The 70,119-nt window shown below is 47.0% G+C and overlaps 3 protein-coding genes across 7 annotated transcripts; 2 read left to right on the forward strand and 1 right to left on the reverse strand.

The window, feature by feature from the left end:
• Positions 1-4,059: 4,059 nt before the first annotated feature.
• LOC126492245 (mitochondrial import receptor subunit TOM20 homolog) lies at positions 4,060-4,780 on the reverse strand. The gene has a single exon (XM_050128486.1). It carries the CDS (start codon positions 4,642-4,644, stop codon positions 4,207-4,209), a length of 438 nt encoding a protein of 145 aa, XP_049984443.1. The 5' UTR covers positions 4,645-4,780; the 3' UTR covers positions 4,060-4,206.
• A 1,531-nt stretch (positions 4,781-6,311) lies between these two features.
• Slc35f6 (solute carrier family 35 member F6) lies at positions 6,312-17,389 on the forward strand. 2 transcript variants are annotated; one of them, XM_050128551.1, is made up of 6 exons: positions 6,312-6,471; positions 13,548-13,620; positions 14,259-14,430; positions 14,613-14,825; positions 15,458-15,568; positions 16,140-17,389. In XM_050128551.1, exons 1-6 carry the CDS (start codon positions 6,395-6,397, stop codon positions 16,610-16,612), a joined length of 1,119 nt encoding a protein of 372 aa, XP_049984508.1. In that variant the 5' UTR covers positions 6,312-6,394; the 3' UTR covers positions 16,613-17,389. The 2 variants fall into 2 exon arrangements, with proteins under 2 accessions (XP_049984508.1, XP_049984509.1); XM_050128552.1 differs by having other exon boundaries at positions 6,327-6,471; positions 13,443-13,620.
• Positions 17,390-23,241: 5,852 nt separating this feature from the next.
• Cenpa (centromere protein A) lies at positions 23,242-31,239 on the forward strand. 4 transcript variants are annotated; one of them, XM_050128562.1, is made up of 6 exons: positions 23,247-23,503; positions 23,600-23,663; positions 27,517-27,623; positions 28,012-28,089; positions 28,347-28,503; positions 29,598-31,239. In XM_050128562.1, the coding sequence occupies exons 1-5, from the start codon at positions 23,405-23,407 to the stop codon at positions 28,479-28,481; spliced, it is 483 nt and encodes a 160-aa protein (XP_049984519.1). In that variant the 5' UTR covers positions 23,247-23,404; the 3' UTR covers positions 28,482-28,503; positions 29,598-31,239. The 4 variants fall into 4 exon arrangements, 3 of the variants coding, with proteins under 3 accessions (XP_049984518.1, XP_049984519.1, XP_049984517.1); XM_050128560.1 differs by having other exon boundaries at positions 23,251-23,663; positions 29,598-31,238; XR_007589554.1 differs by lacking the exon at positions 29,598-31,239 and having other exon boundaries at positions 23,242-23,663; positions 27,774-28,089; positions 28,347-28,417.
• Positions 31,240-70,119: the final 38,880 nt, after the last annotated feature.

Below are 70,119 nucleotides of genomic sequence, written 5' to 3' on the forward strand. Positions count from 1 at the left end.
ATGCTGGGCTGGTGGATGCCTCTGTAACTCAGCATTGGACGCTGGGCCTGTGGATGCCTCTATAACTCAGAATTGGATGCTGGGCCTGTGGATGTTTCTATAACTCAGCATTGGATGCTGGGCCTGTGGATGTCTCTATAACTCAGCATGGATGCTTTTTTACTTCACATGGCTACGAAAGAGGGTGGCTGTGTTCCTCGGCTTGGCCAGTTTGGGTTTCCTGGGGTATAAGTGCGTGCTACCATGAATGGATTTTTTAAATCTTATTCTTCTGCTGGGCTTCTGAACTCTAATGTATACGTATACTGACAATTGTCAGCTCTTTAGTTACTGATGCTAACGAGTGGGTGTGGCCCGTCGAGTAAGGCCTTCAGTCTTGTGAAACTCGGGTTCAGGGAAGCTTTAAAGCAGGGCCCTGAAGGAGTACAGGGTAGCTCCAGGTGGAGAAGATGTGTCACTACTAGTAGGAAAGTCACTTGGATATCCTGGAGTGGCTGGGCAGCCCTCTAAGTCACTCTAGGGAGTGACTTGCAGAGGGATTCCAGGTATCTGCCATCAGCTGGACTGGACCTTGGAGATGAAACCTGGAGTTGGTATGCCTGCCCACACTGGGCAGGGAGATGAGCTAAGGCATTAGGGCCTCAAGAGGCAAATTCCAAGCAGGCTGATATGCTTCCACATCAACTTTGCAAAACCTACATTACTTTCCTCTCTGTAAAAAAGGGAAACCATATTCACGGCTTGTATAGCAAGGAAGACTGATGTGGAGGTGAACCCAAAGCAGCCAGAGGGTTTGTAAGACCTGGACCCAGCTTCAAAGCAGCACGAAGCTTCAGGCTGAGGTTTCCAAAAAGCACTCCTCTTGCCCTACATAAACCTGATCAGTAAACCAGGAGCATTGTCAACAGATTTCTATGTTACCCTCAAAGAACCTCTAACTTCCAGTGCCAAATAAACGCTCGCCGCAGACCCTGTTTGTATTCAAAACTGACTGCCAGTCTGCTTGCGGCTTGTCTGAAAGTCTATTTTCCCGACCAATTGAATCACATTCCGGATTAGAACAGAATTATTTTATCTTAGGAAGGACAGAGAGAGATAGGTGTACAGACGGGCCAAGTCAGATTTGAATTTCAAAAACAGTTGTGTCCGTCCCCCCCCCCCCCACATCCTTGGTCATTATTTCCCCTCCTACATCCTGTTCTCTGGCTGGAATGTGATCTCCCTTTGGTCAGGCTGGGTGTTCGGCTGCCCTCTCCCTTCAGGGTGGGGGTGGTATTGAAAGGCGGCCATATGAGGTTGTGGTTGGACAGGAAAGCAAGAGACTTGAGAGAAAGAAGGCTGGGTTGTATATCTTGGGAGAGAAATTGAGGCAAGGAAACCAGGTCAGACCTGACAGGAGAGTGTGTGGCTGTCTACACCATGGGGGAGATGGGTAGGGACAGTCTACACTAGCAGAGACGTGCGGACGTCGGTTCACTAGCTCCTTTTAGCTGACTTTACAACTGGTTTCTATGGTGACCAGAGATGATTCAAAAAAAAAAAAAGTCACTGCTCCTTCCAGCTTCAGGCCCACATACGGTTATTCTCTTTCTCTTTCTTTTCTTTATTCCTCTATCGCCCCCCCCCTCTCTTTTTAGCCAGAGCTGGTCACTCATTTGGGGATAAATCACTGGATTCTAGAAGTTTGATGTTTGACTCTTTTCTTGGAGCAGAACTGAGGCCGATTCTGCTAAAATGCAGTCTTTGTTAAATTTGTTTTCAAAGGGGGAGTGACTCATTTTCTATTGCAGTCTTTGTCACTTACAGACAGGGACACACTCTGAGATATGTGTCACACGTTCTGAGATATATGTCATTAGGTGCGAAAGAGTGACCATTACAGGCTGCCGTCAAATACTAACACAGTCACAGTGTCACCAGGTAACACCATCTGGAGTTCGTCGTTGACCAAGTTATTACCCGGGACATACATACACTAAACACGGTGAATTATAACTGTTCATTCTGGGTCTGTGCTTGTGTGCGTCCACATGGAGACCGGAGGACAGCTTTGAGTATTCCTCAGGCTCTTCTTGCCTTTTCTTGTCATTTTCTCCTTTGCTTTCCTTTTTTTCTCCCTCTCTTTCTTTTGGCTGAGCCTGGCCTGGAGCTCTCTCTGCCAACCAGGTTGGCCTTGAACTCCCGGAGATCCACTGCCCCTGCCTCTATCTACTGGGATTAAAGCGTGCGTGACGATACCAAGATTCATTTTCCGCTTTACTTTTCTTCTTTCTTTTCTGGTACTAGGAACAGAACCCAGGCGACCCTGCACCCTAAGTCCAAGTCAGGAGTACAAGGTCATTGTCAGCTCTGGGGCAAATTCAAGGCCAGCCTGGGCAACGTGAGAACCTTCTTAAGGAAAAGGAGGAAGAGGAGAAAGTCATTTCCCACATCCACATTTGGTTTCTCTGCCAATAAGCTTTCTCTACCACAGAACTCGCCGTTTCCAGTGTTCAGTATTTCAGGTGAAATGAACTAGCTCAGTTGTGGGCTGCTGAGAAAACGGAGGGGTCAACCTCCGAACACAGGCCTGACGCAGACGGAACACTAGATCTCACATAGTTCCGACTGTCACTGTCACCCCCGAGCTCCTGCCACCTTGAGGAAGTTCTCACAGGGAGTATAGTCAATGCCCCTGCCTTTCCTCCGCTGCATTCTGAACCCCTTGAAGGCAGTGACCTCGTCTGACTGCTCTGGAAGCTCGTACTTGACTCTGGGCTTCACACTTGGTGGGCTCTGGTGCCTTTGCCAATAAATCCTCGTATGCATCAGACTCCAGAGACTGCTGTTTGATGAATGCTTGCAACATAATATAATAAATTAAAATTCATTTTATAATGTGGCTCTAGAGACAGAGACTGCACTGCAAGTGACATCATGTCGGGCTAGTGACACCAATGTCATTAGTAAGTTTACTTTCAGGACAGTATCCTTGGCTTGAACCTATGGGAAAATAGTCCAGAATCCCACCGACTATGACCTGTAATAATGGCCTCCCATTGGGAAGAGGCTGGCAGATGGTGTCCCTTTAGGACACAGTTGTGTCTCATTGATGTCTCCAATGTCTCAGTAAGCAGCTTTGGATAAATTATGACTTCCTTTGAAATCACACAAGACTAAAGATGCCGTGGTGGACACAAAACTCAGAAGAAGTCCCCTCTTGGATCTCTTATCCCCCCCACTTAACTAAAAAGAGCACGGTCTAGTGAAGGAAAGTTCTGGAGAATGCTCTGGAGGCCCAAGCCATGTCCTACCCTCTCTCCTGCCTCTGGGCCATCAAACCCATGCATCTTCTTGCATGAAAATGTCTGCCCCTCACTCTGGTAACCTTCCTCTATTTTGTTCAAGACCCCACTTATAAAACATTCTCCATCTGATCATACAAAAAAATTGCTACAGTCCCTTGAGGATTTTTCTGAGTCTATACTATTCATGTTCATAAGTTCAAAGAAGAGGTCAAGAGACCGTCTGTCTGTACCTCCAGAAATGGAGGGACTATGTATACCAGGTCAAAGCGGACATCAGGGTGTTTGGTTTTTCTTCACTGGGGTTTTTGTTTTTAACTTACAGTAGGACATAGGCTGCAGATTAGAGCCCAAGAAACAGGAGCTGAGAACCCACTCCCCTAAATTCTCCTCTAAGCCCCACGTGCAATACGTGCCCTCTGACATACACACAATAAATAGATGTAATGTTTATTTTTTTTTGTCTCGGTAAGATTTTAATGCTCAGTTTTCACAAACACATGTTTCTATCCAATTTTATGACTTACAGTAAAATGTACTAGTCTTTTAAAATGGGCATTATTCAACTATCCTTCTTACTCTCTTCCAATCTTTCAAAATTCATCACTGGGCGTTTTTATCTCAGTAATACTCTACTTACTGTATTTACATTTGAATTCCATGTCATAAGAATAAACGAAATCCATGATATTTTGGTTAACTCAGTGTATTTATAAAATGAAAAGTCCTATCAAAATACTTTTCACTGGAAAAAATAAATAGAACAGACAATGGATCTACTCAAAGGACACATTCACTTTCGTAGACTTCAGTGTAGGACAGTTCATGACAAGCACATTTGCCCTTATTCCCCCAGAGCCGAGCAGCTTCCAAGCTAATGGTTAAATCATTTTTAACAGATTTTATAGTGTTGATATCTGGCTCATTCCACATCATCTTCAGCCAAGCTCTGAGCACTTACAATTCTCTGACTAATGGTTGGAAGCTTGGTCAGAAGCATCTGGAACACTGGTGGTGGGAGAGTCTGCTGTAACACTTGCAGCAGCTGCTGAGGCTGCCCACACACAGCAATCGCATTTGTCAGGTGGTCTACACCGTTCTCGTAGTCACCTTGTGCTAATAACTCTTCACCAAGCTGTATCTCCTCAAGGAAGAACTTCTGAACAGCTTCAGCATCCTTTAAGTCAGGTAACTTTGAAATCCCAGCTCTCTCCTTAGCAAGCTTCTGTTTCTTTCTTCGTTCTCGCAGCCTGTTCTTGAAGTTGGGGTCGCTCCGCCTTTTGCGGTCGAAGTAGATGCAGTAGCCGATGAAGAGGGCGCCGCACACGCCCGCGGCGATGGCACTGTTGCGGCCCACCATCTTCGCTCGTCAGCTCGCTCGCTAGGCGGGGGCGCGCGCGGGCCGGGGCCGGGGCCGCCTAGGGCCGCCAGGCAGCGCTTCGCTCCGGGCGCTCGGAGCACGCCGGCCGCTCGCCGCCCCGCGTCCGGACGGAAGAGCTAGATGTAATGTTTAAAAATATTTACTATGTACACAATATTCTGTCTGTGTGCATACCTGAAGGTCAGAAGAGGGCACCAGACCCCATTACAGATGGTTGTGAGCCACCATGTGGTTGCTGGGAATTGAACTTAGGACCTTTGGAAGAGCAGGCAATGCTCGTAACCTCTGAGCTATCTCTCCAGCCCCAATAAATGTAATTAAAAAAAAATTTTGAGAAGGGAGATGGTGGCATATGCCTTTAATCCCAGCACCCAGGAGGCAGAGGCAGGTGTATCTCTGCGAGTTCGAGGCCAGCCTGGAGTACAGAGAGAGTTCCAGGACAGGGCTGGACTGTTTCACAGTGAAACCTTCTTGATAAACCAAAAAGAAAAAATTGAAAGCCAGTCATGAACTGAATCCCACCTTGGAGTGCAGAGCGAGCTAGAGACCGGTCTGGATCATGTAACAAGATTCTGTCTCAAAAACTGACTAAATGCTAGAAATCTCCTACAAACAAACCTAGGGCTGGTCTCTGTTTGGATGCCTCAGGGCAGCATTAGAGGATTCTAAAGGATAAGTGGGGAGGGTTGGTGAAAAAAGCTTTACCCAAACCATAGTATTTAGGAGCTGAAAGAGCCTGAGTCTGCCAGGCGGTGGTGGCACACGCCTTTAATCCCAGCACCTGGGAGGCAAAGGCAGGCGGATCTTTGTGAGTTCGAGACCAGCTTAGTCTACAAGAGCTAGTTCCAGGACAGGCTCCAAAGCTACAGAGAAACCCAGTCATGAAAAACCTGAGTCCATGACCCCAACACACACACAAACACACCATACCACCTCCATCACCACCTCGGCCACTCATAAGCATGACCTTAAATCCTTGGGCTTCTCTGGGTTTAAATTCCCGTGTTATTTTAATTATTTATTTACTTAGTAACTCAGGCTGGTCTCATGTATGGTGGAAGCTGGCCTTGGGCTTCATCCTGCCTTCACCTTCCAAGTGCTGGGATTGCACGTCCAGCTTGTTCTTTTTAGTTTTAGCTGTAGAACACCCTACTGGAAGCTGGAACTCGACTCTTACGCCATTTGACTGAAAGAAGTGAGCAATTCATGGGCGGGGGATCCCTAGGGACATCTCCCAGGCCTCCAGTTCTCTGGAGATCCTGGGGAAAAGAGATTCCCACGCTGTGCCTACTACCAAGCGCCAGGCTCAACCTTTCAAAACTGCTTACAAAATGCCCTAAGAAACAAAGTGGTCTAAGATCGCCTAATCATCTCTGCATGATTCCAAGCACCCATTTTCCATACCGGAAGGCCACTCAGAAGTAGCGGGCTTTGCATGAGACAAAAAGGAGAGGAGGGAAGAAAGAGAGAGAGACAGACAGACAGAGAGACAGAGAGAGGAACGTCTGGTGAGCCTGGCCTGTGACCCGCCCCCCCCCCAAAACCCTGTGCTTCTCCAGCTCGCCAGCCAGCAGATTCGCAGCAGCTCTGGGGCGGGGCTAGCGGGCACGGGGCGGGGGCCAGCAAGGTCACGTGACTCTCGGCCCGGAAGCTCTTGAGTGGAAGACACCACCTCCCGGATGACCCGGTGTGTAGCTGCTGGTTCAAGTGGTCTCCCCTGTCCACCACTATGGCCTGGACCAAGTACCAGCTGTTCCTGGCCGGGCTCATGTTGGTCACCGGCTCCATCAACACGCTTTCAGCAAAGTGAGTCTGGGTCGGGCCGGGAGGGGCCTGCTGGGCCCATAGGTACGAGGCATCCTGTGTCCTGCCCTGTCATCCTCTCGTCGGCTACTCTCCAGCCCCGCCAGCCCTCCACATTACCGAGAACTCAGTTGCGCTGGTGTGGACAAAGGGGTGAGACGCCGGGAGGATGCGGGCATCTGAAGCCCGCTTTGATTCGCGGTCACTTCCGTCTCCGAGCCTCAGTTTCCTCATCTTTGAGCCAAGGGCTGGGTCAGTTCCTCCCAGCGGCGCTCTCGGTGCCGCGGGCAGAGACTGGGGCGCCTCCCTGCAGGGGCTGGGGGGACTGCAGAGGAGAAACCAGCTCCTGCAGTATCCGAGCTGAAAGAGTGGGGAAGCCGGAGGAAAGGGACCATAGATCGTTCTTAGAGTTCTTAGGGTTAGACTACGTCTTGATGCTTAGTTGGGACTCTTATGTGGCAGAGGCTTGGAGGCAGGAAAGAGAAAGGCCAGCCCCACGTGACTTGTTCACAGCGTCAAATGCCCGGTTGGACTTCTCCCGTCCATCATCAGAAGGCACACCGACCTGTGGAATGAATGACTTGTTGAAAGTGACAGAATTGAAAAAAGAAAGCAGTAGTGTGGCCAACATGAAGAGCGGTGTGAAGCCGGGACCCCCTCTGTGGCTATGCTTGCCGGGTGTCAGTGAGGCGGGAAACACAAAGGCAGGTCCACCCAGGTCCAGAGTGAACCACAAGGCTGACCCACAGGGTCAAGGGTGTCTGTCTGGGAGAAGTGTCCTTAGCCCAACCCAGGAAGGTAGTTGGGTACTTCAGCTCTGGTGTGTGGGTTGAGGACCAGAAGAGCCCGACATGACCTCCTCTATCATGGCAGAAAGACCCTCTTCATCTGTTCGCTGTCCAAACTCCTCAGCGAATGAGCAGCACCTGCCCTTTGCCCAGTGCGCAGGTGGATGGGGCAGGCAGTGTTCCCTTCAGAGCCTCGGTTCCTACTGGGTCCCGCTAGGCAAGAGGAGTCGGTGTGGCGACTCCCAGTACAAGGTTTTTCTGACCTCCAGGGCTGTGCATTGTTTCCTGAACTTTCTCTTGGCCTCTGCGAGTCGAGGAGCTGGCTGTGAGCCTCGTGTAACCGTTTCTGATTTACTTCTGAGGTTTCTTTTGTCTCATAGACTCTGTCAAAGCTTTGAATGCTTAGGAGAGAAGTGGTCGCTTCATCTGAGGTGACTGGTAGGTACCTCTAGTGTCAGGGAGAAGGTCCCTGGCTTTGAGATGTTTCGTATCTGAGGTGGAAGCGACAGGTGTGTACACACATGCCAGTCACAGTGGGACCGCCTCCCTTCCCCCTAAAGGAGGGCACAATTTATGGAACCTAGAGCGGGCTTGCGCGTTTCTTGGGCTTATCTCTGAGTGTCTTGTGATGAGATGCTCGCCTGGGCCTAGGACAGCTTCTAATGCTCAGAGTGGCTTTTACTGCCAGGGCTGCTGCCCCCAGGGAGAAACCAAGCGGTCATTTGCTGCTTAGATAAACCAAGCTGACTCAGTCATTCCTTTAAAAAGCTCCAAACCGGTCAGGTAGGAAGCCAGGGGATCCTCAGTCCCAGGAAGCCCCACCCTTTGAGGCTTCTGAGTCAAGAAAGGCTCCCAGGTGAGAGGCTTAACCTTTGATCCTGTCCTTTGCCCTGTCTCCTTGTGTGGGGCCTCTCAGGAGCCCCCCACCCCCACCTCCACCCTCATCCCGAGATAGGACCCAGAGCTAAACTGTAAACCGTTCTGAAGCGAACAGTGTGAAGATACGCTGTGAGAAAGAAGGTGGGGGGAGCAACAAGCATGCCGCGATGTGAGCTTTGAAAATGGCGTGGTTGCCTGCGGGTTCCACTAGGAACAGCCAGCCACAATACACAGCACCCAGGCCTACCAAGTTACAGGCCAACTACCTTGGCATCCTTTGACATGGTCTCAGCGAGGGAAGTGAAAGGATTCGTCAACCCCAGATGGGAAACTGAAGCACAAAAAGATTCAGTTCCATGCAGCTTCAACTCACCTCCCAGTTGATATCTTCAATCTGAGTCCAAGTGGCCCAACTCTAGACTCATGCGCTTAGCCACCAGTCAGGCGCGAGGCTGGAGACCTCACCATTCATTTGGGAGACTAGTTGGTAATGTATTTTTATCTTTTGAAGCTGGGTCTTACTATATAGCCCTAGCTGGCCTTGAACACAGGACCCGCCTGCCTTCACCTCCCAAGTACTGGGTTTACAGACATCCACCATGACCGTGGGCATTTTGTTATTGTTAGGAACTGAAATCACCCAGTCTGACCCCTACAATTTACAAAGGAAGCCCCCAAAGAAGTTGCTTTTTGTGACTTGACTTACTGATATCAAGAATGGGTTGGCACTCAGGCCTGAGGACTTTAGTCCCACCCCCATCCGAGTCCTTGGGATTGTACTGCCCCAAAGTGGACTTTTTTCTCGTATCTCCCTACTGTGTCTAGAAGGTGTAATCCTATAAATGGCATCTCCTTCTCCCACCCCCACCCTCAGGGTACTCTCCTTATGGGACTAGATAGCAAGCCTCTACCCAGGTCAGGGAATCCTGTCAATCATCCCACTTGCTCAACTCAAGAGCCTCTGGCAGACCTGTGAGAGGAGCTCATTGCTACCTTTCCCAGAGTCCCTGGGAAGATGGGCAGCCTCAGATGAGGAAGCTCTGAGAGCATGTGCTGTCTGCTCTGCAGAGCCCACAGGTCAGCTCTGTAGGTTTTCTGCCCACTCAGTAGGTTTTAGAAGACCACAGAGCTGTCACGTGCCAATAGAGAGAAAGGCCCTAACTGCAGCCATGACTGCACCCCGCTCTGGGTGTCGGCTAAGGTCCCCTCCCTGGGAAGTGGTGCTTCTCCTTTCTGTGGCCGTTTCCTTGTGCCCCCCCCCCACACACACACACACCAGCTACTTCTATCGACCAGATCTTTGAGTCCAAGCCATTTATGTCTACCAGGTTCAGTGCCCGTGGCCAAGTACCCATTTCAGAGCCTCGTTGGCCAGATCCAGCTGGGGTTCTCCACCAGAAGAACCAAAGTCAAACAGACCCTTGCTGCTCCCTCCTAAGCGCCCAAGGCATCCCTGCCCCACACTTCTAGAGGTTGAAGAGCCCACCTCGTCAGGGAGAGCATATGAGCCTGACTGTAACTCCTGTCTCTACCTGTGGACAGGAGACCCTGCCCGGCATCACCAGGCCTTTATAAGAGAAGAAGCTCCAACCATCCCCTCAACTTTTGTCCTTGGCACCTTGCCTCTGCCCTTTGGGCTGTGAATGGCTTGGCATTGTTGCTTCTGTGTGGCTACAGGACCAGCTTGAGAGAGCCTGTCCAGAGGGTAGTGCAGTGGAAGGGAGAGAACCTGAGGTCTAGAAGCTGTGTAATGGATGAGAGGAAGCACTGGGCCTCTGTGAGCCTGAGTCTCCTCAGCTGTAAAATGGATATGATAATCTGTCCTGTTCCCCCCAAAACTGTAGGAAGGTCTCCTCACCAAGAGCAATGGGAGGGCTTGCCACCAGGCATCCTCTTATGATATAGGGCCACCTACTCATGGGGAAGCTGCGGCCCTTCTGAAGACCCCAGGATGAGACAAGCTGTCTCACTAGCTTTGACAGCCTGTGTGGTGTGGTTCAGGAGGAAACGACAGCAATTCTGCAGGAATCAGCAGTGGCCAGACATACCAGACGTTTCTCCTGGCTCTGTGTGTCACCCCTGCATGCACAACTTCCAGAATGCTGAGCTTTGAGTGTGGACAAGGAAGGCCTGCTGCCAGTGACTCACCACCCCCAGAGTTACCCACCCTGCAGCCTGCCTGCTGACACTCAGGGAACCCTGGCAGGAGCTGCCCTCCACTGGCAAAGGGTATGCCCTCCTACGGCTTCGGAATAAGGTGTCTAGAGAACACCTAGGGCTGGCCCTCCCCTCAGTAGGAACAGGCTGGAGTGAGAAGGTTGGGAGAAGTTGAGAGGATGAAGGCACAAAACTGGATGCTAGTGTTCCCAGGACCAGTTCTGGCTACCAGCCCCGTTGTACACTGAATCGTATGGCCCATCTTGGACCCAGAGTTTGTCCATCTGTCCATCTGTAAGGGGTTTTTCAGGATGGTGACCCAAATTTCTTTTACTTACACGTGTCATGGCTGTGAAACTTTGGAGACACGACCCAGGCCCTTTCTCACCTCCTCTCTCTCTGGCATCAGAGGGTATCCAGAGACTGGATGCTCTCCCAGGAACTTGTAGGCCAAAGCCCAGTGAGACCACACTGCCTCTCCCCAAGGGAAGGTGGCTCTGGCTGCATATGGAATCAGAGAGGAAAGGTACATAAAAGGCCCTGTTCTTACAGGACCTGGATTAGCTATTCCTTTTGACACTTGTCAACGTTGGACTGGGAACATCTGGAACGCATCCGACTTGTGTGACCCAAAGCCAAGCCTTCTGGGTGTTCTCTGTCTTTGATGGTAAACCGCAGCAGGCCTTGACCACAGAGATGAATGTTGTCAGCTAGAAAAGCCCGAACTCTCTGCACCCTGAGCGCATGTCGCCCTCTGAAAATGACAGTCCTTGTGAGGCTTACCCAGACTGCCCACGCAGCGTGCTCTACACAGGCCTGGCACAGGCAGTGCTCCATGAATTGCCTGTTAAGAAAACATGTTTGTGGTGATGCATGCCTTTAATCCCGGCAGAGGCAGGTGGGTCTGTGTGAGTTCAAGACCAGCCTCGTCTACATAGTGAGTTTTCAGCCAGCAAGGGCTGCATAGTGAGACCCTGGAGGAAAAAGAATGTTTGTGAGGCTGGAGAGATGTGAGTGAAGCACTGCCGGTCAACACAATGCCATCTGACGCCAGGGCTCGTAGCTGTCATCCTCAGACACTTTGCGGCTGGATTTTGGATCTTGTCTATGAAGCAAGCACGGGCCTGAGGAGACACAGTGGACTATAGCTGATACCTAGTCCTTGGGTTGGATAGGCTCTTAGACACAAAGAGATTCCATTTCTCCAGTGGGAAGCTAGCCAGCAATGCCTGTCCAGACAAACCAGGCCCTACCTTGTAGAGAAAGTCTAGACAAGTCTTAAGGAGAAAGGCTCAACTGGGCAGCCAGCCAGCTAACTCCCCAGAAGACAGACCCATACTGTGCCTGTCGCACCAGCAGGGGCTACCTCAGACCCACGGGAAGTCAATCTCATGGACACTGGGCCAGGGTCCAGAGCACCTATACACTCCCAAGCAAGAGTCTGGAAGGCTCAGTCACTCGACCGAACCGCGCCGGCTGTGCAGTGATGTGCAGGGAGCCACGGGTGGAGAGTAGGAACACCCATGCTAAACTCACAGACCAAACTCAGTGAGTGTGGGATCAGGATGGGCATTAGATGTGAAGACTCTGAGCACGAGCAGTCACGCTGGGTAATGGCCACGCTGCTGTGTCCAGACCTAGAGGGTGTTGGGTGTCAGCTGTGATCTAAAGGAACAGCAGCAGGAGTAATGACTTCTGTAACAACCACTGACCCCATCACCACCACAGAAAGCACCGGCATTGGCTGTAATTGGCTGTCATAAGCCTGATGTCACTTCCCTTCTACCTCTGAGAGGAGCCCTGACTTACTCCCTTACTGGGTCAGTGGCTTTGTGTCCTCAGTAAAGCCTAAGCCCTTCACTCAGCTTTTCCTCTCGCTCAGTTACCTCCCCTAGGCCTTCATAGAGGCTCTTTCAGCCAGAGCAAGCATGAGTTCCAAACAGGCCTGCCTGGATGAGGGGTGCAGCTGGTCTGAGACCCCCACTCAGGCCCCAGAAATGAGAGAAGCTCTGTTATGTAGTGAGGGCTTTTTAGCTTCTGAGGCGCTGAGGCTGGAACTAGCTATGTCCCGTGCCCTAGCCTGTACAGAATTCCAGACTTCTCCCCACTAGCCAGGGTCCATAGGAACACTTGCAGAAGTCAGCAGCCAGGATGGTGGAAGACTAGGAAGGACTGGGATGGTTATCCAGAAAAGAAGATTCACAAGGTCATAGTAGTTCCAGGTGGCAAAGAGATCTCCAGTTAGAAAATGGATGTCTGGAGATGTAGCAGCCCAGCAGGAAGGAGAGTCAAAAGGAGCTCTTTTGGGGTTAGGTAGCAACAATTCAGAATGATGGGTGTAGTTGCCTGGAGTATTCTGGGAAGGGTTCTGGGCTGGATGGGGACCATTTCCACCTGTGATCTCTCTCTGTGGTGGTATTCACTGGCATTCGTACTCACTGGCAGGTGCCACATGCTTTAGGTAAGCATTAAAAGGGCCTTCTGGGCTGTGAAGGATCAAGTGATCATCTCCTGGGCCTGAATGCCCCTTGAGATAAGAGGCTTGGTTGACTGGTTGGTTAGGTGGGTGGTTGGTTGGTTGGTTGGTTGGTTGGTTGGTTGGTTGGTTGGTGGCAGGCCTCTACACATAGCCCAAGCTAACTTCAAACTCACTGTATGTCTCAGGCTGGCCTTGAACTCACATCAGTTCACTTGGCTTAGCTACTTTAGTGCTATGCTTACAGATGGTGGTCCCATGTCCCGATGACCAGAGACTCTTGATACTTTTCATGTACTGATTCCTTTGATTGACTGGTAGAGATCAAAGATTTCAAAAGAAGCCAAACAAGTTGAAATAGAGTCATCAAATTTGCTGCCAGGGTTAGCTCGTGTCTATAATCTTAGCATTCAGTAACCTGGGGCAGGAGGATTTCAAATTCAAGCCTGGATTGTAGTGAGACCTTGTCTCAGGAAAAAGAAAAAAAAGTCACCTCTTTTTTTACAGTGTGTATGTTTAATACACTAAATTTCAAGCAGTGGCTTTAATTTTATTTTGAGGAGTAAACACTAATATAATATTAATATCTGATTTCTACAAGTTGCAGAAACACAAGTAATAGGATTCTATGTTTGTAAGATGATGAAATGCTGTCTTAAAACCCCTCACCATAGCAACGGGCTCCTTTGAAAAGGAGCATCAGTTGGGACTGAGTGTGAGTCCAGCCAGGTGGAGAATCCGCTGCGCCACCATTCTGACCTCCCGTCTCTCTGCTGCAGGTGGGCTGACAACTTCAAAGCTGAAGGCTGTGGAGGAAGCAAGGAGCACAGCTTCCAGCATCCCTTCCTCCAGGTACCAGCATAACCTCCTGCCCATCTCCAGGCTTCATCCAGACACCCCTGGGGCTGGTTTCTTTCCTGGTCTAGGGATGAAGCTCCCTGGTTCCCCAATAGCCATCTAGCTCTCTCCTCTCCCAGAATAGGGCCAGAGTCCAAGAGTACCCAGGAAGGGGCATAGTTCTCCGTGGGAGGTCCACATCCCATCGGGACACATGGAAAGCACTAGCTCCAGTGACAAAAGTGTTTGGTACATCTCTTTTGAGCCCGGAATGCCACCGGGGTGGGGATATGGAAGATACCCCACTTCTGTACCGAGAGTTAGAAGGCTCAGGTTTATCCCCGGTGTGTTAGCAGCTGGCTATCGGGCCTTCTGTGAGTCTTTGAACCTGTCTAGGTCTGGTTGTAAAGGCTGACCTGAAGGTTGAGTTTATACCATGCCGCACCCCATAGGGTATCCACTGAGATATTCTGGGACCCCTGTGACAGGCCTAGGGGCCTGGCTGGCTACCTATAGCTACTCTGATTTTGTCTGACATTTGGGGATTCTAGGTAAGCTCTTGCCTGAAATGTGGTTATATTAAAACTAACAGTACTGATAAGGGTGGCCCCAAAGCCCCTTCTGTACTGAGTCCTCAAGTCTTGTTCCTGCAGGCAGTGGGCATGTTCCTGGGAGAGTTTTCGTGCCTTGCTGCCTTCTACCTGCTCCAGTGCAGAGCTGCAAGACAGTCTGACTCCAGCATAGAGCCCCAGCAGTCCTTCAGTGCCCTACTTTTCCTGCCCCCAGCCCTGTGTGACATGACTGGAACCAGCCTCATGTATGTGGGTAAGTCACCTGGCCGCTAGTGAATCAGCACCCCACCCCACCCTGCCACTCCCCCGCAGTCTTCACATGTGCACATCCAAGGCTTAGTGAGCAAGCTCATCTTGTCCCTACTCCCTGAAGATACCTTGGTGGCAGCCAGCCTTTGCCGTTAACAGCCATTAATCATGTCTTTCCTTTGCTAGCCCTGAACATGACCAGTGCCTCCAGCTTCCAGATGCTGCGGGGTGCAGTGATCATCTTCACAGGCCTGTTCTCAGTGGCCTTCCTGGGCCGGAGGCTGGCCCCAAGCCAGTGGGTGGGCATCCTGGCCACCATTGCAGGACTGGTGGTGGTTGGCCTCGCTGACCTTCTGAGCAAGCATGACAGTCAACACAAGCTCAGCGAAGTCATCACAGGTGAGGCCAGCTGGGGACCTGAGGCTGCTTCCCCTGGCCCCTCCTCTCTGGAAGCCTAAAAAGTTATCCCACAGACTCATCCAGGCTCTGCCATCTGTGTGTCCTGGGGTTGGGTCATGTACGTTATGGGTACATGGTGGGTAGAGTGTGGGCGAGACCAGAAGACTGTGACCATTCCAAGGAAGAGACAGACAGGCAGCGTGACGGAGCTGTCTGCTCCTGTGGCTCATATCCACAGACAAACTGCTGGTTTGGAGAGGGACAGAAGGACCAGTTACTGAATGATGCTGGTGCGTTTGTCATCACAATACCCCAGACCCTGGCAGGATCCACTGCAGTACACTTTACAACGAACTGACCCCCTGAGCTGCTCAGTTTCACAATTAAACCTGACTTATCTTGTCTCAAGCCTGTTGCTTGTCCAATTCTCAGGCCAAGGCATGTCTCTGTGTCTCTGGGCCTCCTGGAAGCCCAGGCCTGCCTGCTGTCCTGCCCTTGGGCCAGGAAGTCAGGACCCATATTCAACCCTGAAAATTCAGAAGCTGACCTGCTGTTCTGTCCCTAGATCGTCCTGTCACCGCCCCCATCTCTAGTTCCATGGTGCCCACTTCACTGGATCCTCTTTTCCTCAGGTGACTTGTTGATCATCATGGCCCAGATCATCGTCGCCATCCAGATGGTGCTGGAGGAGAAGTTTGTCTACAAACACAACATCCACCCACTCAGGGCAGTGGGCATTGAGGGTGCGTGTGGGCACAGGCCTGGGAGCAGTAGCTGGTGGGAGGGTATGCTGGGGCAGCGTGTGTTATGACATACATGAAAATGGAGCTTGGGGCAGGGGCTAGTAACCACTTGATAGGGTGAGTCTCCATCCCCAGAGGGGCATGGGCAAGATGAGAGGAGACAGAGAAGGAAAATGAGCAAGATACACGCCCCTCTCTAGAGGCGGTGACAGCAAGGGAGGAGCCAGACAGTGCACTTGAACTTAGATGAGTTAAACTCAGGTACCTCATTTGCTGAGCAGTTCTGAGTCTCTTGAGGTAGGAAAGATGACCTTGGAGCCACAGCTTCCAACAGCAAGAGGAGGGAAGAGGATTCCTGGCAGGGCAATGACTTGAGTTGCTACTTTTGAGTTTGGAAAGCAGTGAGTTGTCAGTGTAGGTCTGACATCAAAGCAGAGGGACAGGTTCCAGGAGTGGATCACAGGAATGGAACAAACACAGTCGTTCTGAGATGAGATACTGCCTACCTGGGGGCCGCGCTAGGAAGCCCCAGGCAGCGGGGAGAATGTGAGACCCTCCCTTGCTTCCCCAGGTTTCTTTGGCTTTGTGATCCTCTCACTGCTCCTCGTGCCCATGTACTACATCCCAGCTGGCTCCTTTAGCGGAAACCCTCGCGGGATGCTGGAGGACGCGCTGGATGCCTTCTGCCAGGTGGGCCGACAGCCCCTGATTGCCCTGGCCCTGCTGGGCAACATCAGCAGCATCGCCTTCTTCAACTTCGCGGGTATCAGTGTCACCAAGGAACTGAGTGCCACCACCCGCATGGTGCTAGACAGCCTGCGCACCGTGGTCATCTGGGCCTTGAGTCTGGCACTGGGCTGGGAGGTCTTCCACCCACTGCAGATCCTTGGTTTCCTCATCCTCCTCATGGGCACTGCCCTCTACAATGGGCTGCACCATCCACTGCTAGCCTGCCTGTCCAGGAGCTGCCATCGCCCCACCCAAGAGGGTGAACAAGAGAGACTGCTGGGTGACAACCGGACTCCTATCAATGACACCAGCTGAGCCCCTGGTAGGGGTCTTTGCTGCCCCCAGGTGGCTGAGGCCATACAGACTGGTGGGCTGTGAGTGCCTTGTCCCCAAGGCCTGGCCCCACCCCTCCCTACTGACCCCTTCTGGCAGCTGCTGCCAGAGAGGATGGCAGAACACCAGGTCCTCTTTTACTTCTGAAGCCTGGAATGTTGGGACCCAGCCCCCACCAGCCTGGCTATGGCAGCCACTCTCAGCCCTCCCAGCTCTTCCTGCTGCGCTGGAGCCAAAATGTGAACTTGCATGGCAGGACTTTACAACCCTAGTATTTCCGTGTTAGACACTAACTTGTTACGGTAGGTTGCCTAGCTTATGAATCATAAGTTACAGAGGATCCAGTGAGCAGGTTCAAATCAAAGCTAAGAGATGTATTCTCCAAACTTGTAAGATACTCCTTAAGCCTGTCTGAAGACCTAGGTTCTGGCTCAGACTTGGCTGCGGACTCAGTGTGTGCACCAGGTCTGTCCACCCTGGGGCACAGGTGTACATGATGTGGCTTTCGTGCCTTATGGCCCCAGCATTCTGCGGGCCTCTGATTGTCACTAGCATTAGAAAAGAGGAGTGGTACCTCCCCTTCTCCCGTGGTGGTTTCTTTTTTCCACTTTGCAGCCCTGACTGTCCTGAAACTCATGATGTAGACCAGGCTGGCCTGGAACTCATGATATAGACCAGGCTGGCCTCAAACTCACAGAGATCCACCTGTCTCTGCTTCCTCAGTGCTGGAATTAAAGGTGTGCACCATCATGCCCAGTACCTCGCCGACATTTTGATATTCTGTTCTTCATACACCAAGGCCTCTCTGCTTGGGAAAGACTACAGGGAGATTCCGGGCAGCCTTGGGAAATCACTTCATGAACCCATTTTGTGTTGTTTGAAGCAAGGTCTGTGTAGCAGCAGCATTCAACTTCCTCTGTAGCCCCAAGCTGGCTTCAAACTCCGTCCTGCCTCAGCCTCTCACGTGCTAAAATGACAGGAATGTGCCACCTCACCCGGCAGTTTAAGGTAAGGAGACTGAAGCCCGGAGTTGTAACTTGTTCGGCAAGAGAGATCTGTCTATGGCTGTCAGCTTGGGCCAAAGACCTGGGAGAACCCTGATCTCAGCAGCCATGTGGCTCTGTGTTAGTGAGACCTAGAGCAGCTGTAACTCTCAGCAATCTGGACCCAGAGTGCCCGTTAGAATGACAGACTACCCAGAATTCTTCCCCATGGAGTAATTTGGCATTCCCAGCGTTCGGTTCAATGCTCAATCCTCACTCCCTTTCATGATATCTGCAGAGGCAGGTACAGACGAAAATCTATGGCACTCCCAGAAGGCTAAGTGATAAACGCATAGAGCCAGCATCCCAGCCAGCCAGGTTTATCTGATTTGAAACCTGTGGCCTACTACCATATGGGTCTCTGGGTCTTTGGGGTGGGTTTCTGTGGCTGGGCTAAGTGCCTAACATACTGTACCCTGCAGGTACTCCCACCCTGGATAGAAGAAAACCAGCAGGGCCAGGGCCCTGGCAGCCCTCAACCCCAGTGTTGCTCCTGGAACGGTTAAGTGGCAGTCCAGTAATAAACAAAACCCTAACACCTTTCTTAGACTGCAAAGAGAAGAGGCCTTGACGAGCAGGGTCCTCAGTTTACCGTTGATTCCCACAGATTCTCATGGTGTGTTGAGGAAGAAACTCTCCTTTCCATCGGCCCTGAGTCCCGGGGCCCCACACTTCTCTGGATTACAGTGTGTGACCAGGGAGACGTAGATGAGGATTCTGTGCCCACTTACTCAAGGTGGCAGAGACAGTGTGGAAGCTGTCTGTACAAAATCAAAACTAGCGCCCCACCCATAGCCAATTGGGGGATGTTGTTTTTGCGTTTATTTTTTAAAAAAGAAATGGAAAATTGTCAATATTGAACTTTTTTAATGAAATAGAGAAGGCGTAAGAGAGGCCCAGGAGTCGCATCTAGAATGGATACTGAGTGTCAGAAGCACAGGCATCATTTATTCCTTCCAAGGAAGACTGTAGAGCCCAAGGCCTCACAAGCCTGGTGACCTGATCAATCCCAGAACCCTCAGTGGAAGAAGCAAACTGACTCCTAAATGTTGCCCTCTGACCTCCACATGCTGTAGCACACATGCAACCACGCTCACATACATATCATACATACATAATAACAATTGTAAAAATCCTGAAAGACACTAATGCCCAGCATGGAAAGGACTTCCCTGAGGGCACAGTCTGTTACAGACAATGCCAAACGCCCTGGTTCGTTGCCCATCCCATTCTACTACAGATGGACAGACCAGAGTTGGTAGCCAGAATCTCACCTTCCATGGGCTGCCCCACTTGTGCTAAGCGGGCATGAGCTGCCATGCCCACTTGCTGACATCCTCTCAAAACCCATCAGCAGGAGACTTGAGTCTTAGAAAATTGGGTTGCCCTTGAACACTTTTGGGGGGGGGATAGTGAGACAAGGTTTCTCTGTGTAGCCCTGGGTGTCCTGGAGCTCACTCTTTAGACCAGGCTGGCCTCGAACTCAATCCACCTGCCTCTGTCTCCTGAGTGCTGGGATTAAAGGCGTGCACCACCACTGCCGGCTTGAACACTGAACACTTTTTTAGGCCTGGGGAACCTGAGTTCTGGAGCAGTGCTGCTGTGGCTCTCCTGATCTTAGAAAGTGGAGACCCGGGTCTGGCAGCAGTGGCCTCACAGGCCATACTTCCCTTCTGAAATCCTGTCTTAATTCAGGAGTGAGAGTGAAGACAGCACTGGGCTCCGTTCTGCACTGCTGCTGTTTATGATTTACATAATGCCATAACTAGGTTATTTGCCACAAGATAAAACCGATCACCCAGAAGTCAGGACACATGACCTTTTGTCATTTGATGTGCCCCTTGCTCCCACAGGTGCACCCATCTGAAGGGCTTGAGAAAGGCTGCCACAAGTCTGGGGAAGCTCATGAGGTTGGTCTGCCTCTTGGACATCCAAGGAGTTAAGAGTTCATTTACAGCTTCAGGTTCATCAGGACGCTCCACCACTGCTCCTCTACATAAGCACCGCAAGGAGCTGCAGCCTAGGCTACCTGCCTCCTCAGGGCTTTCCTCTCGGTGCTGCCAAACCATTTCTACGGTGCTCCCCCAGGATCCAAAGCAAATGTCCCCTTCAGCCCGTAGCAAAGAGGGAGGTGTATAGCGGTCAGGTTTAAAGTGGTTTTCCTCCAGAAGTGACGGAGGAGGAAGCAGTGGCTGTCCGTGATGGAAAGGACTGAAGACCAGAGCACAGCATGCCTCCATACCCTGCTGCAGGAGGTAGAGGGGCACGGCTGTCCCAAGGGTAACTCCCACTTTGGGATCATTTGAGCCACATGGGCAGAATCAACTCTAGTGACCCTCATCTACTTCTTAAATGCATGTGAATGTGTGTGCGTGTTTAAGTGCATGTGTAGAAGCAGGTGTGTGTCCACGTGTGTGCATATGCATGTAGAAGCCACAAGACAACTTCAAGGAAACACTGTTCTCAGCTTATTATACCTGCAGTGCTAGAACAGGGTACATGGGATCCATGACCAAAACAGAAAGCCATAGCCCTAAACAGAAAGGAGGAAGTCCAGCTTCCTAGTCAGTTCGTTCTCCCCATGGTGAGACAAGGGTCCCTACCTGTGCTGCGCAAGATGGAAACTATCGTTTACAGCAGGCAAGTGAATCTCCAAAGTCACGAAGCTAGCGAACAGGAAACTAGGAAATCCAAGCTTATATAAAAAGCTTATATAAAGCCCATACTCAAGCAATGCCCTTAAGCTGACTACAGTCAAGGTAGGGACTGTGTATTCTGATCATGAAAGTGGCCCAGAAGTTTTGTGTGTGTGTGTGTTGGAAATTGAACACAGGGCTTCATGCTTGCTAGGCAAGCTCTCTACCAGTGATCTATAGCCCCAGTCCTATTTTTACTTTTGATTTTGAGTCTTCCTCAGTTGTCCAGACTGGCTTTGGGCCCTGTAGCCCAGGCAGTCCTTGAACTGAAGTCTTCCTCGGCCTCTCAAGTAGATGGGCTGATGGGTCATAACCACCATGCCTATTACAATTGATATTTTTCAAGCCAGACCTCCTGGAGTCGGTGTGGTGACGCCTCAGTCACATAGCTCAGTCACATAGCCTATCACTGCTGTCACCCTCCCCCCTCACTCCCTTATAGCTTCTCACTGCACTGTGAAAGCCAGAGTGTGTCTTTTCCAGTTAGCATGAGCAACGTGGTTGTTCCCAGCTCCCAGGTCACCACAGTGATGCGAAAACAGCAAAGCACATTACAGGCCACAATCCCTGGGCCTGAATGGTCTTCTTGTCTCGGACTCTAGAGCAGCCTGGGACTTCAGATGTGTGAATTGCACCTGGTTCTCTCTTCAGTAAAAAGAAAGTAAAACCACCACAAGAAGCAGTGTGTGGTGACAGAAGGTGGACGCCATCGCTGGGTGTGGGGTTCAAATCCTGACTCAGCGGCTTGTTCCTATGTGATGTCAGCTTCGGCTGAAGGCATCTGTCTTAGAGCTGTCACAACCAACTAATGTCTCCCCCTTTCTCTCACCTACGCTGAACTCCCCATTAGTTCGGAGGGCTCCTATGAGCTATAATTTACTCCTCCTTGTACCATTCAATTCATCTAGAGCTCAGAGATGGCGAGTGTTCACCTTGACATCTTCAGCCCACTTGGTTTCCATTTAGCTTATTTAACAACAACAACAACAAATCAATAGTTCAATTGGTTCAAAAACCAAAATATGTAAAAAATGTGTCTATTAATAAACACCCCCCTTCTACCCATAACTACTGCTTCAGTAGTAGTCAGTTTCATCAGGTTCTTACGAAAACGAGATCCTGTCTTCCATCTAACTTTCTACTTCCAGTTTAATAGAGTGTCTAAAAGCAGAGCTCGTAAGTGGAGATTTCCTCTGTCTAATTAGCAGTTGATCTGGATTTCTTCCATCCATGCTGAGACCTGGATAACTGGGGACGGGGGAGTATCCTTCTGTCATTTGACTATACCTTAAAGGACTTAGCAAGACCTCCCCCCCTATAGTAAATATAACTTTTTTTGAGAGACAGGGTTTCTCTGTAGCTTTGGAGCCTGTCCTGGCACTCGCTCTGTCGATCAGAGCTGGCTTTGAACTCACTGAGATCCACCTGCCTCTGCCTCCCAAGTGCTGGAATTAAAGGTGTGCACCACCACTGCCTGGCTGTGGCAAATATAAAATTTTGATGACCTTAAGAACATCCATGGTACATACACAACCACAGCCACCATCAGTCGCTAGAACTGTTTTCACTTCCCAGTTGGAAACTCTGCCCTGACTAAACAGTAACTCCCTGGGAGTTGCCTCGGTCCAGACTCCACCTCCGAGAAAGCCCACCAAAGGACGACCCCTCCCCCGAGATGCTCGAGACCACTCCCACAGGTTATTTTACACCAGAGAACATACACGTGGCTTTCCCGTCTTCCTCCCCTCACCCCCTCTCTGAGGAGCTGGAAGGCCATCCCTTAAACCTGGGCTTTCTCTAATTTGGTTTGATTTGGTCTGATTTGGATTATTGCGTCTGCGGAGACAGGGTGCAGAAACTTTTCAGTGGGTAGCATACTGGGATTGAAGACAGAACCTTGTGTGTGAGGTGAGTGCTTTACCGTTGAGTTATGTCATGATTGGTTTGTTTGTTTGTTTGTTTTAGACTAGCCTCCAACCCACTAGGCTAGGCTGCTCCTGAACTGTAGCAAACCTCATCCCTCTACCTCCCAAGTGCTAGGATTAAATCCACACAGGAAGTCAGGGCACCTACGGCCCAATCATCTCCCAAAGTCCCCACCCCTAAACACTGCTGCACGCAGGACCAAGCTTTTGTAGGACGTTTCAGATTCGAACCGTGACACATTTCCATAGCAGCTGCACCATTTTCCACCACCCACCCCAACGTTGCAGAAGGCTTCTGTGAAATCACTGCTTATATAAGGATTTTCTTGATTAGAGTACACGTTCATGGTAGACCATTTAGAAGCCTCAAAAAAGCAAAATGACGAAATTGAAATTCTCTTTATTCTAATTACGGAGACATGACCCGAATTCATGTCACTCCGAGGAGAAAGGAAAAAGCCAGTTTTTCTCGGACAATATCGTCATGGTGTTCGATAGCACGATCCAAGAAGAGTGCTAGCGCCTGCCCTGCTTGGACCTTGTCCTCACATCCCATCATCCTGGCTGTCCCCACAAACCTAGAAATGTTCCGAGGCTGGTTGATCTCATATTGTAAGGCCACGGGAGCTGTATGGAGTTGTCACATTCTTGGGTGATCTGTTTCCCCATCTTCAAAGGCACACCAACGTGGATGTGAACGCGTAAAACGTTTGAGGGAATGAATTCTACAAATTCACCACCCACAACAGAACTGAGATATCCTTTTGCCCAGAGGGCACCAGAGCCAAAGAGCAACAAGCGAAGAGAGAAAGCCCCGCCTTCCTTCGCTTTTCCAGGTTCCCATTGGCTGACTCTGCGGCCAGCCCTTCATTATCACTGGTCCTTCCGGCTGTCGCTCCACGGTGGCGTTCCAGAGTCAGCCACTGAGAGTCACGGAGTTGGTATTTTAAAATGCGATGGGCGGAGCGGGTGAATTTTGAACTGATGGCGGCGGAGTTCAGTTGTCGGTGATGCGCACGGTGCACGGTCGTCTCGCTCTTTCGTCCGGCTTCGGCAGCAGGACTCGGAAGGCTTAGCGGAGGCGGCGGAGCTTGGACCCTCCTGCCAGCCATGGACCCACGTCGTAAGGCGAAGGTCCCGAGGAGACGGCCCCCCAGCCCGGTGCCCGGACCCTCGCGGCCAGACCCGAGCCCGCGCCGCCCGTCGAGAACCCCGACGAGACGGCCCTCCAGCCCGAGCCCGCGCCGCCCGTCGAGAACCCCGACGAGACGGCCCTCCAGCCCGAGCCCGCGCCGCCCGTCGAGGACCCCGACGAGACGGCCCTCCAGCCCGGTCCCCGGACCCTCGCGATCGAGCAGCATCCGTCAAGGTAAGCGTGTCTGCCTGAACCTCCGAGACCGGTCCCGTGCTCGCCCTGCGGAAGCTACGGACCGGCGCTGCCTCTGGTTACCGCTTGTCGCTAACCACGTTAACTAGTTTGCTTCTTGGCGGTTTTCCAGTCAATGAGAACAGCTAGGCGCAGACAGGACAGGTAGCTTGAGCAAAGACACTGCTCATTCTGACGGACACGGATCTCTGTGGGGTTTTTTAAAGTATTTATTTTAATTTTTATGTATGTGTGTATGTGTCTGAGTATGTGCTCCATGTATGAGGGTGCTGGCGACAGCCAGAAGAAGACTCGGAATCCCCGAAATCACAGGCAGCTATGAGTTACCCTGTAAGGGTGCTGGGAACATCGGATCCTCTGGAACAGGAGTTACAGACAGTTGTGAACTGTCATGTGGGTGCTAGAAATTGAACCAGTGATCTTACCGGCTGAGCCATTTCTCCAGCCCCTCTATCTCTACTCTTAACCCATTCCAGTTCTTGTCTTACATGGCAACTGGAATGTTATTTTTCCTTTGTTTGTTTGGTTTTTCGAGACAGGGTTTCTCTGTAGCTTTGAAGCCTGTCCTGGAACTCCTGGAACTCGCTCTGTAGGCCAGGCCTCGGAACTCACAGAGATCCACCTGTCTCTGCCTCCCTAGTGCTGGGATTAAAGGTATGCACCACCACCGCCTGGTTGGAATGTTATTTTTCAAATAAAAAAAAAAAGCAGTTTGGCAAAGAAGGGGCTGAAGAGATGGTTCAGAGGTTAAGAGCACTGGCTGATATTCCAGAGAACTTCAGCAAAGCTCCCAGAACCCACATAGTGGCTCACAACCATCTTTAACTCCATTTCCAGGGTATCCCATGCCTTCTGGTGTCTGCAGGCCCTGCACACACAGACATACGTGTTGGCAAAGACCCATATACGTAGAATAAAATTTTTGGTGTGGCATTGCCTTCCATGTACTAAACCCTGAGGTTTAGCCCTGTCTCTGCCGCCCTGGTGTTGGAATTGGACCTATGGGCCTGGCTAGAAGGACTAACCCCTGCTCGAAATTCTTCTTTGGCTCGTGGAACCCCGTCTTCAGTGCTTTTGGTTCCCGCACTTTTCCATTGCGCCTCTGACCAGTTCCTTTTATAACCAGTTGTACTTGCATCATGAATCTTACAGCTCTCTTACTCCTCTTGACTGTCTCAAAATCTTTCTTTTTTGAGAGAGAATAAGGTCTTACTATGTAGCCCTTGCTGTGGTCTGTTATTGTTAGCTTCAGCTGTCAGCATGACATAAACCTGTCACCCAGGAAGAGGGGACTTCTTTCTATCAGACTGGCCTATGGCCACGTCTGTGAAGCATGTTCTTAATTGGTGTGGGAGAACCCAGTCCACTGTGGGTGGTGCCGCCCACCCCTGGGCAATGAGCTTGGGCTAGGAAAGCAGGTCAGTATGTAGCGCTTCTCCATGGTTCCTGCCTCCAGATTCCTGCCTGGAATCCTGCCCTGGCCTCTCTGGAGGATGGACATGTGAGCCAAGTAACCCCTCCCTCCCCACGATGTTGGTTGTGGTGTTTATCACAGCAACACAAACCAGAGCAGAACAGGATCTTCTCTCTTTGTCTTCATGATCCTAACCTCACCCACAGTTAAGTCTCCTCTGCCTGTCACCTAGCAACAGGCCATTTGCTTGTCTCCCTTCCTTCCATGGTCCTTGCAGTGTTCTCACTGCTTGGGATAGTATTCTTTATTGGCTGGACCTTAAATAACTGTTTCTTTGAAGCTAATTTTATCCTTAAATGCTGTCCTTTTCAGTGTTTCTATTTTGCAGTACCAGGATAGAACCAGAGGCTTTGTATGTGCAAGGTGGGTGCTCTGAGCTGCACCTCCAGCCAGTACCTGTCTGTGTGTGTGTGTGTGTGTGTGTGTGTGTGTGTGTGTGCTTTGTCTTGTTAATTGTCTTAGCCAAGCTGTTCAACTAATCAGGCTTATTCATTTTTATCAGTCATTGTTTATAATTATTGAGCAGGTATACTATTTACTTATTTAATTTCTCATTTTCACTAATTATATTTAATTTGTCTTGTTTATCTTAATAGCTAACACTTCAGTTGAATTTAACTCAGTTATCTATTTTTTCAAGATTTATTTTTATTTTGGGGGCCTAGAGAGAAGGCTAAGCAGTTGAGAGCACTGACTCTTCCAGGGTTTGATTCCCGATGCGTACGTAGCGGCTAACAATCACCTGTAACACAGAGCAGGGGATCTGACTCCTGACGTCTGCAGGCACCAGGCATGTACATGAGACACAGACATGTACACAGGCAAAACACCCACCAAGATTTTTGTGGTTTTTATTTGTTTTAATTAGAATTTTATAACTGAAGAAACACCATGACCACAGCAACTCATATACAGGGAAACATTTCACTGGGGCTGACTTACAGTTCAGAGATAGTCTGTCGTCATCTGGGTGGGGAGCATCAGGCAGCCGTGCTGCTGGAGAAGGTGCTGAGAGTTCTACATCTGGATCCAAAGGCAGCAGGAAATGACCGTGACACACGTGCACCTCCTAGTAGGGCCACTCCCTATATGCCTGTGGGGGGCATTTTTATTCAACCACAACATTGTGTGTGTTTGTGTTTACCTCCACAGAGGTCAGATGCAGGTGCCAGGGCATTGGATTCACTGGAATTGGAGTTAGATGGTTGTGAGCCACCATATGGGTACTGGGCACCAAACCTAGGTCCTCTGCAAGAACAACAAATACTCTCAGCCAATGAGCCATGTCTCCAACCCCACTTTTTAGTTCTAATTTTGTGTATGCACCTTAGTACAGGTGCCCAAGGACACCAGTCATTAGTTCCCCTAGACCTAAAGTTGTAGGCAGTGTGAGCCACGTGACCTGACATGAGCGCTAGGAACCAAACTTGGTTCTTCTATAAGAATGGTACACACTCTGGACCTTAACTCATCTGGTGGTCTTGTTTTCTACTAGATATATTTCATTTGCTTCTGGCGCTGTTTTTAGGGTATCTTTCAGGTTTTTAAAAAGTAGATGTTTATAGTAACCATTTTAAATAATATCAGTTAAGTTTCTTCTCCGGCATTAGAATTTAGAGGTATGGTCTTTCTTTGTCTGTCGCGAGGGATCGAACCCATGGCTTCGTGCATGCTAATCAAGGGGTCGAACCCATGGCTTCGTGCATGCTAATCAAGGGGTCGAACCCATGACTTCGTGCATGCTAATCAAGCACGCTACTACAGAGCTGCATCTCTAGAACAGATTTTTTTTGTGCATGTGTTTTTATTTTCTAGTGAGAATTCGAATTTTTACCAAAGGCTGTGACTTCACAGCCCACATTCCCAGCACTAGCCCTGAATTATGCCACTTCCAAAGTTCCAACACAACCTCTAATGAGCACTGGCCAACTATCACTACTTCCCTGGGCTCCAGAGTAATCAAGACAAGGGATTCATATTAGGTAGTATCTAATTCCTTCCAGCTGTTAAAAAAGGAAGAAAAATGCCTAAAAATTGAAATAATGAACTTTTCAGTCTAGGTGGGAATGGGAAAGATAGATGCGTGGAGTACTGCAGGGCCCGGCAGGAAGGAGCTGTTGGGAAGTGACTGGGGTTTCAGAGGGCTTCACGGGAGTTAATACCCAACCCAAAGGCTCAGACCGCGCTTGCCTAACAAGCCTGTCTTAAGCACCTGTCTGCCGTCGTTGCTGACTCCAACAGCTGGGAGTGAATTCCCTGCTCTGGGGTAGAGGCCTGTGGAAACATCTGTGGTCTCAGCTGCACTGCAATGGACCAGTTATTTCCGCTGTGCCTTCCTTACGACCTACCTCTTCTGCTCAGGCGCTTCCAGTCTACGCCGCAGGCGGAAATTTCTGTGGCTGAAGGAAATGCAGAAACTGCAGAAGAGCACAGACCTCCTGCTGAGGAGACAGCCTTTCGGCAGAGTCGTGAGTTCTGGGGACCTTCACTCTGCTCTGGGCCACCTCTCCTTTGAGTCTCTTGGGTTTGTGGCTGAAGGTCACCTCTAACCTTTGGGACGCCGCACATCCTCTGTATTTCTGAGGCTGTTTTCTCCTCATCCCCTCTGTCTGTGGTAGAGCCCTCTCCTCCAGTTTCCCTCCCTGCCCTGGAGATTGCCCTTTCTCCTCTCCACCCATAAACTCTGCCAGTTAAAGCTCTCAGAAGTCGGCACCTACTCTGAGCCAGGCCCTAAGATCAAGGGCAGCAGGTGATGGAGGAAATGAGGATGCGGAGAGATACTTGGAGAAAGACCCTCCACTCTTTGAACACTCACTCACTCTGCTCTCTGCTCACCCCCACCCCACCCCTCCATAGGTTAGAGAAATCTGTCAGAAATTCACTCGCGGTGTGGACTTCTATTGGCAGGCCCACGCCTTGTTGGCCCTTCAAGAGGTAAGGAGTAGGGATAGGTGAAGGCTGAGAGGGGAAGAGTATCCCAGAATGCCAAAGGACTGCATCTGAGGTACCCCCAGACTGTTCCTGACCTCCCGAAAAGAACAGCCAACATGTAATACGGGATGGTGTGGAGGGGATGTGATGGACGGCCACGGGGTTCGCCCCGCTCTTTACTTCAGTCCTTTGAATCGGGGTGTCTCCAAGAGAAAACAGTCCGGGCCCTACATCCATGGTGGTCTTCTCTTTGTGCCCAGGCAGCAGAAGCGTTTCTGGTTCACCTCTTCGAGGACGCCTATCTCCTCACCTTACACGCTCGCAGAGTCACCCTCTTCCCCAAGGACATACAGCTGGCCAGGAGGATCCGAGGCATCGAGGGAGGGCTCGGCTGAGCCGGCAGTGTGCTGTGTGTCTGTAAGTCTTTCCTGCTCAGACAGTGCTACTTGTTGCCTGGTGTGGAGACTGAAGGAGAGTGTCGTCCTTCCTGAGGCTCTTGCCGTCTTACCTGTTTGTTCCCTATACAGGTCTGGCCTTGCCCAGCTGCTTGGGGTGCATGTGTTATGGTTCATGTCTTTTTGTACAATGTTAAAATAAAAGCTGAGTGTAGTGGTTCATGCGTGTAGCCCCAGCACTTGGGAAGCCAAAGCAGGAGGATGAGCCTCTCAGGTGCCAGGCAGGATGCCAGCCAGCACTGCATAGTGAGAGCCTTCTTCACAAAGAAGGGAAGATGGGAGCTCTGCTCCATATATCTGGCAGTACATCTTCCCGTTTACACAGAATAGATTCCCTCATTTTTTTGTTTTTAATTTTTGTCTTTTTTTTGAGACAATGTCTCACTAGGTACGCCAGGCTGACCTCAAACGCAGATCCCCTTGCCTCTGCTCCACCCCCCCTTCAGATTCCTTAATTGAAATTACCTGGTGTGAGTGAGAACTAAGCATATAACAAAGAAGAGTTTATTAGAGACACGTGAACAGGCCTGGGGACGTCGGTGTGCAGAAAGAGCTTGAAGATGGCGTGGCCAGCTCTTAAGGGCTGCCTAATGCAGGGGGTTGACGTAGCTATGTTGTACACAGATGACGGAGCTCACACGTGGCGCCCAGGGCTTAGGTAGCTGCATCATACGTAGGTGATACAACCATGCTGCACGCAGGCCATGCAGGGCCTTTTAAGGTCTCCGGGGTGGCTAAGTATTTTGCCTGAGCGCTTGTTCACACATGAGTAGCCCTGGAACCCGAAAGTGCCCGCCACTGCTGTGTGGCTAGAATCATAACACTAATTTTAAAGGAAATTTTTCTTTTAAAAATTCCCTGTTAACCAGGCATGATGGTACACGCCTTTAATCCTGCACTCAGAAGGCAGAGGCAGGCGGGCAGATCTCTGAATCTGAGGCTGGCCTGATCTACAAAAATGAGTTACAGGACAGCCAGGACTGTTACACAGAGAAACTTTGTCTCGGGGTGGGGGCAGGGGGAGCCCTGTTAATAAATGTGATTCCTAAATTTCAGAGTCAACACCTGGGACCATCTGGAGCCACAGCTAGACCAGTGATGTCTGAGGAGCTGCCTGGACCCGGCGGGGGTTGAACAGCATGCACACGTTGCCCTTTAAACTTTCTAAGTAGAAGACCGTGTGGCGTTTCTCTGTGACAGAGACAAAAGGCCATCTGCACACGTCCATGGACATGAATGTTTGCAAACCAAAGGTCAGCTTTGGCGTGTGAACTGCTCGACCGTTTGACTGTTGAAGGGTTTCGGACACATGAGATCTGCCGTGTTAGGAGGGGATATTGTTATTTTAATCTTTCTGTGCTGTGTGCATCTTTTACCATTTGTGTATTTGTGCTTTTGCTTAAACTATAAGGGAGAAAAATCTGGGCACAAGGCTTGAATCTGTTGTATGGAAAACCCTGGCAGTCCCGCCATAGAAATGTCTGCCTTCCAGATTGATTTCACCAATAGTGCCTGTCAGCAAACATGCAGCTTTTCAAAACTTAATTAGAATTGAATACAAATCTCCTCTGCCTTCCCTTTAATGCTAGGGCTTGAATCCAGCGTTTTGCACATGCTAAGCTTGGACTGTACTGTTGAGCTATAGCCGCAGCCTGAAGTGTACAGTCTTTCTGTTTCCTACAGAGTCCCTCATAGAACTGGACATTTTAGTCCTAGCTGTAAATCATATAAAATGTGTCATATCACTTTGGGGTTTTAAAATGCGTTTTTGGTATTTTTACAGGTATTTCTTTTTAGCTTATTTGGGGGAGAAATAACAAAAAAAATTTCTTAATTAAAAAAATTAAAATGAAGCTACTGCTATAGGTGTTATAAGCTCTTTTAGTAAATATTAAGCTCATTTTTACACCATTTGAAACAGCCACAATGTAAACAAGATGTGAGTGGCGGAGCTTTGCTGCTGATGAGACAGACACACACAGGATTTAGATTTAGTAATCTAAGAGGTTTCCTATTGAGGACCTGCCTTGACAAAATTACTTCTACCAGGGTAAGAGCATAGGAATTGAAGAAATATAAGTAAAGAATATGAAGATGCATAAAAATAATAAGACAGAAAACACAGAAAGTATTGGGAGGGCATTCCACTGATCGAAATCCTAAAATTCACCCATGTTTATTTTTCCACAGCTTTTATACCCAACATAAAGGGGGGAGGGTAACATGATAAAAAGGATAACTCACAGTCAATGGCTGTATCACTCTGAGACATCAAATCTTTAGCCTTCTGTTGTCTAAGTGATGGAGGTGCCCTCCCTAGGTGACCTCATAGTTACAGAAGAAGGAGCAAAAGTACATTTGCATATCCTGACCACCTGTCAGGAGGGCACCAGAATTACTAGACGAGCTCTCCTGAGTTAGGACAAGCAACTAAGCTTGTCCATCTCCAAACTCTCTGACCTTCAGACAAGGTGGAAATGGACCCGCAGTCCCAGGAAAATGGGACCTGCTGCCCTTGGACTTGGACAAGAGCGAGCACTAAACAGTCTGTGCTGTTGATGAGGACTCGGCAGCTGACTGACCTCGAAGTTCGAGGTTTTGCCATTTAATAAACTTTACCCTTTGTAAACATCTGCCATTTGATCAGATATATGCAGCCATGCAAATAAAGCTTATTGGTGGGAGTTTGAGTTTTCAAGTTCCAGACGGGATGAGTGTTCTCAGCAGTGCGGTGTTTATGAGAGTATGCGTTTTACATCCTGGGAACAAGGTGAGCTCTTTAGCAAGCGAGCCATCCCTGGGGAGTGGGGCATGGGGGTGGGGCACGGGGGTAGCAGTAGGCCTTGAGGGCTATAGTCTGGCTTTGCCATCATGGGTTTCTCTAGTCCCTCTGCCTTCCCCTACCATGATGAATGTTATCCCATGAATCAAAAGCCAAAATAAGCCTTCCTCCCTGTTTGACTGGAAGAGAGACCCCAGCCATCTGACACCCCTATATCCAAGGAATCTGGGATGATTGGAAGCGTCACCCCAGCCCCTGGCATTCATCCTTAGGGTGCCAATGGAGCTGAAAGCGCCATCTCAAGCCCCCTGGCCGGAATTGCCTTAGTCCAGACTCCACCTCCTGAAGAGCCTACCAAGTGCTAACTCCTCCCCAGGAAGGGTCAGGACCACAGGCTCTTTAGGCTGCTGCCCAGAAAAGGAGCACCTGGTCTTTGGGTTTTGCGTGGTCCACCCCCCACCTCTCGCTATGCTCCCAGCCAACTGGGAGCACTGCATTTATTAAACGTGGGCAATTTTTATTCGGCCTAATCTGGTCTGATTGGAATTATTTGCATTGGCGTAGAGGCTCGTTTTAAGATTATTCCTAACACTGCCTTAACATGCTTCTGTCGGGTGTGGTCACAGTCAGACTGGCTAATAGAATCCCACTCCTCATACCTTAGCTTGTTTGATGGAGACAGGCTCCTGCTGTGTGAATTTACCACCACCACCACCACCCCTTCCCCCCTCCCCCCCCCCATCTGATCTTTGCCTTTCCCGACCAGGCGAGTTCATCATTCTTCCCTAACCTTTCCATTGACTTTATTTCTGCTTTCAAGTTTTTAATATCAAAGGTCTTTTAAATATTTATTTCTTTATTTATTGTTCCTCTTTTTTTCCCTTGATTTTATTGAGGTCTATTTTTTCCCAGTGCCCTCCTTTCCTCTCCCCTCCTCTCCTACCCTCTCCCATGGTCCCCATGCTCCCAATTTACTTAGGAGATCTTGTCTTTTTCTACTTCTCATGTACATTAGATCCATGTATGTCTTAGGGTCCTTTTTGTTGTCTGGGTTCTCTGGGATTATGAATTGTAGGCTGGTTTTTCTTTGCTTTATGTCTAAAAGCCACTTATGTGTGAGTACATATATTTGTCTTTCTGGGTCTGGGTTACCTCACTCAATATGTTTTCTAGATCCATCCATTTGTTCACAAATTTCAAGCTGTCGTTATTTTTTTCTGCTGTGTAGTACTCCATTGTGTAAATGTACCACGTTTTCCTTATCCATTCTTTGGTCGAGGGGCATTTAGGTTGTTTCCAGGTTCTGGCTATGACAAATAATGCTGCTATGAACATAGTTGAGCACATGTTCTTGTGGTACGATTGAGCATCCTTTGGGTAATACCCAAAAGTGGTATTGCTGGGTCTTGAGGTAGGTTATTTCTGAGAAATCGCCATACTGATATCCAAAGGGGCTGTACCAGTTTACACTCCCACCAGCGTTGCAGGAGTGTTCCCTTTATCCCACATCCTCTCCAGTATAAGTTGTATCAGTGTTTTTGATCTTGGCCAATCTTACAGGTGTAAAATGGAATCTCAGAGTTGTTTTGATTTGCATTTCTCTGATGGCTAAGGTTGTTGAGCATTTCCTTAAGTGTCCTTCAGCCAATTTAGATTCCTCTGCTGAGAGTTCTCTATACTCCATATTTTTTATTGGATTATTTGATCTTTTGATGACCAATTGCATGAGTTCTTTGTATACTTTGGAATCAGCCTCTGTCTGATGCGGGATTGCTGAAGATCTTTTCCCATTCTGTGGGTTGCCATTCTGTCTTGTTAACCATGTCCTTTGCTTTAAAGAAGCTTTTCAGTTTCAGGAGGTCCCATTTGTTAATTGTTTCTCTTGGTGTCTGTGCCACTGGGGCTATATTTAGGAAGTGGTCTCCTGTGCCAATGCGTTCAAGTGTACTTCTCACTTTATCTTCTATGAAGTTCAGTGTGGCTGGCTTTATGTTGAGGTCTTTGATCCATGTGGACTTGAGTTTTGTGCATGATGATAGATATGGATCTATTTTCATTCTTCTACATGTTGATATCCAGTTATACAGCATCATTTGTTGAATATGCCTTCTTTTCTCCATTTTATATTTTTTGCTTCTTTGTCAAAAATCAGGTGTTTGCAGGTGTGTGAATTGATATCTGGGTCTTTGATTTGGTTCCGTTTGTCCTCCTGTCTGTTCTTATGCCAATACCAGGCTGTTTTCAGTACTGTAGCTCTGTAGTAGAGTTTGAAGTCAGGGACTGTGATGCCTCCAGAAGTTCTTTTATTGTACAGGATTGTTTTGGCTATCCTGGTTTTTTGCTTTTCCATATGAAGTTGAGTACCATTCTTTCAAGGTCTGTGAAGTATTTTGCTGGGATTTTGATGGGCATTGCATTGAATCTGTAGATTGCTTTTGTTAAGGTTGCCATTTTTACTATGTTAATTCTACCTAACCAAGAGCATGGGAGATCTTTCCATTTTCTGGTGTCTTCTTCAATTTCTTTCTTCAAAGATTTAAAAGTTCTTGTCATAGAGGTCTTCCACTTATTTGGTTAGAGTTACTCTGAGATATGTTATTTGTAGCTATTGTGAAGGGTGATATTACTCTGATTTCTTTCTCAGTCCATTTATCATCTGTGTAAAGGAGGGCTACTGATTTTTTTTGAGTGAATCTTGTATCCTGCTACATTACTGAAAGTGTTTATAAGCTGTAGAAGTTCATTGATAGAATTTTGAGGGCCACTTACGTAAACTGTCATATCATCAGCAAACACTGAGAGTTTGACTTTTCCAATTTGTATCCCCTTGATCTCCCCCCCCCCCTTTTTTTTGTCTTATTGCTCTAGCTAGAACCTCAAGAACTATATTGAATAGATATGGAGAGAGTGGACAGCCTTGTCTTGTTCCTGATTTCAGTGGGATCGCTTTGAGTTTCTTTCTATTTAGTTTGATGTTGGCTGTTGGCTTGCTGTTTATTGCCTTTATTGTGCTTAGGTATGTTCCTTGTATCCTTGATTTCTCCAAGACCTTTATCATGAAGGGGTGCTGGATTTTGTCAAAAGCTTTTTCAGCATCTAATGAAATGATCATGTTTTTTGTTTGTTTGTTTGTTTCCAGTTTGTTTATATAGTGGATTACATTAACAGATTTTTGTAATGTTAAACCATCCCTGCATCTCTGGGTTGAAGCTGACTTGACCATGGTGGATGATTTTTCTGATGTATTTTTGGACTCGGTTTGCCAATATTTTACTGAGTATTTTTGCATCAATGTTCACGAGTGAGATTGTCAGTAATTCTCTTTCTTAGTAATGTCTTTTATTGTTTGAGTATCAGGGTAATTGTAACCTCATAAAAAGAGTTTGGCAATATTTCTTCTGTTTCTATTGTGTGGAAGAATTTGAGGAACAATTATATTCATTCTTCTTTGAAAAATCTTGTAGAATTCTGAACTGAAACCATTTAGCCCTGGGCTTTTTTTAGTTGGGAGATTTTTGATGACTGTTTCTATTTCTTTAGCAGTTATAAGGTCTATTTAATTTGCTTATTTGGTCTTGATTTTATTTTGGTAAGTGATATTTATCCAGAAAATTGTCCATTTCTTTTAAGTTTTCCAATTTTGTATAGTACAGTTTTAAAATATGACCTAATGATTCTCTGGATTTCCTCTGTATCTGTTGTTATATCCCCCTTTTCATTTCTGATTTTGTTAATTTGGATATTCTCTCTCTGCCTTTTGGTTAGTTTGGATAAAGGTTTGTCTATTTTGTTGATTTTCTCGAAGAACCAACCCTTTTTCTCATTGTCTTGTTTTATTTGTTTCTATTTGTTGATTTTAGCTCTCAATTTGATTGTTTCTTGCTGTCTAGTCCTCCTTGGTGAGTTTGCTTCTTTTTGTTCTTGAGTTAACTCACTAGTGTGGGATTTTTCCAGCTTATTTATGTAGGCATTTAGTGCTATGAATTTTCCTCTTAACACTACTATTATTGTGTCCCATAAATTTGAGTATGTTGTATGGTCATTTTCATTGAATTTTAGGAAGTCTTTGATTTCTTCCTTTATTTCTTTATTCACCCAGTGATGATTCAAGTGAGTGTTGTTTAATTTCCATGTGTTTGTGGGCTTTTTAAAATTAGTGTTGCTGTTGAATTCTAATTTTAAGCCATGGTTATCCGATAAGATACATGGGATTATTCCAATTCTTTTGTATCTCTGGAGGTTTGCTTTGTTACCTAGTGCATAGTCAATTTTTGAGACAGTTCCATGAGGTGCTGAGAAGGTATATTCTTTTTTTTTTTTTTTTTTTTTTTTTTTTTTTTTTTTTTTTTTTTTTTTTTTTTTTTTTTTTTTTTTTTTTGGTTTTTTGAGACAAGGTTTCTCTGTAGCTTTGGTGCCTGTCCTGGAACTAGCTCTTGTAGATCAGGCTGGCCTCGAACTCCCAGAGATCCGCATGCCTCTGCCTCCCGAGTGCTGGGATTAAAGGAGTGCGCCACCACCACCCAGCTGAGAAGGTATATTCTTTTCTGTTTGGATGGAATGTTCTATAGATGTCTGTATCTATAGATATGTTCTATAGATATGAATCCATTTGATTCACAACATCTGTTATTTCCCTTATTTCTCTGTTAAGTTTCTGTCTGACAGACCTGTCCAGTGGTGAGAGTGGGGTGTTGAATTCTCCCACTATTAGTGTGTGTGGTTTGATGTGTGATTTAAGCTTTAGAAGTGTTTCTTTTACTTATGATGGTGCTCTTGTATTTGAGGCATAGATGTTCAGTATTAAGATTTCCTCTTGATGGATTTTTCCTGTAATGAATATGAAATAACCTTCTACATTTCTTTTGACTAATTTTAGTTTGAAGTCTATTTATGATGGTGGAGAGATCGGACGCTTAAAAGAAATCCCACAGTAGCTCAGAACTTAGAGATAGATAGTTATTTAGGGGGAAAACTTATAAATCAGAATTCTCTGCTTGAACGGTGGATGGAGATGGGATCCAAACAATCCGAATGAGCAAACAGGAACCAAGGGGGAGGAGAGAAGGGCTGGACACACTTCAGCATCCGGGTAAATAGTATATGAGGCCACGCCCCAGTAGACAGGTAATAAACCTTCCTGCAGCATATTTTGTTAACTGTTAGGATTACTACACCAGCTTGTTTCTTAGGTCCATTTGATTGGAAAATTTTTTCCCAACCCTTTACTCTGAGGTGATGTCTGTCTTTGAGGTTGAGGTGTATTTCTTGTGTACAGCAAAAGAACGGATTCTGTTTCCATATCCAATCTGTTCACCTGTGTCTTTTTATAGGTGAGTTGAGTCCATTTATATTAAGGGATATTAATGAACAGTGATTTCTAGTTCCTGTTATTTTAGTTTTCATTGTTGGTGATGTTATTGTGTGTATTTTTACCTTCTTTGAGATTTGCTGCTGTGAGATCATCTATTGTCTGCGTTTTTGTAGATGTAGCTAAGTTCTTTGGGTTGGGGTTTCCAGTGTAGGGCTGGATTTGTGGCTAAGTTATTGGTTAAATCTGGTTCTGTCATGAAATATCTTGTTTTGTCCAACTATGGTGATTGAAAGTTTTGCTGGGTATAGTAATCTGGGTTGGCATCTGTGGCCTCTTAATGTCTGCATAACAATTCACCAGGATCTTCTGGCTTTCATTGTTTCCATTCAGAAGTCAGGTGTAATTCTGATAGGTCTGCTTTTACATGTTACTTGGTCTTTTTCCTTTGTCGTTCTTAATATTCTTTCTTTATTATGTATGTTTAGTATTTTGATTATTATGTGGTAAGGGGACGTTTTTATTTATTAATTTATTAATCATTTATTTGGTGTTCTGGAAGCTTCTTGTATCTGCATATGCATATATTTCTTTAGGTTGGGACAGTTTTCTTCTATGTTTTTTGTTGAATATATTTTCTGTGTTTTTGAGTTGGACTTCTCCTTCGTCTATCCCTATTATTCTTAGGTTTGACCTTTTCATGGTGTCCCATATTTCCTGGATATTTTAGGTTAAGCTTTTGTTAGATTTAATGTTTTCTTTGACTGATGAGTTTATTTCCTCTATTGAATCTTCAGCGATTGAGATACTCTCTTCTATCTCTTATATTCTGCTGTTCATGCTTGCATTTGTGGTTCCTGATCTTTTTCTCATGATTTCTGTTTCTATAATTCCTTTGGCTTGTGTTTTCTTTATTGTCTCTATTTCAGCTTTCAGGTATTGAATCATTTCTTTCATCTGTTTGATTGCTTTTTCTTGGTTTCCTTTAAGGGATTTGTTGATTTCCAATTTTTATCTGTCTTTTCCTCCATTTCTTTGAGGGAACTTTGCATTTTCTCTTTAAGGACCTCAAACATTCTCCTAAAGTTATATAAAATGCCAGTCAGCATTCATTGACTCAGTAAGACAGCCACTATAGTTATTTAAATCAAAGGTATTGATGGAGGCAAATAATAACATCAGGAAGGCAGAAGGCGACAAAGGGAAGGTCAGGAAGCTGCTGGTGTCCCAAGCCCACCCTCACTGTGGCCACGTAGGACTCGTGGCCCCCACTACCTTCGCACCGACCTGTGTGCTGCTCCTGAGCCACCGCCTCACACTGAGCACCACACGTGGCAGTGACTGCCAAGAGCCCCGTTAAAATTGGGAAGGAAGATGTCTACTTGTTCCTCCTCCCTCCCAGGCCCCACTGGCATCTCCCATTGGCAGAACCTAACCAGAAGCAGCCACAAGGGAGTCTGGGAATGTACCTGACCAGATTCTAGTCTCTTTTATTAGAACTTCAAAGAGTAAGAACGAGGACTAAAGCCAATGTCTTTTTAAGTTCATCATAATTTTCTGTTACTGGTTTTGTTTTGCTGTGTAGTAATTGTTTGTTCTAAAGTACTTTCCTTGTTGTTCTAGTCTCTCTAAGGGTCTCCTTTAGTAACTAGCAATATTTGCTTGAGGCTGGAGACAAAAGCTAACTGAGAGTTCTGAGCATGTATGTGGCTGGGAATAGCTGTTGGTGAATATTTTAGAGACGTCCTCTCAGAATAAATACCTTTTCTGAGGAGAGCTAAGGCCTAGGCGGTGCCGAGCAGAGAACTGATACCCTTATTCATTATCTATGCACAAACCTTCAGCACGTCCCCACTTTTAGTCTCCTTGCATCCAGGGGCCCTTTACCAAATTGACTCAATACTAAGGAACCCTGGGGAGAGGCAGCTAAGTGAGGAACGCAGGGAAACTTGCAGAGCGTTGTTTGCCAGTTGCCTTGCAGCCAGCCCTGCCCAGCTCTCATTTCTGCAGTTGCGGAAGGATTTGATGCCCTGAGTTTGGGGCTGCTGAAGGCTGCTGAGTGGATGTGCTGGCTCAGGGTTGCCCTGCCCTCGGTCTTAGGAGCTGCAGAAATCAGTGTCTGCTTGTCCATCTGAGCTTCCGCTTTTGAAAGTGTTGCTGCTTTTGCCTCCATGTGATGATTCTCTTAACTCTGCAAGAATCGTGTTTTGGCGATTTTCTTTCTTTCTTCCTTCCTTCCTTCCTTCCTTCCTTCCTTCCTTTCCTCCTCCTCCTTCTCCTCCTCCTCTTCTTCTTCTTCTTCTTTTGGTTTTTCAAGACAGAGTTTCTCTGTAGTTTTGGAGCCTGCCCTAGAACTAGCACTTATAGATTAGGTTGGCCTTGAACTCACAGAGATCTGCCTATCTCTGCCTTCCAAGTGCTGGAATTAAAGGCATGCACCACCACCACCCGGCTGCAATTTTCTTTCTTGACATGATAAAGCTGACTCCACAGCTTTCTGGGATCTGTTTGCGCTGTTGAGATGTCACTCCAACCATTACTCTTTGAAGCTAATACTATTTCCTTGATTTATCTTTTCTTCAAAGATTTTTCCTTGTTCTGCAGTGTCATGATGTTGTGTCTAGATGCAGGCTTCGTTTTCTTAGTTTGCTTAGGCTTCTTGAATATGGACTGATGTCTTTTCATCAGTTCTCACCCATTATCTCTTCAGATACTGCCTCTCCCCAGTCTCTCTCTCACAAATCCCCAGTTACCTGCCTTTCCCCCCCCCCCCGACCCCCACGTCCTCTGCCAAGGCTTTCGGATTACTTCTTCTGCCCTACTTCCTAGTTCATTAAGGTTTTTTTCTTCAGCTGTTCCTAATCTACCTTTATACTTTCCCATTTTCTTTTTGTTCTGTTTGTTCTATTTTGAGACAGGGTCTCGCTATATAGCCCTGGCTGTCCTGGAACTCACAGAGATCTTCCTGTCTCTGCCCCCCATGTGGGGATTACAGGTGTGCACCAACAGTTCTGTCCTTTGTCCCTTTTCTTAATTTTAATTATTGTTTTGTTTTAGTTTATTAGTTCTATAATTATTATTTTGTTCTTTTGTTGTTGTTACTGTTTTGCTTTGTTTTTGAGACAGGGTCTCACATAGCCCAGGCTGGACTCAAGCCTGCTGTGTGGCCAATTGTACCTTGAACTCATTCTCCTGCCTCTGTTTCCCAGAGCTGGGATTGTAGGTGTGCACCGCCGTGCCTGACATCACCATGTTCAACTTCCTTTTAATTTTTTTATGTTACTTTTAAAGATTCTTGTTCTCTGCTTAAAAACCCCTTTCTCTCCTTTCATGTGAGCATAGTGGCTTCCAGCCGTGTCCAATGGTTCTGATGTTTTGCCTCCCTATGGATCTGTTTCTGTATATGGTTTGGGTTGGTTCTCATGCGTCTCCAGTGCCTGTCACTTATAAATGAGGAAAGAATATGAGGTCTCAGATGCCACCTTCTAGAGAGAGTCCTTTCTCTCCCACCAGCCACCTTGAGGCACTGAAAATCCAGAGCACCTCAGTGGCTTTCACCCACTCACCTCACAAGAGCAGCCAGCTTTTCCCAGGTGTCCTGTGCCAGCCTCCACCGCCCTGCTGAATTTATTTGAATGGCATTGTTTCCCAGAATTGAAAAATTCCAACAAAATGTGTGTGGGGGGAGGGTGGGGGTGGACTTTGATAGAGTAGGTGTGTGCACGTGGCCCTGGAAGCTAGAGGTTGATGCCAAGTGTCCTTCCTCGATTGCTACCCACCTTTGGTGCACGTAAGTACGTGCATGCATGTGTGTGTGCAGACGTGCACACACAAAAGCCAAAGGAGAATGCCAGGTCTCCTCATCTATCATGCTCCACCTTATTCCCTTGAGACAGGACCTCTTACTGAAACTGGAGCTGGCGGCCCCTCAGCCCTAGCAAGGCTGTAAGACGGCAAACCCCAGCAATCCTCCTGTCTCTAGCCTCCCCTGCCATAGCCCCAGAGCTGCAGGTGCACAAGACTCAAGACTATGCCCAGCTTTTCACTTGAGCGTCAGGGGCCTGAACTCGGGTCCTCACGTTGGCACAGCAGGCACTTTAACAGTTGAGCGCTCTCCCCAGCCCCTCATTATTTTAATCGAAATATTTGCATGCCTTTGAAAAAAACACAAGTCACAATTTCATGCCTCTGAAACACCATTATAATAGTATTCAGACTGAGAATCAGACACTTCCAGCTCCCCCAGAAGCCTGCTCTGGGCCCCACTCCAGAAGATGCTTGCTTTGCCAGGGGTAGTAGTCCTGACTCACAAATCGACGCAGGCTGCTGTTAGAAGAGATGGGAGAGGATGGATTCTGAGTCTCCTGCATCTGTGAGAACTGTATTTTTCACAGGCAGCTGTGTTAATTCTCATGACTGTGTAGACAACCCTCCACATGGGTTCTGCTTCCTTGGTTTCAAACAATCTCGCGAAAGAAGATTTGGGGAGGACTGGCATCTGTGCTGAACACACACAGATTCTTTTTCTTGTGACTTATTCTCCCAAACAAGCCCCAATGGCCTTTTACGTTGTATTGTGCGTTAGAGTGGCATCCAGATGAGGTTGTGTATGGAAGGTGTATGTGGGTTACTTGCAAATATTCTGGTTTAAACAAACAAACAAAAAATAGTTCTTTCACATGTAGATCAGGCTAGCCTCCTGCCTCAGCTTCCCAAGCAGGCATTCACCAGCACAACAAGCCAAACTACTATGCCATTTTATATAAGGAACTTGTGCATCCATCCACATGAGATGTTGAAACCAATTCCCTGTAGGCACTAAGAAACAAATACAAAATATTCCGTTGCATAGATATACCCAAAATGGTATTGGACGCTTGGGTAGATTCATGTTTAAAGCTGTTAGAAACATTGGACATTCATTATGCTTAAAAATTTATGAGGTGAAATTATTTGTAAATGTTTTATAAATATTGTAAAGAAACCAATTTCAATATTCAGAAATATATTTTGAATTTCCACATAATTCTATGAATACATATTTCATACTTTTTTCAGAGATGAGCCATGGCTAAAATTAGACCTTCAGGTCCACCATCCGTGAACAGTTCTGGAATTAGTTGTCTCCGACCTCATATTCTAGATAAATATTGCATTTTTTGGGTGGGGCTTTTTTCGTTTTGTTTGTTTTGTTATTGTTTTTTGAGACAGGGTCTCACTGTCTGTCCTGGAGCTCACTATGTAGACCAGGCTGACCTCAAACTTACAGAGCTCCATCTGCCTCTACCTCCCAAGTGCTGGAATTAAAGGCTTGCACCACTATGCCCAACTTAAACATTGCAGTTCTTTTATACAGACTTTTTAAATGTTTAGTGCACATATGCATTCATTTGTGGAATATCTGCCTCAGCTCTCCATCCCAGAGGACATTCCAGGAATCTGCTTGGGTGAGAGTAGCAATGTCTTTCCAGCGAAAGAGAGAGGGTCTTTCCAGCGAATGCCCTTTAGTCCGTCACGCAAACTCACGATGGCAGACCCTACATCATTTGCAGGAGACAGATCTGCAGCCCAGTGGCCTGGGGCACGGGAAAGCTGCCGCACTTTAAAGAGCAGCAGAGTGTTTCTCTCCCCTCCCCCACCCATACTGGGCCAATATTTCTGTCTCACTTGATGCCCAAGGGAAGAAGTTGACTCCTAATTGCTTTAGGATCGATTTAAGTTATTTCTGTAACTGTTGTTATTGCAGACCTTTAAATCCATGTCCCTGAGATCTGATTCATGACATGATCTTGACTACCCTGGCGTCTACCAGCATCCCTCCTGACTCCAGTCTACTTGGCTTAACTCACCCCATCCAGTGGGCTCCCAGACACCCTGTTCCCAAGTACCTATCTTCCCAGCCCTGGCCAGCACCTTTCAAACACCGTTGACCTTCAGCTCCTTAAAAATTGATCGCGTTTTCCAAAGCAAACAATCATTCCCATTTGTCCCCGTGTACCTCGGACTCCGTGGCTGGGCTTAGCTCTGAGCGTCTGCGGCTCTGGGCTTTTGCGTGGGCTGTGAGAACAGAGCTTCAGGTGTGCACAGCTGTGGGATTATCCAGGGCAGAGGTCCTGGGAGGCAAGATCGTTTCCTGGGGAAGAAAAGCCAGAGGGTACCCAAGTCTCCACCTTTGGGTGGCGTGAGAGGCAGAGAGGCTCCGAGTGGTGAAAGGACAGGCCGAGGCACTTTCTGGGGTAACACTAAATCAAGACACTGTGTCTCGAGGTGTTTTTTTGCTGTGAGCAAGTCCTTTGAGGCGGCACCTCCGCTGTCTTTGTTCCCTATACCTTACATTTAGCCCAGATCCATCACAGACTTTCAGGGTCCAAAGGTATCTTTGAAGTCATTTAACCCAACCCTGTAGCAAATGTAAATGTCTTCTGTTAACCTAAGCTCTGTTCCCATGCCTTAATGTTGGGAGACTCAGTATTTGCCCCTGGGATCAAGTTTTTAGAAAGCTGTCTAGACATTTAGTATGTATAATGTAAATGCCCTAAGCTCATTAACCAGACACGCTGAGATCCCAGAGAACTATTAAATTTCTCCCTTTAACTAAAGAGAGAAAACATGTCCTAAATTGTTTATCACAGCTAAGATTAAGGGGTGGTTGACTTACCACTATTTCACTATTTTCTTATATCGGTTTTTCAAGACAGGGTTTCTGGGTAGCTTTGGAGTCTGTCTTGGAACTAGCTCTTGTAGACCAGGCTGGCCTTGAACTCACAGAGATCCTCCCTCTGCCTCTTGCATGCTGGGATTAAAGGCGTGTGCCACCACCGCCTGGTCACTATTCTTTTTAAAGTAGGTTGTGAGCTGCGGATGTAGCTCAGTTGTTAGAGTCCTTGCCTGGTGTGCACAAGTTCAACCCCAGCACCACACAAAGCAGGTTGGTGACACACATCTACGGTCACAGAGCTCAAAAGTGAAGACAGGAGGGTCAAGGTCATCCTAGGCTAAGAAATGAGCCTGGGGCCAGCCTGGAACACCTGAGATCTTTATCTAGAAAGAATCCAGGCTGAACAGACGCCTCAGGTCTTAAGAGCACTGGCTGCTCTTGTAGAGGACCCAGGTCAGTTACCAGCACCCAAATGGCAGCTCACAGCTACTAACTCCAGTTTCAAAAGATCTGGTTCCTCTTCTGGCCTCTGCAGGCACCAAGCACACAGGAGGTGCACAGATGTACATTCTATTCAGGCAAAACATCCATGCACATAAAACAAAGCAAATAAAACTTTTAAAACACTGTAGGTTTCATAGGGAAAATGTATTGACAGGAATATGTCAAAGTCTGGTCCCTAAGTTTATGAGAGATGATTTGGAGAATGGTAATCTATGTACAAAAGCTCTATAAGCCCAGGAGAGATGTATGTAGTGGTATATTGTTTGTGTTTTAATAAATAAAGCTTGCCTGAAGGTCAGAGGGCAAAGCAGACACACTAGTCAGCCACACAGGCCAAGGAGTGGTGGCGCACACCTTTAATCGCAGGATTTGGGAGACAGGACTGAGGCAGACGGATTTCTGTGAGTTCAAGGGCTCCCTGGACTACACAAGACTGAATCTGTCTAAAAGAGAAACAGAGCTCACACAAAGGTGATCCCAGTACTTGGGGTCCTACACCCTTTAATCCCAGCACTAGGGAGGTGGAGACAGGAGTGATATGGCTGGGTGGAGAGAGGAATATAAAGGGGAAGAGACAGGAACTCGGTGGAGTTCTGAGGACTCATGGAGTCAGGATCTTTCCCTTTCAGTCTGAAGATTTGGTAGAGGTAAAAGGTCTCTCTAGTAGTTGGCTGCTTCGCTTTCTGATCTTCAGGTTGAACCCCAATATCTGTCCCTGGGTTTTTATTATTCATGCTATAGATGTGTATGGCTTAACTGGAAATAAGGGAAGATGGATTTCCATTTTAAAAGACATGGGCAGTTGATGGAAACTATTCAAATATTGTGGTAATTCATGATTCCTTGTTACATGCTATTTGGGAAAGAAACCTGGAGATTTTACCCAACTCTGGGTGGGATGGGGAGATGTTCTCTCTGGTGAAGGCTCTGGGTCATTAATGGCCTGTGCTTTTCTCTCTCTTTTTTTCCTTCATTTTTTTCCCAGGTATGTGTGTATGTATGTTTTCATGTACCGCCATCAGACGCCATGTACCCTGGATCAGGGCAGGCTGGCATGGGCTGGAAGTCAGGGCAGATGAGACGCTTCAAAGCATGTCCTCCCTGGAGCAGGATGGAATGCAGCAGTCCCCAGGGGAGGCTGTGACCGTGGCAACACCTCCATTGCCTGTGTGTCATGGATAAAGAGGTAGGGAACTAGGCCAGAGGCAAAAACGTTAGGTAGGACATGGGACCCCCAGAGAACTTCTCTCATTTCTTCAATCCTTGGGCATGTGTGTACTTTCTTGCTTGCTGAGTATGCTTTACTTAATATTCTCATGGAAGAACCTACAAATACGACGGCATATATGCAAGTCATCAAAATGTAAGTGAAACGTTAGTATGAAACGAGGAGAAAGAAAGCATGAGCACGTCTTTTGTTTTCTTTTGAGAATGGGGTAGCCTCGAAGTCACTACGAAGCTGATGCTGATTTTGAATTGATGTAGCTGGTGCTGATTTTGAATAATATAGCTGGTGCTGATTTTGAATTGATGTAGCTGAGGCTGATTTTGAATTGAACCTCCCAAGTGCTGAAATTACAAGTGTGTACCTCTGTGCTTTTTATAAACATTACAGAGCAAGGCAAGCAGCGGGGGCTTTCCATGATATGTTTCTCTTTCTACAAGTTACATAGACATGCCATAGTGATTCAGAGCTGAGAAACTCAGCTCCAGGAATCCTGTGATAACCACCCCTGCGCTGCCTTCCAGGAGACTGGTAGGTTTTGTTTCCATGGCAATGAGGTCAGCCAGGGGAAGCAGCGGAAAATGCCAGGAGACATCAGAGAACCACCTGGGTCAAAGTCCTTAGCAAAGCCACAGTGATATAACTGGAGACCCCATTTCTTCCCCTTTCCTGGAGGTCCTCACAGGAACTGTCCCATGTCTGGGGCTCTCTGTACCTTAAGAAAGGTACCAGACATCACTGGGAAATTAAGCACCTTGGTTCTAATTCTGACAATATTGTTGCTATGCCTATTTGGTGTCTTCATTTCCAGAGTTAAATCCAAATGCAGGGACTTCCCAGGTGACATTGTTGTCCCTGGAGACCGGAGCTCTTGGGTGACATGAGTCTCCATCATGAAGGCGTCCATAGGCTATAATCTGTACCTGTCTGTGATCGACCAGGAATAAATTGATGGCTTTTTCTTAAATTCAGAATTTAGCTTGCAGGCCAGTCTCTTACTTTGCCTCAGCTTGGTCCTTGAGGTCATTTCCAGGTCTTTGAATCCTGCCGCCTTCCAGAACCACCGGGCAAGCCTGCAAGACACAAACACAGGGCTCTCTCTCCCAGCAATGCCCGGGCTACCCTCCACAGACACAAAACACAGGGCTCTCTCCCCAGCAATACCCGGTGCCACTGAGGTGCCTCCAGTACACCAGCTACCCTCTGCTGAGCTCTTTGGCAGCTTCAGTCAAGTACAGGAATTCAGGGACGAGAACCACTTCAGAGGAACAAGGCTGAGGTGGAGGATGTCTGTGATGCTCATAGGCGGTGGGTGGGTTCCTCTTCCTGAAGCTGGCTCAGCTCCACAGCCTACGAAGGAGACCTGCCTGCAAGGGGCTGTGGCTTGCCTTCTTTTCTTGTTGCTGTGATAAAACACCTTAACCAAAGCAATGAAGAGAGGAAGGGGCTATTTTAGTTCATAGGCCAAGTCTGTCAAGGCAGCAAGGCCTTGAAGCAGCTGGCCACATCTTATCCACAGTCAGAAAGACAGCACTGACTGCTCATTGCTCAGTTCCCTTTCTTCACGTCTACAGTCCAAGACCCCAGCTAGGGAAGGGTGCCACCCTTAGTGGGCGGGTCTTCAGGTCTCAATGCAGTCAAGATAGTCCCCTACAGACATTCTCAGAGGCCCATCTAAAGTCTATCATTTTTTATAATTTATTTTTATGTTTTTTTGTGCATTGGTGTTTTGCCTGCGTGTGTATCTGTGTGAGGGTGAAGGATCACCTGGAACTGGAGTGACAGACAGTCTACTAGGTGGGTGACGGGAATTGAACCTAGGTCCTCTGGAAGAGCAGCCAGTGCTTTTAACCATTGAGTCTCCAGCTCCTCGAGGTGACATTTAACACTAATCACGACAGGCTGTACAAATCTTGGCTTCTTTGACAGGCTGCTGCCTTGGGAATCCCCCAAGACTAGGAAATATAGCAAATCTCCTGCATCCCACGAGATTGCCTCAGTGAGTACTGCAAACTGAAAACTAAAGCAGGTTACCTTCGGGAGCTCAGGTTCTTATCCCTGAAGACAAACAAACCGCAGGTGTTACATTCCCTACCTTGTAACAGTGTCCTGGAGGAAAATCGACCAGGAGGAGCCAAATCACTCATGGTTTGCTGGGTGGGTGGGGCAGCGCCTGGGAATAAAAACATGAATTCTGAGCCTTCAACCAGCAGAGGGCGCCATACACTTCGGGATGTGGTACGCCTGGCTGAGGACCAAAGTAACAGCAGCTGGCAAACAGGATGTGCCTGCGGCTTCACAGGACAGATCCAGTTGTCCAGATATAGAATACTAACCCCGAGAAGCCTTCACTACAGTTCATTTTAAAGTCCTAAATGAAGCCAGTCACGGTTGTGTGGCATGTGCCATTCTTCTTAGAAGAGCTTAGCAACCACACCCTAGATTCTAAATTTAGTAGACGTAAGATTTTAGAATTATAATACATGGACCTTTGATCTATCTGCACAGACCTTTACTAAGAACGAAGACATCTCCAAAGAAAGGGAAAGTCTGTTAGCTACAGTTGGCTAGAACCCAGGCTCCTGCAACAGAGTCTCTGCACGCATGCTTGTCTCCCAGTTCCTAGTCCAGAACTCTTAGAACAAACACTGAATGAACAAATGAGCAGACGGACGGACGGATGGATGGACGGATGGGTGGATGGATGGACGGACAGATGGACGGACGGATGGATGGACGGATGGGTGGATGGATGGACGGACAGATGGACGGATGGATGGATGGACGGACTGACGGATGGCTTGTGGCAGGAATGTATGTTATCCTCTGCATTAGAGTTTGAGTTTCATCCGTCTGTTGTTTTAGAGATCTATTAGTCCCAGGGGTCTGATTCATGCAGGTTCATTTCACAGTCAAAATATCTAGAACCCAAACCAAGGGGATTAGCAATAAGAATTGATACCAAAAATACTTAAAATACTTAATGCGTTTCCTTCCTTCCTTCCTTCCTTCCTTCCTTCCTTCCTTCCTTCCTTCCTTCCTTCCTTCGGTGTGTGTGTGTGTGTGTGTGTGTGTGTGTGTGTGTGCATGTTCAGGTATGCTTGCCTCTGTGGGCCAGTGGAATCCTGTGGCTGGCACTGAGATACCTTTCTCTATTGATCCCCACCTGATTTTTACTCCTAGCAGCCAAATTGCTTATTTAGTTGGGGACAGGGTCTTCCATGGGATCTGGAGCTCTCCACTTCTGTTACACTGCTGGTCAGTGAGCTCAGCCCTGCCTGTCTCTGACCCCTTGCTGGGGTTATAAATGTACCACCGTGCCTGGCTTTTAAATGGGAGCTGGAGATCAGCTCTTACCCCGAGGTCCTCATGCTTTTGTGGTAAGCATTATATGGACTGAGCTGGTTCCTCAGTTCAACAGCATTTCATTTCTTGCTTCCCTGGTTAAGTATCAAGCCAATCGATACTGATGTGAGTCAGGTGTGTGTGTGTGGTGGTCTTTCTCCCAACCCTCTGTCTCTGCTTCTCTCTTTACACTGCTGCTCTGACCCCAGGATGTAGATGTCATTAGCATAGTGAAGGGGAAGGCAAAGTATTTGACCCTGAAAAATCAAAACTTAAGGGAAAAAGGTGTAGTCTCTCCAATAGGGTTTGTGTCAGCTGGAGATCAAATGGTCTCTCACTGACCAATACAGCAGTGAGCCACGGGGAAGAAATGACAGCGAAGACGTGGCTGCCTGCATGCAGAAGACCGTTGGTGACCAAAGATGTGCCGTGTGACCAATGTGGCTAGACGGATTGGGAGCTGTCACAGAGGATGGCATTAGAGATGGGTGTGGACTTATCACAGCGAGGCGTTGCAGGAGAAACTGCAGCTGTTGAGGAGACGGCACTGGGAGGCGAGGACAGTATAGAACTCAAGACTGCTCAGCACTCCGTGGAGAGGAAGAGGAGAGAAGCTGTAGGCGTGGATGGATCTGAAGGCTGCATGGTGGAGACAGATGAGGGTACCCTAGACACGAGGAAACGGTAAAAGTGTGGAAAGCCAAAATTAATGCTGGGGGCAAAGGGCAATTTTGCACACTAGAACTCATGCCTACGTGGCACGGCCATGGTTGTTTGGCTATAATGAGCAACAGCAACCTTTAACAGCTAGCTGAGTAGATACTTAGCCTCAGTCAAGGAAGATAGTGACTATTGAAAATGACCATCATAAAATACAACATCCCTTCATGATAAAGGTTTTGGAGAGAGCAGGGATACAAGGAACATACCTAAACACAATAAAGGCAATATACAGCAAGCCAACAGCCAACAAACTCCCAGCGATTCCACTGAAATCAGAAACAAGACAAGATTGTCCACTCTCTCCATATCTATTTAATATAGTTCTTGAGGTCCTAGCTAGAGCAATAAGACACCAAAAGGAGATCAATGGGATACAAATTGTAAAAGAAGAAGTCAAACTCTCACTATTTGCTGATGATATGATAGTTTATATAAGTGACCTCAAAGATTCTACCAAGGAATTTCTACAACTCATAAACACTTTCAGTAATATAGCAGGATACAAGATTAACTAAAAAAATCCGTAGCCCTCCTTTACACAGATGATAAATGGGCTGAGAAAGAAATCAGAGAAACATTACCCTTCACAATAGCCACAAATAGCATAAAATATCTCAGAATAACTCTAACCAAACCAGAATTTTTAATCTTTGAAGAAAGAAATTGAAGAAGATGCCAGAAAGTGGAAAGATTTACCATGCTCTTGGGTAGGTAGAATTAACATAGTAAAAATGGCAACCTTAACAAAAGCAATCTACAGATTCAATGCAAATCAATCAATCAAAAATGCCCATCAAAATCCCAGAAAAATTCTTCACAGACCTCAAAAGAACGGTAACCAATTTTATATGGAAAAGCAAAAAACCCAGGATAGCCAAAACAATCCTGTACAATATAAAGAACTTCTGGAGGCATCACAGTCCCTGACTTCAAACTCTACTACAGAGCTACACAGTACTGAAAACAGCCTGGTATTGGCATAAGAACAGACAGGAGGACAAACGGAACCAAATCAAAGACCCAGATACCAATCCACACACCTAAAAACACCTGATTTTTTTTTTTACAAAGAAGCAAAAAATATGATATGGAAAAAAGAAAACATATTCAGCAAATGGTGCTGGCATAACTGAATATCAACATTTAGAAGATTGAAAATAGATCCATATCTATCACCATGCATAAAACTCAAGTCCACATGGATCAAAGACCTCAACATAAAGCCAGCCACACTAAACCTTACAGAAGAGAAAGTGGGAAGTACACTTGAACAGATTGGCACAGGAGACCACTTCCTAAATATAACCCCAATAGCACAGACACTGAGAGGATCAATTAATAAATGGGACCTCCTGAAACTGAAAAGCTTCTTTAAAGCAAAGGACATGGTTAACAAGACAGAATGGCAACCTACAGAATGGGAAAAGATCTTCACCAACCCCACATCAGACAGCTGATTCCAAAGTATACAAAGAACTCATGCAATTTGTCATCAAAAGAACAAATAATCCAATAAAAAATGAAGTACAGAGAACTCTCAACAGAGGAATCTAAAATGGCTGAAAGACACTTAAGGAAATGCTCAATATCCTTAGCCATCAGAGAAATGCAAATCAAAACAACTCTGAGATTCCATCTTACACCTATAATAATGGCCAAGACCAAAAAAAAACAAGACAACTTATGCTGGAGAGGTTGTGGGGTAAAGAGAATACTCCTGCATTGCTTTTGGGAATACAAGCTGATTCAGTGCCTTTGGATATCAGTGTGGCGATATAACCTTCCTCAAGACTCAGCAATACTACTTTGGGTATATATCCAAAGGATGTTCAACCATGCTACAAGGACATGTGCTCAACTATGTTCATAGCAGCATTGTTTATCATAGTCAGAAACTGGAAACAACCTAAATGCCCCTCGACCAAAGAATGAATAAAAAAATGTGGTACATTTACACAATGGAGTGCTACACAACAGGAAAAAATAATGACATCAAATGTATGGAACTAGAAAACATGGAGTGAGGTAACCCAGACCCAGAAAGACAATTATCACATGTACTCACTCATAAGTGGTTTTTAAACATAAAGCAAAGAAAACCAGCCTACAAATCACAATCCCAAAGAACCTAGACAACAATGAGGACACAAAGAGAGACTTACATAGATCTAATCTACATGGGGAGTAGAAAAAGACAAGATCTCCTAAGTAACTTGGGAGCATGGGGACCATGGGAGAGAGTAAAGGGGAAAGGAGCAGAGAAAAATGTAGACCTCAATAAAATCAATTAAAAAAGAAATAAAAATAACAAAACTGCAAAAAAAAAAAAAAAAGAAAGAAAGAAAATGACCATCATGTCCCATCACTGCCTGGGTATTTCATGCTAAAAGGAAACGGCATGAGGAATGACAAAGAAAATCGCTGAGAGTTTTGGGAGACAGAGAACGTGGTATCTGTACGTATGTTCTACTTTCATTTTACTTTGGATAAGCTATTATTCCAGCGATAGTCTACATAAGGCATCACACAATGTAAAACAAAGGTACAGAAATTACTAATATTAATATTATTTTAGACAGTCTCACTCTAACCCTAGATGACCTGGAACTCTCAGTATGCCCCTCAAGCTCACAGACATCTGCCTCGCCCTCTAGAGTGCTGGGATTAAATGCCACCACACCCCTTGTGTTTCTGCTTCTTAAAGAATTAACCCATCGATGTGACCATTGACCTTAATCACCAATATGTAAAATTTCTCTGCTAAAGAGAGTCCATGTTTATGAGTTAGTAAATATAAAAATAAGTCATGGATTACAGAGAGCCACACACGGAGGATCCCAGATCACAGCAAGGAAGGAAGACTTGCTACTGAGCATTGTTCCTCATTGCAAGGAATATCAGCAGAGAAAGCAGACCTACACAGAGGGTGGGGGAAGGAGGGAGAGAAGAGGGAGGAAGGCGGGCAGGGCTCATTCTCTGCTTTATTGGATCACACGCAGCTACATCAGAGAATTGGTAACAGGGCTCTGTTTTGATGACATCCTGGTGCCTATTAGCAACTGTACCATGGAAATGACAGGAAGGAACAGGGAGCAGCCAACGCCAGACTGGATACAGATTCTACCACAAAGTGCAAGAGCCATTGCAGACAGAGTTTTAAAGCATTAAAATCTGCTCCCTTCGAGCATTTTCATGGATTCGGAGACTCTTAGTGTGGGGGCCAGCAAGATGGCTTCGATGGTAAAGGCGCTTGAGTTGCAAGCTTATCGACCTGAATTTGTCCCCAGAACCCACACAAAGGTGGAGGAGACACTGACTCCATAAAATCATCTTCTGGTCTCAACACGCACGGCTGTGACACATACGCCTACCCCCTCGACACTCTACACAATAATAATAAATAAACCTTAAAATGTAAATAAATAAGTACCCCAGCTTGGGAAAACTCTCAGTGTCCTCTGGTCTAGACACATACTCGTGCCTGAGCCTCCTCTCCTGTAGCTTGTCTTGCCTCTGCTTGGATCCTCTACCGACTGGGAGCTGTCTCATTACCTCCCAAAGTATTCTGTTCATCAACTGTTTCCCACTCTCTCCATTGAGAGTACAAAACAGACCACACACCTCTCTGGCATGACAGGCATCCCTGTACCAACCAAGAGAACCCCATGAGACCTTCAGTATCATGCTGTTCAAAGTGGCAGGAAAGAGAAGGCACCAGGCCTGGATGAAGTCCCTCCCGCCCTTAGTTACGGTTACCATTGCTATGATGAAACATCATGACCAAAAGTAAATTGGGAAGGAAAGGGTTTATTTGGTTTATGCTTTTATCACGTCTATAGCCCATCCCTGAAGGAAGCCAGGACAGGAACTCAAACAGGGCAGAAACCTGGAGGCAGGAGCTGATGCAGAGATGGGAGACCATGGAAGTGTGCTGCTTACTGGCTTGCTCTCTTAGGCTTGCTTAGCCCGCTTTCTTATAGAATACAGTACCCACTTGCCTATGGGTGGCCTTACCTGCAATGGGCTGGGCCTTCCCTCAACACTCACTAAGGAAATGCCTTACAGGCTTGCCTACAGCTTGATGTTATTAGGGCATTTTCTCAATTAGCCTCCCATCTCTTCAGTGACTCTAGCTTGTGTCAAGTTGACATAAAACTAGCCAGTGCACTCCCTCAGACCTCTGTCATGGAGCCCCCTGCAATCAAGTATTCTTAATCACTCTTGTGGTTCTTAAGGATTTGGGGATCAGCGCTCAACCCCTGACCTCTGTGAGGACAATAAGGGCCAAAGCTCTTGTGGGTGCCAGAGGTAAGTACTAGAAGTCATGGAAGATGCTGGGGGACCTTTCCTGTGCCTGTCCTCTGACACAGAGGCCTGTGTTCAGTTGGAACACCCCCTGCCATGCTTTATCCAGAAAGCCCCATTCCTCTCTCCAAACCCTGCCCTCTCTTTGCTGGAAAATCTCCAACAAAGAAAAGGCACCAAAAAAAAAACCCAGTTCCATATTCTTGGTGGCTGCGGCAGCTCCTCCCCTGAAGTTGCCTGTAGCCCATGACCCCGCCCCAAATTGTCAGCTTTTAAGCATAGGGCACAAACCCAGTTTGTAGGGGACACATCATCATCCCTTGCTTACATAAGCTCCCTACTTTAGTCTGGGAGGAGGTGTGACTTCTCCTGCCTGGATCTCTGGAGCTGAAGAACTCACCCAGGAGTTGCTTTGCTCAAATAAACCTGTTCCTTTACTTTTTCAGTTTGGCTTGATCTGGCTTACTGCATCAGCAGGGAAACCTATTATCACATTACAGAAAGCCCATTAGACGGGATTGGGGTACCTCTAAAATATCCTCTTCGCCATTGTCGTGGACCCATGGTTAAAAATCCATGATGTTGAAAGCCTAATCCCCAGTTCCTTCAGAATGCATCTGTACTTAGGCATAGAATCTTTAAATCAGTTGAGGTATAGTGAGGTCATTAGCGTGGTTCCCAACCCAATGGGATTGATGTCATTATAATGAGAGGATTAATTGATGCATATTATTAATTGATTTATAATTAATTTGTAAATGCATGTAATATTTTATTATGAGATTTTTCATACATGTATATAAAGTAATTTGATTATATTTGCCCTATGACCTATTCTTGTCCCCTACTCTGCTCTTCTCAATTAGTCCCCTGGAACGTCTTTTTTTTTTTTTTTTTTTTTTTTTGGTTTTTTGAGACAGGGTTTCTCTATAGCTTCGGAGCCTATACAGACTTGTCCTGGAACTAGCTCTAGTAGACCAGGCTGCCTTGAACTCACAGATATCCACCTGCCTCTGCCTCCTCAGTGCTGGGATTAAAGGCATGCACCAACACCACCCGGCTGTCTTTTATAATACATATATACTTGCCTAAAAGAAAATGTGCAATATTTGTATTTCTGAGTCTGGCTTCTTTTGTTGGACGTGATAATCTTCAATTCTATTTATCTTCCTGGAAATTGCATCATTTTATTTTCCTCTATGATTGAATAAAAACCTTTTGTATACTACAACATTGTCCATGTCCATTCATCTGCTGGCGGACTGACAGGTGGATTTGAGAAGGTGGCCATGTGAACAGTGCAGCAGTAAACACAATGTGCCAGTGTCTCTGCGGTGTGCTGACTCCGGGTCCTTTCCAGTATACGCTAGGAGCTCTACAGTTGGACCATATGGCAGTTCTATTTTTAGTGTAGTTTTTGGGAGGACCCTCCATTTCCATAGTGACTGCATTAATTTCCATTTCCACTAAGAATATGAGAATTCCTCTTCATCAGCCCCTGCTTCCTCTCTAGCACGTCTGTGTCTGTCTGTGTGTATGTATGGATGTGTATGTATGGATGTGTATGTGTCTTTGTGTGTGTTCATGTCTCTTTGTGTCTCTGTCATGTCTCTGTCTATTCATGTGAGTGAAAGACTGTCTGTCTGTCTATTCATGGAGTGTGTGACTGTCTATTCGTGGGGGTGTGTGACTGTCTATTCATGGGTGTGTGTGACTGTCTGTCTATTCATGGGTGTGTGTGACTGTCTGTCTATTCATAGGGTGTGTGATTGTCTGTCTGTTTATCCATGGGGTGTGTGACTGTCTGTCTGTCTGTGTGTTTCCTTCCATTCTGACTTGAGACAAAGGCTCCTTACAGTCTTGCTTAGGATTTCCCTGATGGCCATGGCTGTAACGTGTTTTCAAGGAGAGAGCCCAGACTCTCCCAGGTAGAGGGGTGTCTTGTTGGAATCTGAGAGAAAGGGTTCTGTGGCCGACAAGGGAATGTAGAGCCTGTGGTGAGCAGGAGGTCTGGAATGCCCTGCTCCACCCGCCCTCCAAGGTGTTAAAAGTAATACAGTGTGAGAAGAGAGACAGGAGAAGGCTGGGGAGGAAATCAGAGCACGGTGTGAACGTGTCACCTGGAAACTAATTTTTCTACTTTAATTTTTTTTTAATTCTAATCTAAAAATTCAAAGAAAGAAACCACATCAGGGCATGGGTGATGGAAGAAAATAAACCCCATTAGGCCGTCATGCTGGCAGCGAATATTAATAAGAACCACGAGAAGGTCTAGAGACAGAGCACATTAGCTCAGGAACTTCTGTGTCTCCAGAACTTTCATGTGTGGAACGGACACTTAAAAAAAAAATCCCACACTAGCTCAGAATTGAGAAATAGATGGTTATTTATTTAGGGGTAAAATCACAAATCAGAATTCTCTCCTTGAACGGAGAATAGAGATCGAATCCAGCAATCCGAAAGAGCAGCAGGGGAAAAAGAAGAAAGGGCGGATGCAGGCTCTGCATCAGCATATATGGTTTAAGAGGCCACGCCCCAGTAGGCGGGTAACCACAAGCTGTAAGATTTCCTACCGCATCCATATGAGCTGATATTCCTTTCTTCCTGGTGACAATGGTGTCAAGAGCCACACTTTCCCCAGGAAATAATGAAGCATTTCAGTGAAAGGATGGAGACCTGACTTTGACCCTGTAGCTCCATTACCTAGTCCAGGGTGTCCCTTTCCTTAATGATGACACACCCTCCCCCTAGACCTGTGTTTTTGTAGGGATGAGAAAGTGCCCAGTGAGCTGAGTGGATGGTATCTGCTTCCATCGTCACTGACGGAGTGGATGGTGCCCACTTCCATAGTTACTGCTCTGTGGTACTAGAATTCTCAGAGGTTGAGTTAGTTAGTTACCTTAGGCTAATTCAAGTAGATCCAAGATGCAGTGATAATTACCAGGGTACGGCTAGTGAGATGGCTGTGCAGGTAAAAGTGCTTGCCACTAAGTCTGAGAACCCGAGTTCAATCCTCAGCTTGCACATGGTGAGATGGAAGATCTAGATTCCTACGAGTCACCCCCTGACTTCCACACATTGTAGTGCATACACCCCTTACACACACACACACACACACACACAAATAAATTAAATAAATAAATGCATGTCATAAATAATAATTACAATAGGAGGGAACATCCTGGGATAGAGCAGGTAGCATGGTGATATAAACAGGGTTTCTGCTTCAAGTCACCATCATAGGGACCCTGATTCAGGGTCACAGATGAGGGAGAAGCATGGGACAATAAGGAGGCCAGGCTCAGGGCCAGCAGCTCGGGGGTTTTGAGCAATCCCAAAAGGTTGTCATGAGCTATTGAACAGGATTTGCCACCCTTGACGGCAAAGCAGGGAGACTAACGTGCTGTGACATTTTGAATTTGCTTGGTACCTTCCTGCCAAACAGATCAAAGCACCTCAAAATAAATTTTTTCCTAAACTTCTGAGAATTAGGCACTGAGGAAAATTCCATTTCGTCTATTCCCTATCTTCGAGATCAGAATAATCACCAACATGTGACCATTCTCTCTGGTTTCCAGAAAGGTTTTCACACATGTCCTCGGTGACATCCTGGGGAACTGTGTGGGGAAGACCGGCCCCAATTTCCAGAAGGGTAAAGCAGAGACCTCACGGGCCTGTTCCAGAGAAGCCATCATCCACCCTTCCCCTGCCTTTACCTTTGCCCTTCATGCTTTTACTCCCAGCTACTCCCTACTCTAAGTGAAAATAAGCCCCCACACGCTGCAAGCACTGTCCCTACCCTGCGACACCAGCTTCCTGGCAAATCTCTCACTTGGGACACCAGGCATTCCCCCAATTTTCTTCTTGTCCTTACACACCTCACCCCTGTCTTCTCCTTAGCTTTTCGTTGCTTTCCTGGAGAAATATAGAGAAATGTCTGTTCATCCCAGATAGAGAGGGCAGTGGTAGACCAAAGAAAGAATTCCTTCCAAATCAAGCCGGATTCTAGAGTTACAGGAGGAACCTGGGCAGCCACACCATTGCCAGGCCGATTGCCCCCCTTTTATATTGTGGCTATTGGACTCTCAGGAACGGAGTCAACTTGAGCATCCTTGCAGGCTCTCCGCATGGAAATCCAAATAGCCCTGGTCTCTTAGACGTCTCCTTCAGGGTCATCACACAATTCAAGATGGTGGTGGTCACGTCCAACCTGGAGAAAACAGCTATGCCCTGCAAGTGGCCTCAGCAGATGGACCTCAAAAGCACCCTCAGCTCCTCCAAGATTTGGATTTCAAATGCTGAGTTTCATCATCTCACAGTCCCATGGGCTGCTCAACTTTTTGGGGCCTTTTGACAAAGTGTTTCTAAACCATGACTCGCTGCCTTCTCCTCAGGCCAGTCTTCTTCCCGAGGCTTCCCCAGGAAGTTTCTTCCTTGCCTTCCACCAAAAATTCTGGAATCCCCAGCTGCTCTGGGCTCTTCTGCAGACCAGTGCTCACATACGAGGAGGTCACAGAAGCCTAATTCTTCCTTGATCTCCAGGCCATCACTCTTCCCTTCTCATTCCACAGGGCTCAGCTACTCTCTGCTTGGAGGCCCCAACTCTGAGTCTCCAGCATTTTTCACATGCTGGTGGCATTGATCCCTCTTAAGGAGGAACAAAGGACCCAAGGGACTACGGGTTAGGCAGATTCCCTAACAGACAGACAAAGAGAAAACAGCCACAGACAGATAATTGATGGCGAGTTTCTAGCTTTTACTCCTTCCCTATCTGAGGGAGGCTCGGGTGTGTGGGAGGCTTCTTCTTCTACCAACAGTGCTTCTTTCTGGCTAATCTATCCAGGATAGCCAAACAAGGTCAGGGTCAAATCTGGATGCATCTTCCCCCAAGATGTAGGTTTATCACCTGCCATTTCCTTGTCTAAACCAATAGTTCTCAATCTTTGTAATGCAATGACCCGTTAATGCAATTGCTCATGTTGTAGTGACCCCCAATCATAAAATTATTATTTTTTTTTTTTTTGGTTTTTCGAGACAGGGTTTCTCTGTGGCTTTGGTGCCTGTCCTGGAACTAGCTCTTATAGACCAGGCTGGCCTTGAACTCCCAGAGATCCGCCTGCCTCTGCCTCCCGAGTGCTGGGATTAAAGGCGTGCGCCACCACCGCCCGGCTACAAAATTATTTTTGTTGTAATTTCATAACTATAATTTTGCTGCTATTATGAATTGTAATGTAAATATCTGTGGTCTTGGGTAACTAACCAAGAGGTCATGACTCCTAGGTTGCAAACCACTGGTATAAACCAACCAACCCTAAATTAGAGGGATAGGATTCATTCTCAGTCATCAAAGACCCATAAATCTCCTAGTCCTCCAGGAGAGATGGGACCTTGGCTCTGTAGAGCGGCCTTTCTGTGTGCCTTGGTGTGTCTGTATGCCACCCTTTTTTTTTTTAATTTATTTTATTTTTTATGTGCATCGGTGTGAGGAGGTCAAATTCCCTGGAACTGGATTTGCAGACAGCTGTGAGCTGCCATGGGGGGCGGGGCTGGGAATTGAACCTGGGTCCTCTGAAAGAACAACCAGTGCTCTTAACCACTGAGCCGTCTCTCCCGCCCCCAGCTTCTCCACCTTTAGTAACTTTTTCCACTTGTTCTTTCCATCTGCTGCGTCTGAGACTTTCCCTGCTGCCCGAAGCGCTGAGATTTCTCCTGCCCTTTGATTCCTTAAATAACAGCAGAAGCGAACCTGATCCAGTTCCCTAGATACTAACAGGCCCACTTCTCAAACTGGCCTCCTAACACAAGCCCATCTTTCCAACCTGAATACCACAGTTAGCTGCGTCCCACCAAAGTCCCCTACACGCATTATCACAAGAAAAGCCACCTTCCCTGGGTAGGCTTCCCTCTCCCCTGCTGAGCTTCGTGACACTGGTGACCTCCTTCTCTGTGACTGGCCAAGACTCTAGCCAGCCAGTCTCAGCAGGGAGAGCCGAACGTCACTGCTGAACTTTAACATTGACAAAACACCTAGCAAAGTACTGGCATCAAATGGTGGCCGTATTTATAACAGAGGCCAAGATATACACAATCCCACCTACACTGACCCATGCACGAGTTCCTCAGCCTTGGGCATCTCTCTGTAGCAGGGAAGGCAGAGATGCTCCACTCAGGGATCACCTGCAAGGGAAGAGCCTGAGACACAATGGCAGGCGAACAGGAGGTGAGGAACGCGGTTAAAAACTAAGTCCATCCCAGGCACTGCAGCAAATAAACAAAGCCTTTGTCTTAGGAGCAAAGAAGGGGCTGGGGCAGGCTGGGAGGTTGTCCCTCTACACATGAACCCATGAAGGCCCTCCTTGGGCTGGGCAGTGTTCCACTGGAGTGCTGTTTAGGGGCTTGACTGAGTCAGCTTTTTTCCCTGCTGCCTTCCAATTCTGAGCTCAGCTAGAAGCCTGTCCTCCTGCTTCCCACACCCAGCGTGGCTTCCCAGGCTCTCACTGGAGATCTCTTACAGAGAACTGAGCTTCATGAGGCTGTAGACTCACACGACTAAGCCAGGCTTTTTTACTGGGTGTTGGAGATCCAAGCCCAGGTCCCAGGCTTGCACAGCACATTCTTGACTGAGCGAACCGCCTCCCAAGTCCCAGAACTCTATCTTTATTCCAGGTGCTATCCAATTGGAGCAAGAGTAGCGGTAGCAGCTTCATTGCAGGGAGTTGTGGTTCTCTGGGGGTGGAGGTGCCTCTGCTCTAAGTTGGCGGATTCTATCAGGAAAGTCTGTTGTACTCACTACAAGCAGGGGAGGGGCAAGGGCAGGTCACGGGGTCCTCTCTGGTACCCACAAGAGCAGCTCATCCCTGCCACACCTGAAAACTTTCTCATGTCCAAGCATGAAGACTTGCTCACATCTGTGATCCTTCAAACCCACTGACCATGCCCCAGTTCCTTCCTTCCAGAGGGCTGGGCTTCAGAACCCCAACAGCAAGGATCGCCTTCTTTCTCTCTCTGCTCCTGGCAAGTGTCTGCCTTCTTTCCCAAGGAAATATTCATACAGCATCTTTCTCAGGCACAGCTGTCCATGATTAAAGCAAATAAGAACCACTGCTTAATTTTACCCTTCATTATGGCCGTTTATGTTCTGGAACAAACCAACACTTGATGTGTGCCATCCAAAGTCCTTAAAGCAGTCCTCCAGACCCTCTCGGGGGTGGGGTGTCATGAGGTCAAAACTATTTTCATAATCATAATAAAACATTGATTCTTCCCTCTTACTTTCTCTTGAGCACTGAATGCGACTCTAAGACGCGTGAGGAATGGGATTGCCTGCCAAAGCAGACATGCGAATCCAGCAATCTTCTATTCAGCTACCCATGAGGAAGATTTGGAAGCACGAAATGATGCCGCTTCTTATTCTTGTAGAAAACATAGTATTTTTCACAAAATAAATTAGTAGACAGTGACTTCATTATTTCCAACACAGAAATTCTTTTTTAATCTGAATTCATTTTCTGTGTGTTGATTATTAGTAACTGTAGCCCAGCTGGGCATAAGCTCTTTGGTACCCTCAATAATTTTTACTGTATGCAGAGGGTCCTAAGACCAGAATGCCTGAGAAGAACTCACTCTCTCTTTTTAAATACACACAGTCTTTTCGTCTCTAGAAAGTTCTCACATATCAGTGATAGCTGACAGACAAAGTAATTTCTATTTCACAAAGAAAACTGATGGCTGAAAAACTAAGGCGTGTTTGTCACATATGTATTTCGGAAGAACACGTATAACACAGCTTTGTATGTCTGAACAACCCTCTTATGCCTTCTGAAAGTGACAGGAACACACATCTTCAGCCAAGAATCCCAGCACTCCTAAGACTGGAGCAGGAGGACCAGAAGTTCTCAGTCATCCTTGGCCACAGAGCAAGTTCTAGAGCAGCCTGGGCTCCGGTGAGACCTTGCCACAAACTACAGACTGACAGAGAGAGAAAGAGAGAGAGAGAGAGAGAGAGAGAGAGAGAGAGAGAGAGAGAGAGAGACCCCCTTGACTGCTGCTTTCTTCCTTGCTGTGACAGAACACCTGAGGGAAGCGACTACAGGAAGGGTTTATCTGGCAATGGTCTGAGGGGTTACGTCCTGCTCTGATGGGGAAGCAGCGGTAACAGGACATTGCTGGGTGTCATTGTGCCCGCCATCAGGAAACAGAGAGAAGGGAGCCCTGGTGCTCCTCTAGATTCCCCTTTTCCCTTTTAGATGGCACCACCCAGACTGAGGGTGAGTCTTTTCCAAGTTAAATTTCTTTTTTTCCTTTTTTTTTCCAAGACAGGGTTTCTCTGTGTAGCTTTGAAGCTGGTCCCAGAACTCACTCTGTAGACCAGGCTGGCCTTGAACTCACAGAGATCGCCTGCCTCTGCCTCCCTAGTGCTGGGATTAAAGGTGTGCACTACCGCCACCCAGCTCCCAAATTAAATTTCTCTGGGAACTCCCTCACAGACATAGCCATAGGTGTGTCTCCCAGGTGACTCCAAATCCAGGTGACCATGTAGACTTGTCATCTTGCATACCTCAAAGCCAGAGCTTCTGTATAACATATGAAACATAAACCCCTATATAACACGTAAAAAGTGAACACAATATCCAACTGTAAAATTATCTCAATAATTTATGTCATTTGGTATTAAGTAATCCATGGCTATTAACTAACTCTTAGATTTTTGCTGAAGGTTTTAAACTACCCAAATATCATGGTAAAAAATATTCAAGATAGCATCTACCGAATTCAATTGCTGTTGGTATAAGAGCTTATAGATATTGACACATAGACTCATAGACACATATGGTACTTGGAACAGCTTTTGTGGCCAACCAAGAGTATGTGTAGGGGCTGACATGTATCTCAGCTATAGAACACTCACATCGAATGCTCCAGTGTCCGGTACTACCTTATTGATTGGTTGTTCAGTTGGTTGGTTTGTTGATTGGTTGAATGTGAGACAGGAGTTCAAGCTCAGGACCTTGTACATACTGGGTAGGCGCTCTACCACTGTGCTCTACCCCAGCCCAATGCATTAGTCTCTGGATTCTATCCCTAGAATCAACACCCCCCAAAAGTTTGTCCTTAACAATGAGTCAACACAAAATCTCCCAGTTCTGAGGTCAGGGCCATGTTTCTCTTCCCAGTTGTCTCAATTGATTTGTACCCCAAATAGCCACATAAACAAAAAGGAATTCTGTCACCTTTTGGCAGTAGAAAGCAATTTTTATCCTCCATCTTTGGGGATTCTCAAATGCTCAAGCTGTACAAAATGTACATTTGCAGTCATTACCACCACCAGGGGAGTAACATTGGTGGGGTGGGCATGAGCAGCAAACGAAAAGACAAAACCTGTAAAGAGGCTGATGAAGGAGTGTTACGGTCTGAACCAGGCATGTTCCCACAGGCTCATATGTTTGAGCACTTGGTAGCCACCTGGTAACTCTGTCTGATGGGGTTCTGAAACCTAGCTGGGAGATGTCTGTAGGTTGCTGGGGGCCAGGCATCTGGGGATTATACCTACCTCTGATCCTAGTCTAAAGTCTCCTACTTCCTGGTCTACCAAGATGTGAAATGCTGTTGCCTCGTGGTCCCACCACTAAGGAGAGAGTCATCCCGGCCACCCTACCTTCCTCACCATGATGGTTGTGCCCTAAACCCACCAATCCCAGTAAATCCCCCCTAGGCTGCTTCTTACCAGGCATTTATTTGGTCAGAGCAATGAGAAAAGTAACTGAATATAGAGATCACTCCGATGGCCGATGAGAGACAGGCTGCCCTTCAGCTGTGAGTTGCCTGTGAGCTCCTCCGGCAACAGTCACCTGGTCCTGCCAGGTGACTTCACTGGTCATTGGGGCAAGAGCCCCCCAAGCCATTAAAGGACAATGGTTAAAATACACTTTTCAAATGTATTTGAAATGTATTTCAAAATCGTGACTCCTGATTGGTTTATACTATAACAAGAGTACATACCAAAGGCTTAATTAACCTATGGATTGAGGCGGGAACCCATAACCACAAATCAGGTTAGAGAGAAATCCAAAAGACAGAAAACTGAAAATCCTGAAGAGGATTTGCTAGCAGAGACAAGACAGGCTTCTTCCATGGGAATCGAAGTCAATTTCTTGTTTTCCAGGAAAACCTCATTTGCCGTCCTATAGACAGGCTTCCCATAAGTGGGTTTCCTCGATGGCTGAGCTGCAAAGTCTCCAAAGACAAAGACCAGTACAGGCTCCTAAGAAGTGAAGGACCTAGGAAGGGTCTTCTAGACCCTGAGGGCTGTGCTTCTAAAACTCAAGAAACACCAATTAATTTTAAGAGCATAGTGTATTGAGCCCAGTCACTCCGACAGGAATCTCTAATGATGTACTGTATATCAGGGCGCACTGTAGAGCTGTCTGTGTAATTCAGTATGTATCAGACTCGCTGTATTTCAAATGGCGGTTGAGGTTAGCAGCCCAATGACAAGTACCACAAGACAATGTCCCCTCCCAACAAAAGGATACCCGGTCATCATTTTACATATTTAAAAGTCATTCAGATTATTTTTTTCTGAAAAAAAAAAAGAGTTAAAACAGAAAGGTTTTTTTTTTTTTTGAGGCTAAACAAGTGTCATTTAAAATACAATCTCATTTTTAATGAAAAAGAAATTACGCTAAGATTGTAGAGAAACAACTTAGGCAAGGCAGCTCATGTCTTGTAATTTCTGTCCTGGGAAAGTGAACACAGAGAATCATGGGTTCAAACTCAGCCCTTCTAGGTGTTTGAGGTCTGGCTGAGCTACCTGCGACCCTGTCTATAAAAAACAAAAGCGCCTGAGCAGAGATGTGAAGCCCAAGTCTTTGCTGTGATTCTCCCTGAAGAGGGGAACTATAGGTGTGGATTTTTTCTTCTTTTTTTAAAACTTATCCTCTATAATTTTCCCACAGCAAATAAACCTGCTTCTACAATAAAAAGAAATCAATAAAACGCAATTTTGAAAAGACCACATTTTAAAGCTGCCAAACTGGGGTTTATTTACCTTGAACAAATTTTAATGCAATATCAGGCCACATGCTCCCAGGCCAGTTATGTTTCTGGAACCTTCTTTGGGTTTTTATTTTTTGTTTTTTGGGTTGTTTGCTTTTTGTTCTTTTTGAGACAGGTTTTCTCTGTGTAACAGTCCTGGCTATCCTGGAACTCGCTTTGTAGACCAGGCTGGCCTTGATCTCACAGAGATCTACCTGCTTCTGCCTCCCCAGTGTTGAGAATAAAGGCATACACCACCACTGCCTGGCTGGGGGTTATTCTTAGACCCAGGATCATATAAGAAAAAAGGCTCTTTATGTTGAATGTTGAAATGTGGGTCATAGCATGAAAATGGGACATCCTCAGGAAGACCTATAGCAACATGGATAAAAGTTGCATGTCTTCCTACTTCCTGCCTTTGACTTCACATAGGTCAAGTAGCCTTTGAAGGCCAATGTCCCATTCTTGGTCACCATCCCCCATGGGTAGGCCATTCTGGTCTGGAGTCTGACCTCTAACCTCACCTGAACCTCTTTAAGTGTTAAACATCCACTCTGGGATTTATTTTATCCCCCAGTGTCCTGTTCTGTGAAACAAGAGGAAAGAGGACACACCCTTGGTCCCCAGTAGAATCCTAGACCCACGGCAATTCTTTTCTCACTTAGAATCGGTCCTTAAGACAGAGATCATGGTTACTGTGCCCTTTAGCACTCTGAGCACATCCCAAACTACCATGAATACTGGGAGTTGGACCTGATGGGCCACACGTAGAATCCCAACACTCGGGGCTGGGGTAGGAGGACTGCGAATTCAAGACCAGTCTGGGCTACATAGTGAGGTCATGTCTCAAAACAAACTGCTTAGTGCTTGTGTTGGTCCTCACCTCTCTCACACTAGCCAGCTGGAGGGATATTTCTCCCACCATGGCAAAAGCAGCTCTTTTCCGGCCTTGCGTCCTCATGAGAGTGCCTTCATTGCTGAAGCAAAATGCCTGACACACAATGGAAGGAAGGGGGGGGGATTACTTAAGACAATACAGGTTGTCACGAGGGAAGCAGCTCTGGCTGCAGTCCATGCTGCATCCACACTTAGTCCACACTGCATCCACACTTCGTTCACACTGCATCCACACTTCGTCCACACTGCGACCACACTTCGTCCACACTGCATCCACACTTCGTCCACACTGCATCCACACTTCGTCCACACTGCATCCACACTTTGTCCACACTGCATCCATACTTCATCCACACTGCATTCACACTTTATCCACAGTGCATCCATGCTTCGTCCCACAGTCAGGAAAGAGAGAAACACCCTGCAAACCTCCTCCCTTTTCCCGCCCACGAATGACACCTCCCATATTCAAGACAGGTCTCCACCCCTGAGTTAAACTTTTCAGAAACACTCTAGATGTGTTTCCAACAAGAGTCTGAACACATCCAAACTGACAGTGGATATTAACCAGAACATTCAACCAATCAAGTAGTAAAAGATTCTTTACTGCATTTTTAAAAAATAAAATTTTATAAACTAATCAGGAGCAGAGCTGGGTTTCCAATGACCTCAGCTCCCCAAGGGGCTAACGAGGCAGTGTGCTGTAGGGTGGGACAGGTGCAGGACAAATAGATGACCACAGCACTTTCTCATAAGCTCCCCGGTCTCTGAGGTGGCCCTAAGAGTTGCTTTCTTACCCTCATTATTATTCTTGCTTAGTACACAAATGAATTTTGTTGAGGGAGAAAAAGAGCAGAAAACAAAGCTTCATTATCCGTGTCTGTATAATGTTGGCATTGTGAGACTCAGTGATTTCTAGGTTCCTTCTGACTTGAAGAATCTGTGTGAATGGAAGAAAAGCAAGTTTCAAGTTGTGGATCTCAAATAAGGGGCCAGAACTGCTGGATGATCCTGCGGTTCATCCAGGGTGCGGGCTGCGAGCATTCTGATTGGAAAAGAGGATGAACTTTTCTTTCGAATTTGAATTAAAAATAAATACAATAACTACAATCACACCACAGGCTAGAAGGAATGGCCTTTACTTTCCAGAGTGCTCTCAGCATTCAGATGGGGATGACACACTAGAACTAACTTTGATGTTTTCATCTACACACCCACCTCCAGCCCCTCCAGGGTCCTCTCTCCTGTGTCGCCTGTGTCAAGCTGGATGGGTCTTATTTCCCACTGCCCCTGTTTATATGGATTTGATTGTCTGTTTGCCGTGTGGCGACTGAATTCAGGACCTCACAAGCTCAGCCTTGACTCTTCCCATCTCACCCCTGCCCCATCTCTCCCCTGCCCCATCTCTACAGATCTTTAGATCTTCACACTTCCTGTCTTCTTTCTCCCTCTCTCAAAATTCATTTCTCTGTTTTCTTGTCCCTGTTTTGGCTCCTGCTCTGTGACAATGACCTAGATACAGAGGTTTGACGCTCAGCTCACAGTTATTTTAATGGCTAAATAGAGTTCAAAGTGTTCTCCACATAGGTTTGGTTTGTTGCTGAGAAATGTGACGGAATAGGAGGTGAAAAGAGTGGGCTGATGAATAACCTTTTCCAGGGCATGGAGACAGGCTCTTTCTGTGTAGTCTTGGCTGTCCGGAGTTCACTATGAACCAGGCTGGCCTCAAATCCACAGAGGTCCACCTTCCTCTGCCTCCCGAGTGCTGGGATTAAAGGTGTGCACCACCATGCCTGGCTTAGGTGAAGAAGCATCTTAACACAGCTCCTCGCTCTTCTGGAGAAACCCCTTTCCCAGAAGGAACCAGAGGAGAAGCCGTTCAAAAGGGAGGGGCTAGTGGAACATCAGCGAGCCATCCTGGGATCATTTACTACTTACTGGGGAGTGGAGCCTCCTGGAGTGGGAGGAAGAGCTAGCAGCAGCAGCACAGGTTGACTTTCCTCCAAGCAGATGTCCTTTGGAATTCTTCTTCTGCTCCTCAGAACAGCGTGACTTTCAGGATATCTCCGGTTGAACCGGTAAGAAATGAGTCCCGTTACCTCGCTGGGTGGAGCTGTAAGGATGGGATGATGTGTTGTGGACCATCTAACTGACCCTGCTTGCAGCCAGAGTTTAAGTAGTTCCTCCTCCTTTCATGACAGTCCCAACGTGTTCCTTGTTCTCATTTGTTGTCAGGTTATTTAAATCCTAGTGCATGTGGACTTGTAACACCTAGGAGCCTTGGGGTTTGAGGGCTCTGGCCCCAATCTTTGCCTATTCCCTTCTCTTCCCACTACCTCCATTCACGGATGGTCTTGAGTCTGAAGCTTTGGGAGGGTCCTCAGCTGTCTCCCCCATCCACAAGCTTACCCTCTTTCATCCTTGACTCTCAGATCCCTGCTCAGAACCACCCATCACGTCAACAGCCACCGGAAACACGGCTCCTCCATTCCATGGTGATGGGTCTGGAACCCGTTTCTCCCTTGTCTTTAGTAAGTCACACCAAAGTAACCTCGGTGGCTATTATTGTGGAAGTGTATGTTTTTATATCGCTCACACTGTTCTACAACTTTGAATAGATAATAGTTCCACGTGTGAGTGTGTGCTATGTATGCTATGCCCTTTACACAAATTCCCTCCTGAAATGCATGATGACCCTGGGAGGCACACGAAGAAGCTAAGGCTCAGGATGGGCTTCTTTGCCAATGTCAAATATCCATAATGTGATGGGAACAAGGATCCACATCCAGAGATAGATGACGCTATGCTCAAATTAAATAAAGAGAATAAACTAAACAAAATAGCTAAAAGCCAAGTACTGAGGATACCTGAAATCTCAGGTTTGGGTGAGATTTTTGTCAGCGTTGTAGGCCAGTTAACTAGCCTTCAGAAATAGGCAGCCTGAGAAAGCAAGCACTCAAGTACCAGCCCAACTAAATGCTGCAGAAAACGCTTGCTGCCACTAGGGGACTCCCTTCACCTTAGGCAAAAGGGGATCAGAAGCTCTTCCTGCTATGAGCTAACAGGGTGATTAACTACATCTTCCAGAAGTGCGAGACATTTTGCAAAAATTTCCCTGGGCAACTGGGGAGACCATAGGCAGGGCCCCAATGGAGCAATTTTCACAGACCCATCCCAGACTTTCTAGGGTTAGAAGTATTTTGAGGACGGCCCTAAACTTGACTGGAGGTTCAACAGAACACAGGACCGAGAGAAGACAGAAAAAAACATTTTTCCTTTCAGAATTGGAAACCAAAGGGAGCAACCCAGCAGCCCCCTAGATCAGCGATTCTCAACCTGGGGGTCAAACGAAGAGCATTGGAAAACACAGATGTTTACATAATGATTCATAACAGTAGCAAAATTACTATTATGAAGTAGCAATGGAATCATTTCATGGTTGAGGGGGGGCACCACAACATGAGGAACTGTATTAAAGAATTGCAGCATTAGGAAGGTTAAAAATCATTGCCCTGCATGCAAGTTGTGTGACCCTAAATTTATCCAGAATGGATTGCCCAGTGGGACCCCACACTTAGGAGGACTGGGGTTTCACAAGCTGATGTACATTTTGTTAAAATTCAGTGGATCCCGCTCCCTCCAACCGAAATGATAAAGTACAGTTTCCTCTGAAAATATCCCTGTTTTGAAAAACACCTCAGGAAGGCAGCCGGATTCACACCCACACCACCACCCGCGGAACTAAGGGAAGCCCTGGAAGGAAGCCTCTTCTTCAACAGCAGTTGGAGATCCCCAGGAATCCGGGGTAGGGGTGAGGGGCAGGATTGATGTTGTATTCCAACACGGTTTCGCAACAGCTTTGGGGTGACATCAAATGAAAAGAGGCAAATTGTAAAGCCATATTTAATCTGTCACCCCAACTACAGACTAACGCGGAGCTCAGGGAAAGGCTTGGGCGTCAGATTAGTTAAGGGAGAGGGGTTCCTCCGGGCTCCTTTTACAGAATTGGTTTTTGTTCAATCAAGTGTGCACAAAGGTGAAACTGGGCTGGGGAAGGTGGTAAACATCTGTAATCCCAGCACTCGGGAGGCGGAGGCAGGAGGATCACTACAAGTTCTAGGCTAGCGGGGGCTGCAAAACAAGACCCTTAAAACAACAGTCAGGAAATAAAACAAGAATCGGTGACGCTGACGTGAACCGAGTTTAACACACACACTCCGCAGAGATTTCATTATCTTTTAAAGGAGCTGTCAAAAATAGGGTAGGCATCTTGAACCTGGGCGCTGCGCTGGAGAAAACTGTAGTCATCTAGGGAACGAGGGTCAGAGACAACAGAGTGGGCAGATGTGAACCGAGGCGACCCAGAGTGGTTGTTCCCGTGGTCGATGGGAACAGTTTTCTTGCTATGACATCTGCAGCCTGCAGTCCCGCCAGCATGAGACTCGGTAGGGCGCTAACCCGGTGGCGCAAGTGGGGACCCGCAGCCTCGGAGATCCGCCGCCGTCGCATTGTTTCAGCCCCTCGGGTGGGATCTTGCAGGGGGAGGGGAGGTAGTGTGTCCTCGGGAGCCGCCCCATACCCTCCCAGAGGACCCGTACAGCTGCGCGCCTCAGCGCCCAGGCTTTGTGAAGGGTCGCTAGTTACCATGGGACCGGAAAGGAACGCGGAGAATGGTGCTTAAAGGGCGGGGGGCTGGAGAGGTGCTGGGGCAGTGCCCTCTGTCCCCTCTCGGACCCCGGCCCTGCAACAGGGACTGTCGGGATTTGTAGTCCCAAAGGCGGCGGCCGCGCGTAGGAT

The sequence above is a fragment of the Alexandromys fortis genome, unplaced genomic scaffold (genome assembly GCF_014885135.2).
Source record: "Alexandromys fortis isolate MF-2015 unplaced genomic scaffold, M_Fortis_MF-2015_v1.1 scaffold_304, whole genome shotgun sequence".
In the NCBI taxonomy this organism is placed as follows: domain Eukaryota; kingdom Metazoa; phylum Chordata; class Mammalia; order Rodentia; family Cricetidae; genus Alexandromys; species Alexandromys fortis.

Excerpts from the sequence above, each read along its gene's own strand:
- LOC126492245 (XM_050128486.1), bottom strand. The coding sequence starts at position 4,644 with ATGGTGGGCCGCAACAGTGCCATCGCCGCGGGCGTGTGCGGCGCCCTC.
- Slc35f6 (XM_050128551.1), top strand. The coding sequence starts at position 6,395 with ATGGCCTGGACCAAGTACCAGCTGTTCCTGGCCGGGCTCATGTTGGTC. Across the intron at positions 13,621-14,258 it reads TCCAGCATCCCTTCCTCCAG|GCAGTGGGCATGTTCCTGGG; the intron begins GTACCAGCATAA and ends TTGTTCCTGCAG. Across the intron at positions 14,431-14,612 it reads AACCAGCCTCATGTATGTGG|CCCTGAACATGACCAGTGCC; the intron begins GTAAGTCACCTG and ends TTCCTTTGCTAG.
- Cenpa (XM_050128560.1), top strand. The coding sequence starts at position 23,405 with ATGGACCCACGTCGTAAGGCGAAGGTCCCGAGGAGACGGCCCCCCAGC. Across the intron at positions 23,664-27,516 it reads ATCGAGCAGCATCCGTCAAG|GCGCTTCCAGTCTACGCCGC; the intron begins GTAAGCGTGTCT and ends TCTTCTGCTCAG. Across the intron at positions 27,624-28,011 it reads GACAGCCTTTCGGCAGAGTC|GTTAGAGAAATCTGTCAGAA; the intron begins GTGAGTTCTGGG and ends ACCCCTCCATAG.